We start from the raw sequence: 72089 nt of genomic DNA on the forward strand, positions 1-72089 counted from the left end.
TAGAATCCACCAAATGTAGATAGCAGAGAGAAAAAAAATGAAAATGAAATGAGTAGAGTCTAGGGTGCTGGTGTGACCAAAACAATCCAAGAAGAGGGGAGATAAAAATGAGAGTGAAAAAGTATTCAAACAAAGGACAGAAAATTTATAAAATTTGTCAAAATGCATAAACTTATGAGCTTCTTATATTACATTTAATGGTTGAAACAAAAATTTTAACACAGTCTTATATGGTATACAATACCATATTTTTAAAGTAAAGGAATTACTTTAAAAAAATTACATTTAAAATGTAGAGAGGTAAGGGAACCAAAATGGAAGTAAGGCTTTTATACTTTTCACAAAGTGGTAAAATGTTGTTGGAAGTACACTGGAATATTATGATACATTTATATGTTTTATAATGATGTGTATATTGTAATAACTGGATCATCAACAAAGAAAATGAAACAAGGTGATACACTTGAAAAAACTATACATCAAGATGAATCCCAAAACATTCAAATAACCCAAAAGAAAATAAGAAAAAGATTGAGGGCCAAATATAAAAAAGTAAAATGGCAGAGTTAAATCATAACATACAATCATCTTTAATGTAAACAGTCTAAATACCTCAAGAAAATGACATAGATTTGCAGAGTGTATTAAAAAATGTGACACAACAATATAATGTCTATAATAACGCCCTTCAATTGAATATGACATTTGTAGGCTGAATTTAAAAGAATAAAAGCATATCATGAAAAAATTAGCCAAAAGAAAGTATGAGTATCTATATTAGTACCCTTACTACAAAGAAAAACACTAAAGAGGGACATAATAATGAAAGAATCAATGTATCAAGAATATGACATCCCAAATGTGTATGAACCAAGCAATAGAGCTTTAAAACACATCTAACAAAACTTAAATAGAGCTGAAAGGACAAAAAGACAAATCTACAGTTAGAGTTGGCAACTTCCATACCCTAAATTATATAACTACCAGAAAGAAAATCAGCAAAGATATAGAAAAACTGAATAACATAATGAACCAACAGAATCTGACCAAAATATACAGAACAAACACCCCATCTAACAATAGCAAAACAGGATTTTTTTCAAGGACTCATAACATTCCTGAAAATAGACCTTTATCCTAGACCATAAGACAAAACTTAAAAAAATAAAAGACTTAAAATCATACAACTTAGTTAACTGAACATGAATGAACCACACTGGAAACTATCTTAAAGTTGGTGTGTATTTTTTTTATTTCATGTTTTTATAATTTAATCATGTATTTATAAATCCATATCTCCATAAATAACATAAAATGTGATTTTTTTCTACTTTAAATTTTATGTAAATGGTAATGTTATGTCATTATATCCTAAATTGCATTTATATTTGGACTTATTTCCATTTATTTATTTAAAATTTCATACTAATTTTTTCTGTTTTCCTACATTATGTTTGATTTCAAATTTTTATTTATGCTTTTGGAAGTTACAAATGCACTGCTATCATTTCTGTGTTTAAATTTCTGATTATATTTTTTCACATAATAGATATGGTGATCTTTGCCAAAGTGAAAAGTTTTTCAGATATATTTCTGACTTCAAAGCAAGTATATTCATGTTAGAATATTTAAATTACTGATACCATTCTCTATCCTCTTTATTATGTCTGAAATTTTAACCCAACATAAAAAACACATTATCATGTTTTTTATAACACAATAAATCACCTATGCCAACATATGTTTGTGATCAAATTTTGTTTTGAACGAATCCCTTTCCTCATTTTTTTCTCTGAGTAAAGTATATACTTTTACTTACCAAGGGTGAGTTTTTTTCAGAAAGAGTGACTAACTGGTCAACTCTTATCTTATTTGCATAAGATATCTTCTTTTTGCTTACTTGCAGCTGGATATAGTATTTTAGGACAAAGATTTTCCCTCACAACTTTGAAAATATTACTTTTTTCCATTAAAGCATCTACTGTGGCTGAAGAGAAATCTGTTGTTAATATAATTATTATTTCTTTGTGAATAACCTGTCAATTTGCTCAGTAAAATTTAAACATTTTTTTAATCCTTGATGTATTGAAGTTTTATATCTATGTATCTAGGTGTTATTTATTTCTATTTAACATGCTCAATATGTTATGTTCTTCCAATGTGAATATGCTTGGATTCTGTCAGTTGTAGAAATGTTTTCAGCCATCACTTTTGGCATATTGCTTTCCACCACCTTCTCAATTTTGTCCCTCATTAGGAATGTATTGGAGCCTCTCCACACAGTCTCAATTTTTTCCAAACTTACATTTAAAAAGAGTTATTTACCATGTTCTTGGAAAATTCCTTAATGCTAACTTTAAATTTATTACTTTGTCTTCTCAAGACTTTACAAACTAAAAGTTATCATATTAAAATGCCCAAATTAATTATTCTTTCTCTACATATGTATGTATGTATGTACAGAGCTGTAGTTATATGTTCTTTACTATATACATAAAGATATTTTGAGACAAGCAATGGTTCTTGAAAAAAGTAAAATGAGCTGTTCTTTTATTTATAAAGAAAGGAGTCAATAGTAAATCTTGATAAGTTATAATAACCTGGATGCAGTGGATTATACTTGTAATTCTAGCTATTGGGGAGACTGAGGCAGTTGGATCAGATGTTCAAGGTCAGCCTGAGCAACATAGTAAGACTTAGTCTCAAAAAAAAAAGAAATTATAAAAAAACTTACAATGATCATGTAAAAGAAGCTACACAGATTTAAGCTTGAAGAAATATTATAAACGTTAATGCAATATAAATATCAACAATAAGTCTTAAAAGTGAGTGTTACATTTAAAATATTTGGAAGACAGAAAGAGAAAATGTCTAAGAAAATGGATTCACACAATACATAGATGCAAGGTAGATTATTACCTTCAACTGAGTCTGCCTTTGAAGTTCCAGCATCGATTGACATATTACTTTCTGTACAATTTCTCTCTCTCTCTCTCTCTCTTTTTTTCTCTCTCTCTCTCTGGTGATACTGGGGTTTGAACTAGGAGCTTTACACTTATTAGGCAGGCACTCTACCACTTGAGCCACCTTTTTTGTATCAGCTATTTTCAACAGTCTCACAAACTATTTGCCTGTGTTGAGTTTGAACCACGATCCTCCTGACCTCTGCCTCCCAAGCAGCTAGGATTACAGGATCAGCCACAGGAACCTGGCTATTTCTCACTATTTTAAAAGGTTCTCTAAGTAAGTTTTATCAGATGAGATTTCTGGCTCAACAATATCAACATCAATGGTAGTCATTCACCTTTATAATTTTATTTCTTGTGGAGATTCCAAGATGGCAGCTAGAGGGAGGAAGCAGAAAGTGTGCCTCCTATAGTGAAATCTTGGAGAGATGCTGGAGACACACCTTTCAGGCAAAACCACTGAAAGGAGGCAAAACTTTGACCCCTCCACACCTCCAGCTGGTACACAGCATCTCCACTACATGTTAACTGGAGAAATCAGGAGGGCCTCCAGGCCACCAGTCGTGTGTGCCCAGACGGCTTGGGAAGATGTGGACAAGGTGAGCTTAGCAGTACCGTGGTACTCCCACAGACAACCCTGGGCCAGAGCAGCACAGCCCCCTGGACAGACCGACCTCCACCTGGGGAAAAAAGAGAAACTGAGTAATAAGCAATAAGAACAATAAAGACACATGGGAAAGAGGGTGGGGTGCACTGAGTGCCAAAGATTGGGGGAAGGGAATCCTTCCCGGAACTGTAAATAACAAGCCGGGCAGGCCGGAGAGACTCCGGCGGGAGCGGAAGTACGCACCCAGCTTTTCCAGGAGCAGGAAAGCTTGTGAGAGTGGCAGAGGGAGGAAAACTCCACAGGAGAGGAGGGAAGACCCACTTCCCACGTGAGCTGTAAACAAACATGGCTGCTGGCAGGAACAGCAGCACTGCCCAGTAATCACTAGTGGGAAAGCTTATAAAAGTGACAGTGGGAGGAAAACTCCACAGGAGAGAGGGGAAAACCCACTTCCCATGTGAGCTCTAAACAAACACGCAGGCCTGAGAAAGTGGGTGCAGTGTCACCTCCCCCAGCATACTTGGAAAGGGGAAAGCTTGTACCAGAGGCTCGTGCACAGGAGAACTCTGAGTAAACAAAGCCTGCAGGGCCAGGTGAGTGCTAAGCTCACCCCTGAGATCTGCATAAATAACGCCTCCAGCAATAGCAGGCTGACAGCAGCAGGCAGGCAAGCCCCAGCAGTAGATACCATTCACAGAACTGTCTCCAGACTCTTTTTTTTTCTCTCTCCTTACCTTTGATGAGAAAACAACTGAACTACACCTGCATGCTGAAAAACTTACTGAAACTGTATTGCATTTGAACTTGGGACACTTTGTGGGTTTATTTGTTTTTTGTTTATTTTTTTTGTGCAGTTTTGTTCTACTGTATGCATCCCCTTTGATGAGACAATTACAGAGCAACATCTGAAGCACCATCTCCAGGATTGGAGACTGAGATGGACACCAAAGTTATTAAGACTGAAACTTCATTCCATTTGACTTGGAGATTTTTTTTTTTTATTTTCCATTTTTCATTTTGTTTTATTTTATTTTTTTATATATATTACTTTCATTTACTTATTTTTTACTTTTATTCTTATCTTTATTCTTATTTTTTATTTTCAATCCTCTCTCTATCTCTCTAAGGCCTGTTCAGAACACTGTCGATTAGTACACTAACACTCCCTGTTTATACCTTTGAAACTTTCTTGTTTGATTCCTTGTTTTGTTTTTTCCTACTTGTCTGTTTGTTTTTCCCTTTTCTTTAACTTCTTGCTTTCCATCTCCTCTCACCCTTCCATTCTAAATATTACTATTGTTATTATTACAAGCTAGAAAATACTTAATTGCACATAGTACAGAGACAGTAACAACACCAAGGACAATGACGGGAAGACAGAAAAAAAAGGGAAACCAGTTTCCCCATAGCAAAAAATTAGTACAGGAACCAGAGGGGAATGAAGAAAACAGATACTCAGATCCAGACTCCAACAAAATGAAGATAAACTATGCCAAAGAACCCAATGAAGCATACAAGAATAATTTAAAAGAAGACATACTACAGGTATTCAATGAGAATTTTATAGAGATGATACTGGATATGGTCAACCAAAATGTACAGGAGACACTCAAGAAATTCCAAGACAACAAAAATAGAGAATTTGAGAAAGCAAAAGAAGAAATAAAGGAAACCATAGAAGCACTGTATAAACACCAAAGTGAAACAGAGAACACGTTTAATAAACAGATAAATGAACTCAGGACAAAAATAGACAACACTAAAGAGGAAACCACCCAGGATATGGAAAACTTCAGAAAAAAAAAATGAAACAGAACTGCAAAACAAAACGGAAGGCCAATCCAGCAGAATATAACAACCAGAAGCCAGAATCTCAGAACTTGAAGATGAAATGGGAATTAAAGGAAAAACTGAAGAACTATTAATTAAACAACTCAAGACCTGTGAAAAGAAAATGCAAGTGTATTATAAAGCAAAATGCCTGTCCTTCCTGATTATTTTTTGTACCATATTGTAAATTATATTATTTATTCTTTACCAATTTGGGGAATAAAAGGTGTTTTGGTTATTTAATATAATAAACAAAAGCTGTTAAACTTCTGTTTAATTTTCCAGTTCAACTTGTAAATGTTTTTATTGTGCATAAATATATACTAATACTTGACCAAAAAAAATTTTTTATTTCTTTGTTTTTGAAGCCTGTCTGTCCAAGAATTCTACTTAAAAGGTAAATCCTTTTGGAGGAGGTCACTCTTTAAAAATCAGTTATCATGTTAATATATAGGTAGCATGGTAGCATATGAATGTTAAACTGATGGAAATTGGATATGGGAGTGACAAAGAAAATAGATCTCTGAGGAGGAAGAATCAGCAAGGCAAGGTCTAATTACATCATTTAGAATGTATTAAAAGTATGGCTCTGCAATGATATGTGAATACTACCTGGAATTTTCAGTAGAAATCGGAAGGTATTACATGAAAGCACTAATTGTTATGATGCAATATGTCTTAAATATGATTGAGTAAACTAAGGACAAAAAAGCATACTCTTAGAGGGTATCAATAAAAAATATTTTCATGTTTGTGGCTCCTTCCTATGTGCATATCTCCTATCTTAAAGTGAAGATAAAATATAGAATTCACACAATGATTTAACTAATAAATCCGTTATGTACAAATGACATGGAGTATAACCTTGAAAATTATCTATGATATAGATATATCTTGACTTGAGAGGTAGAGATCAGAGGATCACAGTCTGAGTATGGCCCAGGCAAAATTGCAAGATCCTATATGAAAAACAAAATGAAGCAAAAAAGTGTTTGGGTCATGACTGAAGTGGTAGAGTGCTTGCCCAGCAAATATAAGGCCCTAAATTCAAATTCCAGTACTGTTTAAAAAGAGAAAGAAAAGAAAAGAAATATATCTTGAATCTTTCAAATAGATACACTTGGGCCATACTTTTTGGGTCAGCTATGCCTGGCTGAATATGCCAACACTCCAGTTAAAAAAAAAAGCAGAATTCGTCAAAAGACAACATACAAGTTAATTTAAATTCTGCCATGTCACTGTAAAGCACTCAATATTCATTGAATATGAATACAGGTATTCCCCAAGTTGTGAGGTTTCTACTTATAGTTTTTATGCAATATGGTGGTATGACACACATACAACCATTCTGTTTCTCAGTTTCAGTAGACTACTTAAGAGATTACATGAGATTTTGAACACTTTATTATAGGTTTTTTGTTAGATGACTTTGCCCAACAACAGGGTAATGTATGTGTTCTGAGTGCTTTCGTGGTTGGCAAGGTTAAGCTACAATGTTTGGTAGATTAGAGGTAATTAATGAATTTTTCAACTTATAATATTTCCAATTTACAATGGGTTTATTAGGATGAAACTCTATAGTAATTTGAGCTTCTTTATATATTAAGCAATTTACTATGTACATGATGTGTTACAGGCACTTGGGGATGTGACAGTATAAGAACAAAATGGTTTTACCCTTTCTTGAAGCTAGATTTGAATAAGAAAGACAATTAAAACTAATTCAAAAAATAATTAATTACAATTTGGATCAATACTCTGGGGGGTACAAGATATTTACAGAAATGTATAACAGAGGATATTTCCTAGATTAGAATCTGAGAGATGGCAGAGAGAGAAAGAGAGAGAAGAAGAAGAAAGAGGAGGAGGAGGAAGAAGAGGAATAGTATATGGGGTGTTTCTGAGATGAGGAGGAACAGAATTCATTGCAGGGATTGAAAGGTCTCTGTAGGGTTGCGCTTCAGAGAATTAATGGAGGTGACGTAGATGTAAATTGCACAGGACTTTTAGGATTGATTGGCTAAAGGATTTAAGGAAAACAAAAGGCAAGGATGACTCCCAAGGTTTTTTTTTTGTTGTTTTGCTTGTATAATTGAGTATTCTTCTATATGAATCAATAGAGGAGAACAAAGTTTGAGGAATGTATTGATTTGCCCAATTTTGTCCATACTGAATTTGGCTTGTGAAATATACAATAAAAAATGCTGAAGAGAGCTGTATAAACAAGTCTCAGGTTTTACTGTGCTTTTTCACAGTGTGTTAAAATGGATCTTATTTCCAATTACATCATGCAAGTAAGAAATTTTATAACCATTTTAAAAGTATTAAGTCACTGTCTCCATACAGTTATTTAAAATGTATTTTTATCAGAATATGTTCAAAACATTCCTATTTATCCAAAATTTTTGAACTAAAAACTAAAAAGTCATATTCAGGAAACAGTCACCTAAAAACTAATAGGCTAGAAACTAAAGAACAGGAAAGTAATTGTTTCCATATCTCCTTATCTACTGCTGAGTTGACTATATTTTTTTCATTTCTCATTTGTTTCCTTACCAGCTCTATAAATGAAAATGTTGATATGACCACAAGTTTTAAACTCTGCCCAGAGTCAAATCACTTTAACATTCTTATCTTATAAAGAAAATGAATTAAAAGCAGAAACAAATATCCCACCATGGATGCAAATTTTTTAAATAAATAGTGGTCCACATAATCATCAAATAAAAGTAAAATCTACTGCTGAACAAAACAAATTTTACAGATGTTTACTAGAATGCACAGCTTTTCCACTGCATTTTGAAAGTCAAATGTGTTAGTTCTTTCCTGTGACTAAAATAGGTAGCACAGCCTATCTTAGAATGCCAGCGGTACTGCTACAAACATATACAGACTGTAGGAAAGTCACATGAATCACATTTGTGCATAACAAGCCGGCAAGCTGTGACACACAAAAGCAAGAACGTGCTTGCTGAGTGTTCACTTTACTTGGTACTGTACTTTACAAAATGTTTTTCTAACACTCTTGATTCTTTGATTGCTGATGCAGCATCCTCCAGGCCTTCAAAAACCGATTTGCAGTTAAATAGAGGAAGATATATTTTCAGAAAAAAAATGGCATTATGTTTTTCCATTTTCAAGAAGTAATAGTAAGAGAAGATGAAAGGGCGGGGGCAGGGGGTTGCAAGGATTCTGAGAGCTGGAAATACCATTTAGCACAAGGTAGAATCAAGTTTGTTTTCTCAAATGGATCTTATTTCTAAGAGCATATCTCATAATGAAAAGTGAACATGGAGTAGAAAATCTTAACCATAAAATGCTTGAATGGAATATAAATTTTGTCCATATGGCTTTAAATAGCTGACATTTTTAGATACTGCTCTCCCTTATGATAATTCCTTTTTTGTACTTTGTTAGAATATTCATTCGATATACATTTCCCTAATAAAAAAGGATACGGTAAGTAGTGTTATGAATGTTAGCCATTGTATTTTTTCTAAAGATGGAAATCCAAAGAAACATAGAGGAAATAATGAATGTACTATCACAGACTTTGAATTCTCACAATCATCAATATATTTAAGGAAAGACATGGATATTTCAAGTGTTTGGATTACTAGAGTAACATTATCCTCCTTCTAAAGAAGTCTGTCTTTCCCCCCTTTGTCCATTTCTACCCTATCTCCTTCACTTAAGGTTTGTTCCAGAGGTTTCTTAGCTCTGGGGAAACAAAACACAGCCCTTATTCAGAAAACTATTATCTAGGCCTATTATCTTCAAAGGTTCTCCCTAAGTTTTCATCTAGCACTTTCACAGTTTCAGGTTTACATTAAGATCTTTGATCTATTGTAAATTAACAAGAGGGTAAAAAATGAGGGTCTAGCTTCAATCTTCTATATGTAGATATTCAGTTTTCAACCATTTGTTGAAGAGACTGTCATTTCTCCAACATGTTTTTGGTGTCTTTGTCAAAACTCAGATGCTGTAGCTGTCTGCTTATGTCTGCAAATTTTATTCTAGTCCATGAACCTAAACAACCTTTTTTTGTGCCACTACCATGTTGCTGTTGTAACTATGACTCTGTATTATAATTTGAAGTCGTATATTTGTAATACTTCCAACATGTTGTCGGTCATATGTGAGATCTAGACCTTAAAAAATGAATGACAGCAGTATAATACAGGGAGAGTTTTGGGGTGGGAACCAGAAAGAGGGCAAAAAACAAAAGAAGAGGATGAAGGGGGGTGAATATGATCAAAGAGTTTTATGTGCATGTATGAAAATAAAATAGTGAAATCTATTGAAAATTGTTCAAAGGGAGTGGGATAAGAAAAAAGGTGTTGAATTTGATCAAAGTACATTATGTACATGCATAGAAATATCACAGTGAAATCTCTTTGTACAACTAATACATGCTAATAAAAAATAAAAACCATCAGGAATTTAAAAAAAAAGCCTCACAGCTCCTTTCTTTAAAATGACGTTGGCACTGAGAATAAATTCTTCCTATGATCAACCTACCACGTAGGTTTGCTACTGATATCAATTCTCACCATTCTCAAATTGATTCTTTCCAATCTCTTCAGCAGAAGCAGGGAAAAAAATCAAAACAGAGAAACTTGGATAACTCTACATTTGTTAATATGATCTCCCCAAACTTAAGAAATTTTCTTACCCAGTGTCTCACCCTGGGTGAATTTAACTTGCATTTGCATGTAGTAATTCTTCAGGAGGGTTTATCCCTAAAAGCATCTTGGAGTACTTGCCTTTGCCAGCCAGGATGTAGAAGAGAGAACTTTAGAATATTATTTTAGAGACTATTACATTTTAAACATTATTTGAAGGAAGGAAGATGTCCAAACAGAGAAAGCAATTTTATAATAGGGTAGAATCCTGTTTAATTGTCCCTTTCTCATTGTGACTTAGTCACACTGGCCTTGCTCTTGATGTCCAGGCACATTCCTGACTCAGTGCCTTTGCATTTCCATTTCCCAGTCTCAGAAGTTCTTCCCTTCATCTGGCTTCCTTATATCATCTTTTCTCTAGTCAAGTGTAAATTTATTAGGGATGCCTTCTATGGCCTCCCTAGGTGAATTGCAAACCCCTTTCCCAGTGCCAAGTCATATTGCCTGTTTTCTGGAATTTTCTTCATAATACTTATCATGATATAACTTACTTGTTTATTTCTATTTTTCTGGCAACAGCCCATTATAAACCCCCAAGAAGGCAAGAATTTTACTTGTTTTTTCATTGGTATAGCCTCAGGCTTAGAAGAGTAGAAATTCAAATGTTTGTGAAATAAGTAAAACAGTGAATGAATGGGTACATTTAATATAGGTCCAAAAGAGTTCTAGATCATTATTTTAAGTTTGTATACAAATTTAAAACATCAAATTGTATCACAAATATGCCATCAACATTTTCGTAGTAATTTAACTTACACACAGCATCATGCATTTTGTAGAAGGTGATAATGTAAGTCATTCAGTGACTTATTTGTCAATGACATAATGAACACTGAAGTCTCTCCAATGTGTGCTAGTAAGTTAGCTAGATGTTGAAATGCTGGTGGATTCAGCTATCCCTGATCATGGTGATTGTGTTGTTTCATACCACTACTATACATTAATGGGTCTCCTGTCATTCTTTTTTGGTGCTATTAGATTTGCTGTCTGCCATGGCAGTAACAGGCAGCTCTGGAGCAGATGTTTCTGAGGTATCATTGATAACAGTGTCACAAAGATTGTGTGGAGTCAAAGGCCAACAAGCTTGACTGATGATGAGGAGGTATAGGCAGCTGATATACTGCCTCGGTGAGGGAAGTTTTCTTTTTTCTATGCCTCAACAGCTTTAGGATGCAGCCAGTCATTTTTAAACAGAAGTCATAGTTGCATACAATAACTGGTCTCCTGATTGTTACCAATTTGACATCATTTATCATTCTTCAATTTGCATTATTTATTTCCAAGGCTGCTAAATTTGTGTTCCCCTACATTCTCTTTATTAAAGTTGCTTCTCAGCAGCTGTGGTTTATGATGCAAAAATCTGACCAGCCTCCTTTCATCTTTCTGTGTATCATTAAGTAAGACTCTTAAGATAAGTTTTAAATAGAACATTCTTAGCTTATCAGAATGATCAAACACTTGCCACCCCATACTACAAAAATCTATTATACATTGCCAAATATTCAGTATTTTTGAAGTTATAACTGTTTTTGAGGAATATCAACACACTTTTCATTTCATATAATGCAAATCAAGTGGAACAGTGATCATCCAATTCAGCAACTTTTTTCATATCAAGAAATTAATGTCCCTAAAAGAAAGAATTTTTTATTTGTGTGCAAGATCACAAAGTATTTAACTACTTACATGAACATAGTTTTAAAATAGAGTCTGTGTAGGTCTGATTCTTAACTCCTTTTATTTAAAAACTGGATGTATTATACTAAAAGATAAGAAAACATGTAAAATTTATCTCTATAATCCTTTTTCCTTCACTGTTCCAAAACATAATCATGAAAGTATTAAGTTGGGGGCTGAGGTGTAGTTCAGTTGTAGAGTGCATGCCTACCATGTGCAAGGCTATGGATTCCTTCCTAGCAAAAATAAATTAATTAATTAAGTATATTGGAAAATTTTCTTTCAGTCAGTCAGTATACATTATGCATCTCCATTGTGCTTTGGGCTGTGCTGGGGTGTTGGATGTATAAGAGTTATGAAAGGGGATATAATTTATGCTATCACAGAAGTTACAATGTAGTAGGCAAGATAGATGAGAAAAGTTCTAATTATAGTGCAGTGTCATAAGTAGCCATAGAAGAGAAATATGACAAATTATAGGAGCAAAAAGGAGTAGTGTATAACCTACACTGTGATGGCAGTTCAGGGTCAGGGAAAGTTTTCTAGAAGTATTTTTAAATGGAGATACAAACAAGAAGCAGGTGTGAAGTAGGCAAGTAGTGGGGGAGGGTACGATAGATAGACAAAAAGAAGCTCACAAGTGAAGGCATTTAGGTGAGAAAGACTATGTATGCCATGTTAGCAGATGGAAAGGAAGTTCAATGTGACTGATAAATAGAGTGCCAATCAATTAAGGCAAGAGTTGTTACTATGTATTATGTTACTCCAGCAAAATATAATGCTTCCAGATATAGTTGGGAACAAATAAAATACCATTTACAAGATCTTAGAGGTAATATCACCCTAGATGTAAAGGAATTAAAAAGGGACATTTTTAACACATTCAAAAGTAAATTGCCTGGCATTTCTTATGAAGGCTTGGTAAAAGGTATTGCAGATGCTTTACAAGGTATGGATCTTAGATTTTGGCTTCAAAGCATTATGAATAGTCTATTAGGACCCAGCATTACTTTTATTGTTTGTCTTGTCATTTTCTGTATAGGATACTCCTGTCTCCAACAACAATTAAATTCTTACAAAACTTCTGAAGCCACGGTCACATTGGGACTGGTACATTTAAAAAGTAAAAAAGGGGGAATTGTCAGAGCTAGCAATGGGACCTTGCCTGGATGAGTTGGTACCTGGCCTTGTGAGAAAGCTCCAAGGAACTGGGGCAAAAGCCTCAGGACCAGACTGTGCCTGTGCGTGTGTGAGTTGGTACCTGGCCTTGTGAGAAAGCTCCAAGAAACTGGGGCAAAAGTCTCAGACCAGACTGTGCCTGTGTGAGTTGGTATTTGGCCTTGTGAGAAAGCCAGATGTCCAGAAAAACAATATTCATGGTTACCAGATGGCTTTGTGTCCTTCAGATGTAAATAAGAAAGTTATGTTGACAGTTTGCTTCTCCTGCTTCTCTGTTCCCATTTTAAAGGAGACATAACAAAGAGTTAATTTTAACTGTGCTTCCCTGTGCTAATGTAACCTTCACACATAATACTTGGCATGCTTTTTCTGACCAAATGCTCTCTGTTTAAAAGGAGTTTATAAAAACCAATGTATACTTCATTAAAGTGGCTATTGAGCAGGACTCAGTAGTCCCCTCATCTCTTCCGGCTTCAGTCATGCAGGTTCTGCCAGTAAACGGCATTACACTTGGCACCTGAACAGGGACCCATAGTGTTTCAGGGGATCCATGGACATCTGTAGAAACAGAGAATAGATTCAAGACAAAAACTGGAGCTTGAATACTGACTTTAAATGTTAAAGGGGGAAATAGAGAAACCATACATGATTACCAAATGGGTACCATATATGTAAAACACATGACATAAATTGGGTGGATGATAGTGTCATTTTCTTGAAATATGGAATAGACAGCAGATTTGAGTTTGGAAGGAAAAGAGATCAAATGTCAGACATGATGTATTAAAGGTGCTTTTAAAATAGTCATATAAATGTGTATGAGTTACTGTACATACACATCCAACAGCCAGGGAAGACATCTGGTCTGAAATATGAATTTGATAGTTTTCAGAGCAACCATGGTAATTGCAGCAATGAGAGCAGATGATCATCCTATGAGACAACATAAATTAGTGAAAAGGGAGAAGAAAGCAATCCTATAGACCTTTAATATGTGAGTAATGAACAGAAGCCAAATAAAGGTGCTAGAAATGATAAACATAGCAGTCCAAAACATTCACTGTCTTTTAAAGCAAAGGAAATTTTTTTTCTAAGAAAGCACTGACAAAAAAAAAATACCATATGCTACTGAGCAGTCAAATTAAACAAAAAATTTAAATATCTGTCAGGTTGAATAGCAAGATTATTATCATATTTAAGAAAAGATTAATAACACAGTGGGGGTATAAGACTGATTGGTGTTCATTCATCCTTTTATTCAACAGATATAACTATTGAGAGCCTAAATGTATCCTGGCATTGTGCTAGATTTTGCAGATGTTCTGGCAAGCACAAACAGTATCTTCATTCTCAAGAAACCTGTAATCTAGCAAGAGAGATAGCTAATAATAGAACATTCATGTAAAGAAATATTAACTTGTGGCTCTAACAAGGAAAAAATGTTATATAGGGGCACACTTGAAGTGTGTTCGGGGGACCTTTGATCTAGAAGGTTTCAAACCCTTGTTACTTCCTATTATGGCTTATACTCTCTCTACAACAAAATTAGAAATAAGGGTAAAATAGTTTCTGCTGGGTATTGAGGGGGTGGGGGGGAGAGGGAAGGGGCAGTGTGGGTAGTAAGGGAGGGGGTGGGGGCAGGGGGGAGAAATGACCCAAGCCTTGTATGCACATATGAATAATAAAAGAAAAAAAAATTGAACAGATATGTATAAATGAATGAGACACAGAAGAGTGAGGATACCTGGACAAATAGGGTTCCAGGTAGACAAGAGAACAAAGACCTGGGATAGGTAAAACCGTAGCCTATCCATGGAATTAAAAGGTTAAGTTTGTCTAGAGAATAAAGAAGATTTTGTAATAAAATGGGGGTAATAAAGGTGGGACAGGCTCAGCTCAGGCAGAATCTTGTTCTTTAATCTAAAGATTTGAGTCTTAGCTAATAAGTAGTGGGAAGTGTCTGAAGGGGTTTAAATGTGTGTATTTGTTTTTTGTGATTGAAATGGTTGTTCAGGCTTCTGCTGGTAAAAGCAACTTGAGAGAGGCAGAGTAGATGCAAGTAGACCTGTTAGGATCCAGATCTGTAGTGGTTAAGGTAAGAGATGCCAATAGTTTGAAGTAAAATAGTAAGGAAAAAAGAAAGTACAGGGACTCAAGTTATTTAGATGGTAAAATTGATAGTACATTCTGACCTATTAGATATCAATACCCAAAAGAAGGAAATATCAACACGCCTTCACAATAAAGACCTTGAGTTTCTGCTTTAAGCAGTAAACCAGCTGTAACATATCTTTTAAAATGTTGACTAAGAGGAGATCCAAGATGGCGGCTAGGGTACAGAAGCAGATAGCCAAATCTCCATGACTCTAAACCCTCCCTGAGATGCTGGAACCACACTTGGTGGAAATAAAGCACCAACCAGAATCAAACCTTCGACACCCTGAACCCCTACCCCGGGAAAAGCTTCCCTATATCACATCACACTGAGAAAATTTGGTGGCTGCCACCACCACCACAGCTGCAGCTGCCAGCTCCAAACCTGTGTACAAGACATTTGAAAGAAAAAACAGCACAATGGATCATGTGGAACTCTGCCAGCCACCCCCAGGATAAACCAACACAGCCCTTTGGCAGACTGACCCCCTCCTAAAAAAAGACTGAATAACAAACAGTGAACTGTAATCTAGTACTGGAGAAAGGGGGAGGAGCAAGGAGCTACTCTCAGTATGAACTATCAGTAAACAAACACCAGAAAGGCAAGAAAGCTGAGAGCTGGTGGGAAATAAGCCAATCCTGGAAGCAGGGCAGGCAGTGAGTCACAGAGCTCATCTCCTGAGCCAGTGAGCAGCACCCAAAGTCGACTGCCCCACAAAACTAAAAAAGAGTGAATAGTCATAAAACACTGACAGTGGGGGAGCTGACAGAACACTGAACCTGCCCCAGAGAAAGGGGGTGGGGCAAATAAATAAGCCCCAGCATGGAAATCCCAGTAAACAAGCACAGAGAAAAGCTACCTCCAAAGCAAGACAACTAGTGGGCTACAGAGCTGATCTCCTGAACCTGAGAGAAACATTCAAAATTAAACTGCCACACCTCACTGGAGGAGGAGCTGACAAAGCAGCTGCAGCTGAAGCTTAACATAGCTATCAGCTGAAGAAATCAATATCTCTGACCACCCTGCATGATATGGCAAAGCTACCTCACCTCACAATTTCAATTTAACTGGTAGACAGAAGAACAAAACACTACTCACAAGCCAATCATCTGGCAAGACCACACAGAGCATCTGTTTATATGCCAGTACCAGGACTGGATACCAGACAAGTAATTCCAGAACTTAAACTAAGACTGAAATTCTATTGTTCCTAAACTTGATGTCTTTCATTTTTTTTTCTTTTTTCCCTTTTTTTATTTGTTTGGTTTTGGTTTTTTGTTTGTCTGCTTCTTCATTTTTTCCCATTGATTTCTTTGTTTTGTTATTGTGGGTTTTCTATTTTTGTTTTTATCCCTATTATCTTTTTCCTTTCTATATTGTCAACTTTACCATCATCGTCTTCTCATCCCTACTCTCACCCCCTTCACTCTCCCTCTTTCTCTTGTGCTAAAGTCTATTGCTCCCCTTCTCAACAACTCATTTTACCCCCATCTTACTCATTCTCTTCCCCAGCCCTTGCCTTCCCCTCCCATTTCCCCAACCTGCTACCAGACTACCCCCTCCCTCCTACACACTCATCACCCACTGACCAACCTACTATACCAACTTCACACGACTCCAAAACCCTGCAATCCCTAACACAAGAACTCTCTAATACAACAACAGAAATGCACCCAAACACACACAAGGACCACAAAACCCAGCAGCCCCCACACTACTTCCCCCACTCACCCACCCCACTTCCTACCTCCCCCTTTAGTGTCACCTTATCCAACTCCCCAAATTTCTATAGCTAGCCTTACCAACATTAACCACCCCCAATTCCCACTGCTTATACATATTACCACCAAGGGGTCTTCTATATTAAAATATAAACTACTGGTCTGGTATTAAACCTGTGAATTTGTTATTTTTTACACCCACCAAGGACAGAAATAGCACACTAACCTAGCTAAAATCCCAAGATAGCCACAAAACAAAAATTAAATCAAGGGAAAGAAAACAGGTGACTAAAACCACCAACTAGCCTATCGAGAACATTGTTGCACAGTACCAAGTGGAGCAATGGGAAGAAGAAAAAGTGATAGAAACCATTGCTCCTGAAAAAATAATTTAACACAAGATTCAGAGGGAAATGAAGAAAAGGGACACCCAGTTCCGGATCGAACAAAACAAAGATAAATGACACCAAGGAACCCAACGATGTCCACAAAAAATCCCCAAAGAAGAAATCCTGAAAGTAATCACTGAGAAGTTCATGGACATGATACCAGACAAGGTTACCAAAACGTACAAGGTGCGCTCAAGAAATGTCAAGATACCATAAATAAAGAATAGGAGAAGAAACAGAAATAAATAAATGAACTCATAGGGGCCAAAAATAAACACCAAAGTGAGAGAAAACTATAAATAAAGACATAAATGAATTAAAGATAAAAAGAGAAAATATTAAGGAGGAAGTGACCCATGATATGGAAAACCTCAGTGAAAAGAATGAAACAGAAACACAAAACACAGTGGAAGGCCACTCCAGCAGACTAGAACAAGCAGAAGACAGAATCTCAGAACTTGAAGGTAAAAGAAAAATTAAAGGAAACACTGAAGAACTGTTAGTCAAACAATTCAAGACCTGTGAAAGGAATATGCAATAACTCACTGACTCCATCAAAAGACCAAACCTGAAAATCATGGACATTGAAGAAGGAGAAGAGGTCCAAACAAAGGGTACAGAAAATTTCCCAAATCTAGAGAAAGTTATGCCCATTCAGATACAGGAAGCCTCCAGGACACCAAACAGACTTGACCAAATAAAACTTCCCTGTGACATATTATCATTAAAACAACAAACACAGAGAACAGAGAAAGAATATTGAAGACTGTAAGAGAGAAAAAACAAATAACATATAAAAGTAAAAAGCCTTTGATAAGATTCAACACCACTTCATAATAAAAGCTTTAAGAAAACTAGGAATAGAAGGAATGCACCACAACATTATAAAGATTATATATGACAAACCTATAGCCAACATCATACTTAATAGGGAAAAACCTAAAACATTTCACCCAAAATCAAGAAGAAGTCAAGGGTGCCCACTCTCCCTATTCTTATTCAAAATTGTCCAGGAATTCCTAGCCAGAGCAACAGGCAAGAATAAGAAATAAAAAGAATAAAAATAGGTAAAGAAACTGTCAAAATATCCCTGTTTGCAGATGACATGATCCTACACCTCAAAGACCCAAGAAACTCAATGCAAAAACTCCCAGACACCATAAATAGATTCAGCAATGTGGCAGTATACAAAACCAAATTACAAAAATCATTAAGTTTTCTATACACCAATGAACAAACTGGGAAAGAATATATGAAAACAATTCCATTTACAAAAAAAATCAAATACCTAGGAGTAAACTTAACAAAGGATGTGAATGACCTCTACATGGAGAACTACAAATCTCTAAAGAAGAGATTGAGGAAGACTACAGAAGGTGGAAAGATCTTCCATGCTCATGGATTGGTAGAAAAAATATAATAAAAATGGCCATCCTACCAAAAGCAATCTACATGTTCAACACAATTCCCATCAAAATCCCAATGACATTCATCACAGTGATTGAAAAATCTACCCTAATGTTCATTTGGAAACACAAGAGACTGAGAATAGCTAGAGAATACTCACTAAAAAGAGCAATGCTGGAGGTACCACAATACCCAACTTCAAACTATATTGTAGAGCAATAACAATAAAAGCAGCATAGTACTTACACAAAAGCAGATATGAAGACCAGTGGAACAGAATAGAGGACCCAGATATGAATCCACAGCTATGCCCACCATAATTTTGACAAAGGTGCCAAAAACATATGATGGAGAATAGACAGCCTCTTCCACAAATGTTGCTGCGAAAAGTGGTTGCCTGCCTGCAGAAAACAGAAACTAGATCCATGTTTGCCACCCTGTACTAGTATCAACTCCAAATGGGTCAAGGACCTTAATATCAGACTGGAAACTCTGAAGTTAGTACAGGAAAGAGCAGGGAATACTCTAGAAGCAATAGGTATAGGCAAGGACTTCCTCAATAGAACCTCAGCAGCCCAGCAACTAAGAGAAAGGATGGACAAATGGGACTACATGAAAGTAAAAAGCTTCTGCACTGAAAAAGAAATTGTCTCTAAACTGAAGAGACAACCCACAGAGTGAGAGAAAATATTTGCTAGCTATACATCAGACAAAGGACTGATAACCATTATATACAGGGAGCTCATAAAACTAGGTTTCTTAAAAAGCTAAATATCGATCTGCCATATGATCTAGCAATCCAACTCCTAAAGATATATCCAAAGGAATGTGACTCATGTTACTCCATAGTCACCTGCACACCCATGTTTATTGCAGGACTATTCAGAATAGCTAAGTTATGGAAACAGCCAAGATGCCCATTTCTGACAAGTAGATTAAGAAAATGTGGTATTTATACACAACTGAATTTTACTCAACCCTGAAGAAGAATGAAATTTTGTTATTCACAAGTAAATGGGTGGAACTGTAGAACATCATCTTAAGTGAAGTTTGCCAGGCTCAGAAAGCCAAAAATTGTATGTTCTCCTCACATGTGGGGTTTAGACCTAAAAAAAATGCAGTAATATTATTGGACATGGATCATGTGCTAAGAGTAGAACACATACAGGAGGAATACAGAAAGGTAGGAAACCCAAAATTGAAAGTGTCTGATGTGCCCACTGTAGAGGAGCTAATATAGTAACCTTAAAATGACAGAGGTCACTATGGGATGGTGACCAGGAAGTAGTAAAGAGATCTGGTAGAAATAAATCAATTTGGGTTGCAATACACACGTGCATGGAAGCAATGTTAGGTTTCTTTCTATAGCTATCCTTATCTGAAGCTAGCAAAAACGCTGTCTTTTTTATTATTGCTTATGTCTTCTCTTCAACAAAATTGGAGAAGAGGGCAGAACAGGTCCTGCCTGAAAGTGAGGGGGTGGGGGGCAGAAGGAGGGGGAAGGGGGTAGGGGGGAGAAATGGCCCAAACAATGCATGCACATATGAATAAATGAATTTAAAAAAATAAAATAAAAGCTAGTTAACTAAAACTTTCACATATCTTGCACTGCATTTGTAAGTTTAATATATTTTATTTCCTTTTAGAGTAATTTGATTGCCTGATGGGCAAACTTTACTAAGTAATAAGTAACTCTAATAAAATAAGCTTATTAATATTATAAAAAAATAAAAATAAAAGAAATAAATAAAAATAAAATGTTGACTAAGAAACTCAGGAGTAGCTGAGAATAGACATGGGCTAAGGAAGTTTTTCTATCTAATTTTTTTTCAGATGATAAAGATTTAAGTATGATGAAATATTGGTGGGAAGGACCTAGAGAGAGGGAAGAAAAGTTCAGATATGGCAGAGAAAAGGAATAATCTAAGAATATAGTCTATCAAAATGCAGATGAATATTGGGTGGTAATATAGGTTAGTTACAAAGCTGGAGACAGGATGCTAAGGATGTCCACCCTAGTGACTGCTATTTTTTTTGTGAACACAACTGCTGAAAATGAAATGGGATATGGTGGTGTTGCAATGTGCAACTGCATTATTTATACTAATGAAATGTTAAAACAATAATTTGCTTACCATAGGCGATTGGTAAAATAAATAATGATACATGTTTACACCGTTCTAGTGTTATGCAGGATTTAAAAATCATGTTATAGGAGAGTATTTTATTTTTAATCAAGGGGAGCCATTCATCATATATTTTAAATGAAAGTAAAAGTTTATAAATGGGTATGATACACTCACAAGTAACAAAAATATACATTGATTATGTATAAAGTGGAAAAGATTATAAAAATATACACCAAACTCTTAATTATATATATTATTATATATACATATATATTGTGTGTCTATATAATATACATATAAATAAAAGGACTAGAGATTATTTAAATTTCCATCTTTGTGCTTTTCCAGATCTTACTAATTTACTAAATAGGTATGAATAAATGTATACATATTTATATAGTAAATAGGAAACAAATATTTTGTAAACAATGTTACACTTAATAATAATTCATTGTATCATCATATTTTATATAATTTTTACAGTTCATTTATAATTTCCTTGCTGCAGCCCCAGCACTTGGCTCATCATAGATGTTCCATATTGTTAAGATGATATAAATTAGCTTTATTTCAAAATATTGGCATAAATTCTCTCACATTTCAACATAGAAAAGGTAGAGATAGAGTTGTATAATTTGTTGAAAACGCAAAAAGCTGAATCATGTGTTAATAAAAGTAGGTACTATGATTTTAAGTTCTTGTCCATGCCAGACACTATGACTAGTGCTTAACTCTTAGCATAATTATTAGAGAGGGTATTGATACTGCCATTTTATGAAAGAGAAAAATGAGGCCTTGAGATGTCATTTGTTCAAACCCATTCACTGAGGTTAAGGTTGGAACCCAGATCTGTGTAAGTATAGAGACATGCATAATGACTGAAAGAACTAACCAGCTTCTGTCAGGTTGCTATAGACATGTACACCTCTGCTAGCAAATAATACCAATTTAACTGAAACAGAACATCAAAAGAACCAATGAAAGAAAAGAGTTCTACTTTTTATTAATAAGTAAGCAGCATTTATTACACAAAAGATATTTGGACAGTTTTTCTGGCAGGAAAAATTAATATTGTCATTGCCACAGAAACAATCACAAATCCTGGCTCATTTCTTAAATAATTAGCAATAGTTAAAAAGATTTTTAAAAGACAAAAAATGCAAATCAAGTGAAAATTGAAAATGACACAAATGGCAAATTTTCGTTGAGAAAACTTTCAACAACTGTGGATTCGGTCAGAGCATATTTGCTAATTGTGCTGCTATTTCAACTATTCCCATCATCACCTTTTTTTCATACTCAGGATCATTAACACTAAGTAAGCTAGAAACAATGTTCTTTCTACATGTAAAGGAAACTTACCTAAGCCCATTCCCCTCATTCATCTCCTCTTCATATTTCCATACTTTGAAATGTTTATTGAACATTTACCATGTACTCATTTTCAGGACTTCCAAATGGGATGTTATTCTGATGCAATTTGAAGTTACAACTCCAAGTTGATAAAGTGAAACAATAAATTAATCTTAATCATCAAGATATTTTTTAAAGAATATTTTTAATTAATTCTGTTAAATTTCTTTTAATATCCTATACATTCTTTCTCCCACATCAACTAAAGAACCAAATAAGTAATTAAGAATAGGAAGTGATAGCTGGACATGCTGTTGCACACCTGTAATTACTGCACTTGGGAGGCTGAGGTAAGAGGATCACAAGTTTAAGGCCAGCTTGGGCTACATAGTTAAAGGCCAACCTGGGCTATATATCAAGACCCCTTTTCAAAAACAAAAAGCAAAAGATCAAACCATAGTACCAACAAAAACAAAAAACAGAAAAAGAATAAAGAAGTGAAGTGTATGTTTCAGCATCGAGAGGAAACAGATATCTTCATATCATTAGCTAGTCTTTTTTGTTGGTTTTTTTGGTACAGGGATTTGAACTCAGGGCCTTGCAATTGCTAGGGAGACACTCTACCACTTGAGCAATAGCATTATATGTTTAGCTTGGGCTGGCTTGGACCATGATCCTACTCTTCATGATTCCTGCATAGCTTGGATGACAAGTATATGCCACCATGCACAGCTTTTTATTGGTTGAGATGGGGTTGTGCAAACATTTTGTCTGGGCTGATCTCAAACCATGATCTTCCTTATCTCTTCCTCAGGAGTAGCTAGAATTACAGGTGTGAGCCACCATGCCCAGTTCTTGCTGTTAAATGTTCTTAGCTAATGATACTTGAGTGTTTTTAAATTTCATTTGTTTTTGTTTCCTGACTCCATTAAAAAAGTAATAATAACATTTTACATTTTCTCTTTTCAGCTTAGAAACCTGAAGGAATTACATCAAGTCCATCCATACAACCTCTATAAAAGCAGAAAATGAAAGAAAAATATCTATCATATTAAAACAGAACTCATGCAAATGCTAAGTAGTTTCATAAATGATAGTTTCTGTTTTAATACAGCACATGAGACTATGATGTGTTTTAAAAATGATGGTCAATTACTTAACTAGAATTGCTTATTTTGTAAAGTAGGAAGTTAAAACATAACTATCATTGTTGGCTGTGTTGGATGTCTGATGTACAATAAAACTGCTCTGTCTGAGTGCTTCAAATATAGAGTAGAAATAGATTACTATTATCCCTGTCTTTTAGGGCTTTTCCCTAAAATCAGAGATTGCTGTAGATACAAAAGTTTATGGAGGAAATTGAATCCTAGGGGAAAGGACTGAAGGACAGAAAGAGGGAAGCAAGAGGGAGAGTCCACATAAGGTGATATGAACAACTGGAAAATTCTCTTCTCTAAAATTTATTCATTGACTCCTTTGCTCTCTGCTGCTCAGAGACTAAATTGCTCCCTCTAAATTCCTTCATTCAGTCAACAGTTCTGAGACTACAACTTAATGGCCTGAAATGAGCCACATCACAAAGAAAAATAACTTAGCTGCTCTCTGCTTCTCTTGTCTCTTTTCTATATAAAACCCTTAGCCCATTCCATGTTCACAGACACATTTTCTTTGTGTCTCCATTGCAGCTGCCCAAACAAAAACACAATACCTCACAGTTGAAGTGTTAAAGAATATTTTGATAATTTGACACTGTTTCTCACAATTACAGGGTAAATTTTTGATCTTGAGGAGACCCTCTGAGGAGCCTTGTGAAATGGATCTCAGAATCAAGTGTCTTGGGAAAGAAAGGGATCAACACCCAGCTTTCATGAGTCAATAGTTGAATCACCAGGCATTAACTCCCTCATATGACTGAGCTGTGCAACCTTGAATGTGAACAGGATTTAACAGGTGCTTCATGCTTCAGCTTCAGAGAAGCACTGGAGTAAAAAGCATAGGAATCGAGCAACTGGCTAAGGCAAAGCACTGTCAGGGGTACTTGTGAGGAACTGAGAGTAACTTTTCTTTTCATTGTCAACTGGCTACTCTGGTAGAAGTTGGAATGAGAGGAGAACCTGAGAGGATTTGAAGTGATGCATAAGAGGTGCTGTAGACAACTTGTTGAGTGATTTTCTTACCTTCCTAACATTTGGGGAAGATGCCTGATCTTCATAAATTTTCTCTCACATATATGAATCATTTTTGTCTTCATTTGAAAAATTTGTGTAATTGTATTCCGCCTCTCTCTCTGCACAAATAGGAGATGACTATAGAAGGAAGCTGTAAGTGGCTCCCTTCCCATCCCTTGGATGCTGTGATTACTGGCCCCTTACCATGGAATTATCCCAGAACAGGAGTCTTCCAACCCAGGTGGCTACCTACAACCAAGAAATGACTGACCAACTGATCCAGGAAGGATTTTCTGGTGAAATTTATGATGTTTATTATCTGATAAAAGTGATGCTTTAAAAAAATGTCCTGACCTCGAGAGATCCAAGATGGTGACTAGGGTACAGAAGCAAAAAGCCTAAGCTCCATGACTGCAAAAACCTCCCTGAGACATTGGAGCCACACTTGGGTAATTCTGACTGCTTTTAGCCAAAATAATAACTGACATCACATTAGGTGCTAGAAAAAATTCAAAGACTTACCCTCAAATCAGCCTTTAATTGCACCTAACAGCTGTGACCTGTGGCACAGCCAGAAAGGTGGATCCAGCCCTGGGGAAACCCTCTTCCCCCATGGAAATTCTTTCTTTTTTTTTTTCTTTCATTCTCTTCCCCTTCCTCCATCAAGTAGAAATAGAGCATCAACCAAAATCAAATTCTGTGACATCCTGAACTGCTAGCCTGTAGAAAGCCACCCCATGCCACGCTGCACTGAGAAAAGTTGGCACCATTTCTCCCCACAGCTGCCACCACTGCCAGTGCAGCTGCTGCTGCTGCCACCACCTCCAAACCTGCCTGCATGTCAACTGACAGAATGAATAGGTGAGCACCACATACCATGCAGTACTTCCCTATCAACCCACAGCAACATAAACCAGAGCAGCCACAGGGCAGTCTGATTCCCCTCCAACAAAACTGAAAAACAAACAGCTAATTGTAATCTAGCATGGACAGTGGAGGGGGCAGGTGGCACACTGAACCTATCTCAGAGAAAAGGGGCAGGGCAAAGAACTAAACTCTCAGCACCAAACTCTCAATAAATAAACACAGGCAAGGCAGTGAAGGCTGAGAGCAGGCGGGCAATAAGCAACTCCTCAAAGCAGGGCAGTGGATCACAAGATGATCTCCTCAGTCAGCAGCATCCAAAACTGAACTGCCTGGCAAAACTGAAAAACAAACAGCAAACTGTAATCAAACAGAGAGAGCAAAAGAGGAGGGTGGCATGCTGAACCTGCCCAGAGAAAGGGAGGGGGCAAAGGACTAAACTTTCAGCACTGTACTCTCAGTGAACAAACACAGTGATAAGCCACTTCCTAAAGCAGGGCAGAGCTCCTGTGCCAGAGGGCAGCATTCAAAACAAACTGCCCTACCTCACTGGGGGAGGCCCTGAAGGATAACACAGCTATCAGCTGGGGAAAACAATAGCTTTGACAACCCTGCATGAACTGGCAAACCCACCACACCTCACAATTTCAATTAAACTGGTTACAGAAGAACAAAACACTACTCACAAGCCAATCACCTGGTGAGATCACATCAGAGCTTCAGGTTATATGCCAATGCCAGGCTAGATGCCGGAGGAGTAAATCCAGAACTTAAACTAAGACTGAAATTCTATTGTTTCTAAACTTGGTGTTTTTTATTGTGTTTTTGTTTGTTTGTTAAATTATCGTGGGTTTGATTTTTCTATTTTTATTTTTAGTCCTATTTTCTTTTTTCTTTCATACCATCAACTTTATCATCTCTATGGTCTCATCCCTACTCTCACCCCCTTCACTCAGATACCCAGTACCTGACTGCAACAAAACAATGATAAACAACACTAAAGAACCCAGCAATGCCCACAAAAACATCCTCAAAGAAGAAATCTTGCAAGAAATCACTGAGAATTTCATGGAGAAGAATACTAGACATGGTTAACCAAAATGTACAAGATGCACTCAAGAAATGTCAAGACACCAAAAAAAGAACATGAGAAAGCACAAAAAAACAAATAAATGAACTCAGAGGTGCCCTAATTAAACACCAAAGTGAAAAAGAGAACACTATAAATAGAGAGATGAATTAAAGATGAAATTAAAAAATATTAGAGGAGGTGATGAAAGATATGGCAAACCTAAGAAAAAAGAATCAAACAGAAACACAAAACAATGGAAAGCCACTCCAGGAGACTAGAACAAGTGGAAGACAGAATCTCAGAACTTGAAGATAAAATAGAAATAAAAGAAAAAAACTGAGAAAATGTTAGTCAAACAACTCAAGAGCTGTGAAAAGAATATGCAAGAACTCACCAACTCCATCAAAAGACCAAACCTGAGAATCATGGGTATTGAAGAAGAAGAGGTCCAAACAAAAGGGATTCATAATATGTTCAATAAAATAATAGCAGAAAATGTCCCAAAGCTCAAGAAAGTTTTGCCCATTCAGGTACAGGAAGCCTCTGAAATACCAAACAGCCTTGAACAAAATAGAACATCCCCATGGGATACTATTATTAAAACAACAAACACAGAGACTAGAGAAAGAACTGAAGGCTATAAGAGACAAAAACCAAATAATATATAAAGGTAAATGCATCAAAATTACAGCAGATTTCTCAACAGAAACCTTAAAAGCAAGAAGGGCATGGAGTGAGGTATTTTGGACACTGAATGAAAATAACATCAACCCTAGGATACTCTACCCAGGAAACCTATCATTCAAAATAGATGGAGCAATAAAAATCTTCACAATAAGCAGAAACTAAAACAATACATGACTACCAAGCCACCACTACAAAAGATTCTCCAAGGAATTCTTCACACAAAAGATGAAAGCAAACAAAACCACAAGAGGACAGGCAGTATCAAACCACAGGAGAAGAAAAGACAAGGAATCGGGGAGTAGCATTGATTCATCTGCACACAATCAAGCCCTTAAAGAACAAAAACAACTAAATGGCAGGAATCACCACATACCTATCAATATTAACACTGAATGTCAATGGACTCAACTCCCCCAACAAAAGACACTGTTTACCAAACTGGATTAAAAAGGATGATCCAACAATCTGTTGTTTACAGGAGACCCATCTCATTAACAGAAACAAACATTGGCTTAGGGTGAAAGACTGGAAGAAGATTTACCAAGACAATGGCCCCTGAAAACAGGCAGGAGTAGCGATACTTATATCTGACAAAGTAGATTTAAAACTTACATTGACCAAATGAGATACAGAAGGACACTTCATACTAATAAAAGGGGAAATACACCAAAAGAAGATAACAGTTATCAACCTATATGCACCTAATATCATTGTACCCAATTTCATCAAACATACTCTAAAGGACTTAAAAGCACATATAGACTCCAACACAGTGGTAGTGGGGGACTTTAATACCCCCTATCACCAATAGATAGGTCATCCAAACAAAAAAAATCAACAAAGAAATTCTAGAATTAAATCACACCATAGATCAAATGGACCTAATTGATGTCTACAGAATATTTCATCCAACATCCACACAAAGTACATTCTTCTCAGGAGCCCATGGAATGTTCTCCAAAATACATAGCTATACATCAGACAAAGGACTGATAACCAGAATATACAGGGAGCTCATAAAACTAAACTCCCCCAGAATCAATGAACCAATAAAGAAGTGTGCAACTGAACTAAACAGAACTTTTTCAAAAGAAGAAATCCAAATGGCCAAAAAACACAGGAAAAAATGCTCACCATCCCTGGCCATAAAGGAAATGCAAATCAAAACCACACGAAGATTCTACCTCACTCTTGTTATAATAGCTATCATCAAAAACACCAACAACAACAATGTTGGCGAGGATGTAGGGAAAAAGTAACCCTCATACACTGCTGGTGGGAATGTAAGCTAGTAAAAGCACTCTGGAAAACAATATGGAGGCTTCTTAAAAAATTAAACATAGATCTGCCATATGATCCAGAATACCTCTCCTGGGGATATACCCAAAGGAATGTCACTCAGGTTATTCCAAAGGTACCTGCACACCCATGGTTATTGCAGCAGTATTCCCAATAACCAACTTATTGAAACAGCCAAGACACCCCACTACTGATGAATGGATTAAGAAAATGTGGCATTTATACACAATGGAATTTTATTTCGTGACAAAGAAGAATGAAATTTTGTCATTCGCAAGTTAATGGATGGAATTAGAGAGCATCATCTTAAGTGATGCCAGGTTCAGAAGGCCAAGAATCATATATTCTCCCTCAAATGTGGATCATAGACCTAAAACAAATGCAGTAATATTATTGGACATGGGTCACATGCTAAGAGGAGAATGCATACAGGAGGAATAGGGAAAGGGAAGGAAACCTAAAACTTGAAAGTGTTTGATGTGCCCAATGTAGAGGAGCAAATAAAGTAATCTTAAACTGGCAGAGACCACTATGGGAAGGTGACTGGGAAGTAGTGAAGAGGTCTGGTAGAGATGAACCAATTCAGGTTGTAATACCCATGTGCCTGGAAGCAATGCTAGGAATCTCTCTGTATAGCTATGTTTATCTGAAGCTAGCAAAAATCCTATCTTTCTTAATATCTCTTATGTTTTGTCTTCAACGAAATTGGGGAAGGTAGAAATGGTTCTGCCTGGAAGCAAAGGGAGTGGGGAGAGGGTACAGGGGGGCAAGGGGGAGGATAGCCCAAACAATATATATACGTATGAATAAATGAATAAACAATTTAAAAAGTCCTGACTTTAAATTATTTAAAGAAAACAGTATTTTTCCATTTTTCATTCTCCATTTATTAAAAACAATACTTTTGTCACTAATGTAGTAGTATTATTCCCCATACATCAAGCAGTTCTCTAGTGGACAGCAGCTGCATTGTCCTCTAATTCGATTCTATTGTGATAGTATCAACTGGATATGGTATATTCCACAGGCTAAGGGCTCAGTCTCGTAAGACTGTGACACCCCTCCCCACTATTCCAGTCACAAGCACAGGGGTTGAAATCTGTGCTTTTGACCAATTGGTTATAAATCTGTGTTCCTATGATCCTTCCCCATTTTGGGCTTAATTAATTTCCTCTCAGAACTCAAAGAAACACTTTACTTATGTTTACTAATTTATTATGAAGGATAACAGTCAGATGGAAGAGATGCATAGGGCAAGATATTGGACAAGGGGCATGCAACTTCCATTACCTCTCCTAGTATACCACCCTCTAAGTATCACCACATGTTCAGCTGTCCTTTTGGGTGGTTTATTGAGGCTTCATTGTGTAAGCATGGTTGAGCACATCATTGGATATTGGTGGTCTCAGCCTTCAATCCTGTCCCTTCCCTTAAGACTAGGGAGTGAGGCTGAAAATTCAGACACTGTGGACCTTTAATCATGTGATTGATTCCCTTAGCAACCAGCCTATGCTGAGGCTATCCAAAGAGCTCATAAAATGTTGTTTTGATAAGATGTTCCTAACATTAGGAAAATTACAAGGGATTTAGAAAGTCTATGTCAGATGCTCCTATCACCCAGGAAATTACAAAGATCTTGGGAGTCCTGTGTCAGGAACTGGGCATCATATATGTTAGAACAATAGATTCTCTTGTGCATATATCCATAAGGCTTTTAGTAGTTCTGTTCCAGGAATCACAGAGAAGAGGTCAAATATTTTATTTCTTGCTATATCACAATATCACAGGAGCATTTACTGATTTCATTAATGTAAGTTCTTCTTCTTGGATGGTGTCATTCTACCAATGCAGAGTAAGGAAGAAATGTGCACAATCTGCTCTTACAAGCCTAATCTAGGACACTGCTCGATTTACAACACAGAATTTGTAAGGAGATCAGGATAAAGCTAGGGTGCAACTGAAACTATATTTTTTCAGCAATTTTCCCTACCCAAGCCTGATTCCCTCACTTCCCTACAGACCCCCCCGAGAGTCTTCTGTCAATGAAGTATTCAAACAAACATTCTGGCCCCATATTCTGCTTCTAGGGAGCCCAAGCTAGGATAATAACAAGAAGAATAAACTGCTGTTCTCACTTTTAGCTGTGACTCTGTCTATCTCCAGGAACACCATACTCCATTAGCCATCTCCATAAAGCTTTCTAGATCAAGTCTCCTAGATTCCACTCCAATTCTGTCTCTTGTTATAGTATTTGTGCCCATCTTATTTCTAATACCTATTTGAAGCACAACAACCTGGCATTTATCATTTCAGAATCCCATAACTCCCATTCTTTTTAAGGGACTCAGTCCTGTAACAGTACCTCTTACTACTGGCCTTTGCCTACAGTAGTTGGTCACCCCTGTACATACCTTTCTCACCAACATATTCTTCATCACTTTTGTAAATGGGATGTCTTCCAGGCTTTACTATAGGAACTTAGACATGGGTACATTTTCTGTTCATATATAACATAATATATCCATCTTAGTGTGTGTACTCTATTCTTCCACTGTCTTCCATGTAAATTCTGAAATTTTTATTTCACTTACTTTGGAGCATCACTTTATCCAAATTGCCATTTTAATATCCTACTAGCACTTCCATCCAGGAGCATTGCCAGAGTGTCTAAAATGTGTATTACAAGAGAGTACCTCCAATATTGACAAATTATCACTTTTCTAACTTTGTGGTTTCTCACCTACCCTACCTCCTCTTGGTTGGTCACCCTCAAGATCCAGTCCCATACATATTAGCTAGATTCTTAAAATCTTTTCTTAGTACTTTCCCTGCCTTACCATACTCAACACTTCCCCATCCAGGTTATGTGGGATGTGACTCAAAACACTGGTTTGGTGACCAACAAGGGAGCTGAGCTTAGAATACGAGGATACATGTGTTGTCTTGCAAAAGAGCCTCTGCACTATTAATCAAGCAAGGTGAGAGTACCAGTTTTTAGCAAGGAGAAGTAGATCATTTCTGTACCCTCATTGGGTTCAGGGGAATCAGAAAATTTAAGATTTTATCCAACTTTATTAAGATATAATCCATATTTTACAAAATTCACTCAAAGTGTATAATTTGATACTGTTTAGCTTATTCACAGATGTGTACAACCATCATAAAGTTTATTTTAGAATATAATTACCAATGAAAAAGAAGTCCCATATCCTTTACTTATCATCTTCCTATCCCTATGAACAAGAACCACATAATATGTGGTCTTTTTTGTCTAGTTTCTTCCATTTAGCATAATGTTTCCAAGGTTCATCCATGTTTTAGAAATCAAAGGTATCAAGTGAGTCCTCATCTTCTTTTCTTTTCTCTTCCTTCCTTCTCCCTTCCTCCCTCCTTTTCTCCCTCCCTCCATATCTCTCTCTCTCTCTCCCCTCTCTCTCTCCCCCTCTCTTTCCCCCCCTCTCTCTTTCTCTCTCTCTCCCTCTCTCTCTCTCTTTCATTTCTGGAGGAAGTGGGGTTTGAATTCAGGGCTTGGCACTTGCTAGGCAAGCACTCTACTGCTTGAGTCACTCCCTCAGACCTTTTTGCATTGGTTATTTTGAGATATGCTCTCACTTTATCCCCAAGTCAGTCTGGAGCACTTTCCTCCTATTTATACTTCCCACATAGCTGGGGTGATAGGCATGAACCACAATGACTACATTCCATGGGTTAAGATGGGGTCTCACTTAACTTTTAGCCTGGACTGGCCTCCAGTGGTGATCCTCCTGATCTCTACTTGCCAAATAGTATTATAAGCATGAGCCATGGTGCCTGGTTTCCTCTAATTTTCAAACCAGGCTGCTTCCTTTGTGCAACGAATTTGTTAGAGGTGCAAACATAACCCTTTTGTAGACCTTTAATGCTCTTATAATTAAGTTCTGAGCCTGATTCTCTGGTTGCAAAAAATGAAAGTCCTTTTAAATGCTGTCAAGGTCCTCTGACATTCACACTTCTTAAGCTGGTGATTAATCACTCTCTGTCTTTCATTGTTTCTCCAAAAATCCTATCATACTCAGGAAAAGCCATTCATTGTCAATTATCTTTATCACTGCTTATCATTACTACTTGTCCTGAACCCTTCAGTGCATTCCCTTCCAACCTGAGGACTTTAACAATTGCATTGCTATAACACTCCAAAGATTATCCAAACTCCATTTACACTACCAAATGTTCTCATTTCCAGCCAAGTCATGAGTGATCCAGCTTTAATATCCCATTTTAAAGTCATCTTCCTCAGAGATAGTCCAGTACCAACTATCTTAGATCCAGTTCTCTGTGAAAAGATTCTGAAATGGATATTTGCATGCAAGAAGTTTAATAAATATTGCTCTCTAAAACACCTATGAGGGAATAGTAAGCAAGGAAAGATTAATGACAGAGAAATAGCAACAGAAGGCCTCATCTGATCCTACAGGGAGCTCTGGAGCTGAGCCCACTCAGAGTTTCAAACTGACCAATTATTAGATGTGTGCTGCTACCAGGTAGGTGCATAACTATGCCCAAGGCCAGCTTCCTTCAGTGGAGGACAAGGCCCAGGAAGAGACTCAGTTGCTCAAGTGTTCAACAGACAACACTCCCAAAAGCTAAGAAAATGAATGTCCTAATACTAAATGGAAGATTGCAGTGACCCATTATAGCATCAACTGCATAGTCATAATCTAGAGCTTGTAGCTTCCAATAACAGCCATGCTGCCAAAATCTCAGTTTCAAAATCCTATTTTCCAACTACCACATCCCTGTTTTTCATCTTATACTCTAAAATACCATAATTTCAACAGTATTTGGACTGTCTTCCAAGACACTGACCTTACTATATATTTTTGCTTCCCATTCCCTTGAATTTCCCTTTCAACTAATGTATTTTAAATCCATAATCACTAATTTGTATATAGTATATTATCATAATCTTTGCTTCCTCTACCACTATCATGTTTTTTGGAAAAAAACATAATTCTATGTATATTCAACTGTTATGGAATGAATTGTTTCCCCTTCCCCAAAATTCATATATCGAATATATACTCATATATATTCACATATATTAATCCCAATTTGGTTGTTTTTGAAGAACAAGCTGTCATGGAAGTACTTAAGGTTAAATGAGTTCGTAATCTGATAGGACTAGGGACTTATAAAAATATAAAGAAAGATATCTCACTGATAAGAAAGGTTATATGAGGAGGACAAAGTGGCCATCTACAAGCCAGGAAAAGACTCCTCATTAGAAACAAAACCCTAACAGACCTTGATCTTTGACTTTCAGTCTCCAGAACTGTGAGACAGTAAATTTCTGCTGTTTAAGCCACCCAGTGTGTGGTGTTTAGTATTGAAGGTTGAGGAGATAACACATGAACTCTTGTCTACCTCATGTCTATACCTTTGCACCTGAGTTTGTCTGAAAAAAGGCTTATTTAATCACGCTAACTAGCTCATTTTAAATTCATGACCACGAATCTCAAGTACACATTTAATGATGCCTGGCATTCATAATAAAATTCTCAACTTATTTAATTGTCTGACTCTCTTAGATAAATATTTCATATTTTTTTCTTATTCCTAAACTCCCAGCACTTCAATACCCACCCTCATGAGAGCTATTAACTTTACCTCTTTATCATTAAAAAATGAAGCAATCAGAAAAGAATTTCCATTGCTCCCTTCTACTAGCTATCCTCTACTTGTAACTGTAACCACATTATATACCTTCTTTCTACTCTGTACTACAGATGAATATCAATGTTTTGATCTCAAACCAATACTCCCTCTTGTATACCAGATCCCATGCCCTCTCTTCTACTCAAGGGCATTCTTCCAACAGTTCTCTTCTGCATCATTAATTGCTTCTTCTCTCTTGCATCATTTCATTAGCATACAAGCATGCTATTATTTCTCCCTTCTTAAAAAAAGAAAAACTTTAGTCCTTGTCTCCTCAACTAATTAATACACATTTATTTGCTATCTTTTTCAACAAACTCTTTGAAGAGTTGTCAATACACTATCTTTCCAATTCCTTTCCTCCTATTTTCTTAAATCTGCTTCATTTCAGTTTTCTCTCCTTCCCACTGCACTGAAATTGCTCTTCTCATATTCATCAATGACCTCCATGTCATTAATTTTAGTGGATAATTCCCAGTCTTCAATTTACTTGATACAGCACACTTGTTTTCAAACTGGGGTGATTTTGCCCCTCTTAGTGATGGTGATCAATATCTAAAAACATTTGTGTTTGTCACCACTTTGGAAGGAGGTGTGATACCCTACTAGCATCTAGGAAATAGAATCCAGGGAAGTTGCTGAACTTTCTGTAATAGATAGGATGCCCTCACCACCAAGCAAAAAATTCTCTAGGCTCAGAAAGCCCTGACCAGCATCATCTGACACACCTCATAGACTGTCTTCTTTTAGATTTTAGGGTTCCATGCTTTCTGAATTTTCTTGTATCTTGCTTCATACTCCTCCATACCTGTTCTTATGCTAGCATACAAGGCCCTATACAAGCTTTCCCCTCTTTTCTGCTCTAATCTCATCTCTTGCCACTGTCCCCGAACAGTCATTTTGCTGTAGCTATAGTAATCTTCTGTTCATAAAACCTACTAGGCATTTTCCTACTTTAGGGCTTCAACAATGCGATATTGTCCCAAACTTGCTACTTCATTCCCTTCAAGCCTTTGATCAAATATAACTTTTTCAATTAAGCTTACCTAAATTACTTGCTATGGTTTGGGTCTGAAAAATCCCCCAAAGCCCATGTGTTAAAGGCTTCATCTCCAGAGTGGCACTACTGGAACATGGTAGAAATTTTAAGAGGCAGAGTCAAGAGGAAGTTTCTCCAGTCATTGGGGAAATGCCCTTGAAAGTGATAGGGGACACTTTCCTCTTTTGCTTTTTCATATCTGGCCATGAGGTGAATACTTTGCTCCATCACAAACTTCCAGCCATGATGTACTGACTCACCACAGGTCCAAAAGCAACAGATCCAATCAATCATGGAGGGGAAACTCTGAAATCTGTAAGCCAAAATGAATCTTTTCCCTTTATAAGCTGAATATCTCAAGTATTCATTACACAGTAATGGAAAACTAACATGTCCTACTTACAATTGCAAATAATATCCATATTCCCTTTGTCTCTTAATGCACCCTATGTCTTTTTTCCTAGTATAATTATGACCCTCTAGCAAACTATATAATTTATTAATATTATATATTATATTATAATTTTAATAAATATCATTATTGCTAATAATATTGCTTGTTTTCTACTGTCTTCTCTCCTAAGAGCAAGGATTTTTGTCTATTTTCTCTTACTGATATATCTCAAGTGCATAGAAGTCCTGTATATAATACTTCCTCCCAAATACTTGTTCAATGAATGAATTTTGACTAAAACTATATTTGGTGCTGCTCCTGCCACTAGTTTAACAATAAATTAATTTTTGGTGGCAGTGGGAAAAATCCTGAGGTGTTTTTCCTATGGCTTTCATGGGAATTGTGATGAAAAGGTTAAAAAGCCTGTATTTTAAACAAAAATTCAACTTTCTCTTGTACATGATGATTTCAGGCATCCATCAGCTTTGCTATTCTTGGGTTTGCTTACATCTTTCTTCTTCCTTGCCTCCTTCTAGCAGCTTTAAAGTTTGAGAAGCATCAAACATTTAAATTGCTTTTGCATTTTATCATAAGGAATATAGTAATTGAGCTTATTTGCATACTTTACTGAGTTTTGAGTTTTAGCTTTTTTTCTGCTATTACTCTCCCACCCTCATTCCTCACTTCACTTTTTTTTAAGAGAGAAGAAATAGGCCTTCTTGTGCCAAAGGGTTTTTGGTGTTGTTCAATTTGTTATTTCATATTTCTTCCTTAATCAGAATATAGCAAGCCATTGCTAAAGAAAATCTTGGAAAGTACATTCAATGACTCTAGGTATTAAGCAACTTCCATGGATGGTTTCATTTGAATCTTGGGAAAGGCCAACTAAATCCATGTACTTTGCTGAATCCTTTCTTCTTTTCATATGAATACTTCATTTGCACCAAATACTAAAGATAATTCATTCAGTTACTTAGCAAATTCCTTGTATTTTACTTTCAATCATACTTTCCAGATACTTCTTACCGGTGCTAACTCCCTTGCCTATTTTGGGGCTTTTCTATTCTACAGTCTTAAATAAACTCAATGGCAACTAGCAAACCTTATATCTGATCTTAGCCAAAAGGTCAAGCAATGGCAACTACCAAATCATGAATGAAAATACACAGTCATTTCTTTACTATGGATAAGCTAGCTAGGTCAGTAAACAAAGAATTAAGAAGGTAAATGATGACTTGTGTTCTTATATGGTGCCTCTGATAAACTGAATCATGGAGCAGGTATCCTCAATTACATGACTTGAAATGGCCCAACAGGTTTCATAGACTTGTATACAAAGAATTTTTGTACTTTCTGCCATCCTTTTCTTTGAAACTGTCTGTTTCCTGACCATTTGATTATGCTCATTTTTATGCTTGCTCTTCTTTGTGTATGGAAATTATTAAAATCAAATATGTTCTGGTGATGTAGGTTTGTATTTGTTAAGCTGTGAATTTCAATGATTTATGATGTGATATAAATTTTTATGTATTGTCTGAAAGCAGTATAGAGTTGGTGTTCTAAATTTCTTCTTCACTGTCTTGATATGCATGAAAACCATGTGGAAACCTTATGTTTTGGCAGTGTTCTAAGATCTACAGCTCACTAAGCCCAGGCCTATATTGGTTAATTGCATTCACCACTCTTGTCTAGTACATTAGTTGGTACTGAGAAATTCTATTGATTCCTGCCAAGTGATACTCTCTCCCTTTCTGAATCCAGATTACTTGAGTTTAGAACTGGTAGTCAAAAACAAACTAATTCATACACATGTTTATTTGTTGCTGATAGTAATTAAGAATTTAACTTAGCTTTCAGTCTCTGAGGTATGTGGATGGGAAAGACAATAGCAAAATAGTAAAGGAAGCTGAAGTATCACTGTGACTTGGTGACACATTGGATGTGGGTGGTAGTCACTTGTAGAAAGCCAGACAAGCAGTGCCTCCTGAGTCATTGGGTAACTGTCAAGATGCATCATGTTTACAAACAAATAATAGGAAAATGGCAAATTTTCCCACTGCAATATAGCAAGGCTAGAACTAATTTTAATTATTCCATTCCTGGCTTCTCTTTGTATATGTGATAGTCAATTTTCAGGCATTTTGTTGCATCTCAGTTGCAGTCTCATGCTCCTGACTTGGATTAAAAGAATCTCTGAAAACATAGAACTGAAATTGAGTTTGAGTATTATTTTGAGCATTCCTATTATTTATACAGGTAGAAAATTGAGGCCCAGAGACTTGAAGAACCTGTCAAATTCATACATTAATTTAGAGACAGACTATAAGCTAGTAGTTCCCAACAACTTGTACTGTGTGTTCCTCTATACTACCTTGCCTAACATAGGAATGATTGATAATTATCTCTTATTCTTTCAGAAACTAGCTTTCCCAGTAGATTTGAGCTGTATTATTCAGTCACTTGTAAAATCTTTTTAAGTATCACCACTATATTATATGATTGATTACAATCATGACTGAGGTTTGCTAGCACTGTTCAAACATGGGGTAACATCTACTTGTACTAAACAGTAGACACAGAACAGTTTTTGTCTTCCTAAGATTTATCACATATCAATGTAAAAGTTTAAATGGCTGTTAAAATAATGATGCTTGATTATAGGCATATGTACATGTTTTTCCTAAGTAGTCTACATAAAGATCTGTTATATATGACAAGGGACACCCACAAGACCTTTCATGGGTAAAGTTAACTGACCTCACTAACTGGAAGCCTCCATCATAGTGCAAAGGATTCCATACTACCATGTTACATTACCCGGATAGCTGATTTGCTTACCACCAATTAGAGCAATAGCCCTGACTTTCTGTAATGCACTCAGCATATTTTTCTACATCATAACTAATACTTGTAAGAAACTGAGGTGAAGATGAGAAAATAAATAGCAGCAAATTACTAATAAGCTTCCAATTTTTGTTTGCCATTGACTACTTTATCCCTCCCATCCCTAACGGCTTCCCTTCCTAAGACTACATTTGAAATAATGCTTGTAGTCACTTCTTTCTGTGGCTCTGTGATTGATTGACAAGCTGTATAGCAGCACACTGTTGCACTCTACCATTTTCCCAGTGGGTGGTACAGCACAATAGTGATGAGGAACTGTAATGACACTGCATCAGAAGTCACTAAAATATAAATATGACATGAACTTCTTCATTGCATGAAGCTGTATCCTTTATCCACTTACTTTCATCACTTTTATGTATAGCAGTATTGAAAAATGTTAACTCCCTGCTTTCCAAACCTACTTAAATAAGATTTGGATCTAAATGCCCCTTGGAGACACACTCTTTAATATAGGTGTATTCTAAGACTTAAAGCATGGTCACTCTTTATATTTATACAATCTCCTTTCTAAGCACTTCTTATCAGAGGAGATTTAAAGCAAATGGAAATTATTCAATATACTTATGAATTGAAAGCTCATAAGCTAGCTGCTCTTCAAAGTGCTCAGAACACCTGGGCCACCAGAACTGCTGAAGTAGACAATGGCATTTATACTGAGATTACAGCATCATCTTATTCTAAATGGTATTTTTGTCTTTAGGGTGCAAGAGGGATGCCAGCGCTTCTCAGTGCTTAATTGGTTTTCTCCCTTGACTTTAATTAAACTCACCCTAAGCTTGCAAAACCCCAAGGCTGTTACTTAGGGGTGAGAAGCCCCAGTGTTTCCAGTTTTGAATACAGTGTGATAAAGAATCAGTTGTACTCTATCATGAACTGAATCTGTGACTATTTTACATTTTTAGACAGCAAAACAGTTATATAATCAACAGCATTCTAAATATGGCTCTATTGTGGATGAAAAGGCAATGTTTTTCTGTAAATCCCCAATAAGATTTTAGAAAATATTTAAGTTATCAAGCTATAATATATGTAGCTACCCAGCAATGCATTATTTATAATATGTACAATTATTATGACATTATCTAGGTATCACTTGCATTACTTAAAAAGAATGTCATCTTTGGTGTTTGTTTAATTTAATGGTGTGACAAAGATGAAGGTCTTGTGCATTCTGGACATAACCCAATTTTCATCTTCTTACTCAACCCTTTATTGACCGATGATTTAAGTTGACTGAGTCAGTTGCACCTGAACAGGAGAGAGTCTTCTGTCTTTTCTAGGATGAGTCAGCACTTGGTTTTAATATTGTGCCTGTACCTAGGGACAATAGAAACATAAATAGAAACACACATCCTTACAGCAAGTATTAGAGCTATATACTGCTGGAAGCCATCCTCACATGCAAACATAAATTAAATACTGAGTCAGAAAAGGGGAACTGATAAAGATCTAACTTAAATGCTCCCACACTAACTATGTATAAGCAATTGGAACTCTAAAATGACATTTCAAGAATATACATTTCTTGACTGCATTTTTTTTTAAATAAAAGGGGTTACCATTCCTCTAGAATTTAATATATTCCAGGCACTCTGCTGAGCACTTCACATCTATTAACTAAGTTAATCTTCACATCAGTTCTATAAAGTAGAGAATATTATCTCCACCACTTCAACATAGAAATAGAGGTACAAAGGAGTAAAGCAATATGCCCAAGGTCACATAGTTAGGAAGTTGTGGGTCCAGAAAGAAAACCCTGGTGCCCTGATAACAAAGTCCCTGTTTTTTATCACTACATTAGTGAGACATTGAGTGAGCAGTTAAATAACCTCAGTATACTGACTTATAGAGAAGCTCAAAAAATGGTTCCTAAGCTCAATGACCTTGAAGATTCAAAACTATTCTAGGAACATGATTAGTAATGCTTTAATAACCCAATAGGAATTCAAGTAAATGCCTCCCCAGAAGACCTGATAGGCTGACAGCTGTGCTAATAGTCTCACTATGAACTGTTATCCCAAGAATATGAGTAGGAAGAGGTACAACTGAATCAAAATTGAAGACTAGGTTCATCTAATCAAATATTAATTTCAATAATTTATTCATTCAGCAACTATTTATTTGGCCACTCATGATATGCCACATACTGAACTAGGCAGTAGTAATTGAATTCTTCTTATCTGAAGGGAAAATACCACCATGCACTAGACGTTAGTGCAAGTCAAAACACTGAAATAACATACAGAATGGGAAACAAAGCTTTAGGTTCCATTGGAGATAGACAAAGGATAGTAGTTGGTAGTTGCCTTCAAGAAGCTTTTCCCTAGGTAAAAAGATAATACATGCTTATGAAAGACTAGAGAGATGTTTATGAAAAACTAGCTACTTTAATGTCATGATGTCAAATGCCTACACAGATGCTTTCTGACTTATAACAGGATTATATGTATCAGAATGTAGCTCAGCAGTAAGTTGAAAATATGGTAAATTGAAAACACATTTAATATACCTAACCTTCAGAACCTCACAGCTCAGCAATACAGTACAAGGCAGAGCAACAGTTCTTTAACCTTGTGATTGAGTAACTGACTAGAACCTTTAGCTCTCTGCCCAGCATCCCAAGAGAATATAATACTGCATATCATTAACCCAGGAAATGATCAAAATTCAAAATATGTATGCATATGTACTAAAGTTTTCCTGAATGTATATTAATTTCACACCATCATAAAATAAAAACAAATTGTATGTTGAAGCAGTGCAAGTTGGAGACTGTCAGTACAGAAAATCTGAAATAAGCAGGAGGTGATTTTTTAGCTGGGAAAAGGCCTTGAATATTGATTTACATGCAAAAACCTGGAAATCTTATGAAAATGTAGGTTCTAATGATAGGTCTGGGTAGAGCTCAGGATTCTGCATTTCTAATGAGCTCCCTGATGATGTTGATTTTCAAATTCACAGAATATACCTAGAGTACCAAAGGGTCAAAACATTAGAAAAATGCTTATATAGAGAGAGATTTGAGTTAGAGTTGAAAGATATCGTATATATATAATTGAAGAAATTGGGAGAAAACAATGGCAGTTGAAGAAGCATAGAGAAAAAAATGTCACAGTGTAGCAGTGAAATTATGTTATCAAACAGGAGATAGTAGTGGAAAGTAGATTAGAACCAGATGTTGGAGGATGGGGCAATATACATCTCAGGCTCAGGATTTGATACATGTAGAAATGAAGAATTATAAATGATATTATTATAGTTTTTTTAAAAAAATCTATAAAATTAATTAATCACGAAGGTTTCCATTGAGTTTGAATATCTGGGCTTCACCTTATTTCTTTGAGAAACAGTTTGAATTTGTCACTTTAAAAGTCCACATTCTTAATTTATGAAAATGTAGAAAATAGTCTGATACTAATTCTGCAAAAGTTAGGAAAATTGGTCCATCATTGTATTGTTTAAAAAACCATGCTAATTGTCAATGTAGAGATAATAGCCTATTGAAGTTGATTTAAGAGATTAATTTATTTACAATGATTCATTGTTGCATTCCTAAAGTTTTTAAAAGCAATATTTTATATGGTTTTAGCTGTTATAGTCTTTTGCTTCAAATGAGACTTCATCTACTATGATTGAAATGGTCTATGAATGATTGACTGTGTCATCAGGCCCAAGAAGGCAGCTTGCATCTTGCTGGGAATGTTGATAGTGATTAGAATTCTAGAAAAGTCATTGATCCCTTTGGTTTTACTTCTCCTAAAAATAAAATGGATGAGCTAGTGCCTGTATGATGAAAAACATATCACCAATTCACTAAAAATAAGTTAAATTGATATTTTTAAAGAAATTTACTTTTCACTTTTCAGACATGGTTTCGGCTCTGAAGACATAGCTTTACAGTATTTTCAAAACTCAGAATATTGTGTTGTTCATCCATCATTAAAGTAGTAAAAATTGTACAGATAGTAGCTATTACTTGGCTCTGCGATCTATAGACAAGTAGCCCTGTAAAGTATTGGATTTTTTTACTTGTATACAATGAATAAATAACCATTCCTCTCATGTAGAGAAGCTCAAGAATCTCAATACACTCTCTTCATCAGAAAAATGCAGATTTTGTGAAAAATCAATATACAACATAAACTCCTGTGGCTGTCCTTGGATTCAGAAGTCAAACCACATCAGCTCTTAAGTGAACAAGAGCTATCCCTTTTAGCACTGGAAACACTAAGAAAAGGCAAAAATAAAACTTTTCAACATTGTAAATTGTGCAAGTTATAGCATATACTTTATAACAACTATATCAAACTTAGCAAAAAAAGAAAAGTTTTTTATAATTTTAAATATATATATACATTCATACCTGCGTAAGACAGCATATATATATATATATATTTGTCTAAATTATCAGACTTGTAGTACTAAGCAGGCACTAAGCAAAGAGGTAACCTATATGAGGTCAAATTTCATTAAAGACGCAAATTGCAGTTTAAACTTCTAAATAGTCATATTCTGTGATCCATTTATGACATGGCAGGGTATGATTCAGACTTACACATCAGCCTTGGCTGCTTTGTTCACAAGTCTCAAATGAAAAAGACACTCTGGAAAATACGAAGTTACTCACTAGTATAGTTTAAGATGAAATCATTGTTCTATAGATCTTAGTAGAGCTATTTTGCCTGTTTTGATTTCTGTGGTCTTTGTAGAAACTTAGCCTGAATTCGTGAATATTAAGGCCTTTAAGAAAGGTTAACTTGAATTTATTTTCTTTACATAGCCAACTGTTGAACTGCCATGAAATTTATAATCATTTTCCAATGTATCTGTAACAAGTTTGAAATTTTCCAGGTTTAGCTTGTTAGCAATAACTTTTCTTACCATTAAAAGTATTTAATTTGTATTACCAGAATGAATATGTATGACACAAAGTGAGAAACATAATATTTTAGATTTAGAGATCATAAAAATATTCATCGCTTTTGACAATCTAAATCAGGAATGTAAATTTATTACATTATTGAAAGTATAAACCTTGACCAAAATGAAATAATGTCTGAAACAGCCAGATAGTCAGAAAAAGATATATAAGGAACAACAGTTTCTGAAGCACTTCAGATCTGGCAACAAATGAGTGATCCCTGGGAGATGAGAAAGAGGCAAAGTGAGCCCTAGGATTGTTCCACCTTGCCAGCTTGAAGGAGTATCTAGGCCGTCAAACAGAAAGTAAAACCTCCCTGTCTGAGTATAACAGAAAACCTGAGTTCAGAAGATGGAATTAGAGACCATTACAGCTTGAGTTTATAGGACATAATACTGGAGAGAAAGAACTACACAGAGAGAGAACACCAAGGATCCACAACAGGTACACACCCCTATATTACTCAGCTAACTACTGGTCAGTGCATGCATGTGATACAACTATTCAAGGCCATGAAAAACACCATGTTGAAATGATTAGAGGGAATAGTATCCAGCACTCTCACAGGGCCAGGAATAGTGCCTATTCCCACAAGCCAGACTGGCAAATCTCATATTTCATGTATAGAGTACTCAATTGTACTGTCTTAGACTAAAAATGGCTTTGGTTCTGCCTAACAAAGCTTAAAATCAAGACCAAAAAGGATCATACACAAAACTATATAACGTCCAACATGATAAATATCCATAAACTCTGGCACTCAATCAAAAGTTACCAGGGATGAGAAGCAGCAAAAAAATAAAACTCATAATGAGGAGAAAAAATAAATTGAAATTTACCCAGAACTGACACAGATGCTAGTATTAGCAGACAAGGATATTAAAATAGTTATTTTAAATGAATCCCATATGCTCAGAGTATGTAGAGATAAAAAAGACATTTAAAAATCAAATCAAACTTCTCTTAGAGACACTAGCTACATGGTATTACTTGCAGATTACATATTGCAGAAAGAAAAGTCAGTGAACGTGAACCCATTGCAAAAGAATCTATCCAAAAGTAAATTCAATGAGGAAAAACACTAAAACAGTAAGCAAATCATCCTTGACCTATGCAACAATTTCAAGAGTCTGAAAATAAATGTAATTAGAGTTTCCAAGTGACAGGCAAAAAAATATTTGAAGAAACAGTAGCCAAATATTTTCCAAATATGATAAAAGTTATGAGCCCCAACATCCAAATAGTTTAACAAATTCCAAATATGCAAAAAATTGAAGAAAGTTTTACCAAGTAACATGATGAATTCCTCAAAAAAAAATAAAGGGAAAAATTTAAAAGCACATAAAGAAGAAAGATGTTACCTACAGGGGGTCAGAGACAGGGTGAGTATAGACATCATCAGACAATATGTAATTGAGAAGGCTGTGGAGCATCATCTTTAAATAGTGGGGAAAATGTCAAAATAAAAATATTCCCCCAACATGAGGGTATTAGAAAGTGGGGCCTTTGAGTGGTAATTAGATCATTAGTGTGGACCCCACATGAATGGGCTTTTGTGCTTATAAAAGGGTCCCAAGAGAGCTTTCCACCATGTGAGGATATAAGTAGTCAATTAGCTTCCACCTGCAAGAGGGCCCTCACCAGAACCCAACCATGCTAGCACCCTGAGTTTGGACTTCTATCCTCTAGAATTCTGATATATTTCTATTGTTTATAAGCCACAAAGTCTCTGACACTTTGTTATAGTAGCCTGGTTTCAGAAATTGATAATAACAAACAGAAGATCAGTAAGGATATGAAAGACTTGAACAACAGCACTATCAACTAATATGACCTCTTTTACACATATAAACACCATACCTAACAATAGTACAACGCATATTCTTGTCAAGCTCACATGAACTAGTCACTATGATTGATAATACTCCAGGATATAAAACAGGCCTCAGTAAGTTTGAAAGTTTTCAAGTCATGCAAAGTGAAATCATATTTGAAAAGCAGGAATATCTTTGAAAAAAACACCAACCCCACATGCTTGCAAACTAAATATGAGATTTCTACTTCTGGATAGAGTATCAATCAAAAGAGAAGTGATAAAATTTCAGAATTAAAGGAAATGAAAATACAACATACAATTTAATTTGTGAAATGCAGATAAATCAGTATTTAAGGGAGAAATTGATAGTGCTACAATGTCTTTATTAGGGAAAAAAGAAAAAATTCCAAATCAATGATTTAAGCTTCCACTTAAAGGTAGAAGAGAAACAAGTGAAAGTATAAGGAAACAGGTAAAAGGAAATGAAACTGAGAATGAAAGTTTTCTAGTTCTAAATAATCATGAAGGTCAATGAATTCATTCAAAGCTGCTTCTTTTAGATGATTAATAAAATTGATAATCTAAGAATAATGTTTGGAATAGTTTGCTTAATGAAAAGAGGTGAAATTATAGCATTAACATTAATTATTTGAAAGTATATGCTTAAATTAACAAGCTATCCCCAACCTATAGTGGACCCAATTAAATAAGAGAGCTCCTGTTTGTAACAGAAAAAATATTACTATCTTTTAAAATGTTTTGTTTGAGCTCAGATCTATTTTGTTTTTAATATCTGTGGTAACCACTGAGATGCACTACTAAGATGTCCTTTTTGACAAATCTGCTGTGAAGTTCCTATTAACTGCCAGCCTGCAGATGTGTCACTCTGTGAACAGCAAGACCACACATACTCCTTGGTTTTCCCAGTCAATGGTAGAACACGGTAGGGTAGTTTTCTTACCAACAGAGAATTCCTCTTCCAGGCAAACATGGCTCAGGGACTTCCTATTTGTCTCACTACTGCCAAGGCTTTCTCAAAACTTTGCCACAGTCTGATTATTTTGTTGCCCAATCTTCCTTTATGTTCCCTTTGGTCTTTTACAGGTGTCAGATCTGCACTGCATTTTAAGGCTCTCCTTGACTACTCTAGCTCCCACTACATGTATGTTTCACAGTTGAATTGTTTTCTTCAATTAATCTCTTGCATTTCTAATCCTATCTTGATGTTTTCTTCTTATAAGATTCAAATAATACAATTTAGGAATTGCTAAAATGGAAATAGTCTTTAACTAAAAAAATACAATACCACCAAGGTTATTATAAATGTAGTTTATATAATTACATACCTATGGTTATAATTATTATTACCAATAATAATAACAATAAATATAATACATAATAATGAAAGTTTTATTTATCATGCATTCACTATGTTCAATGTGCTATTTTTGGTACCTTCTTAAGCACCAAAGAGGTAACTTTTTTATCTCTTCATTACAATCCTATATGAAGACACTATTAATCTCTCTTTTACATATAATGAAACAGATTTAGAGAAATCAAACAACTTGCCAGGTGTGGTGACACTTGCCTATAATCCCAGCATTTGGGAGACGGAGGCAGGAAGATTGTGAGTTCAAGGCCAGCCTGGGTTATTTAGTGAGACCCTATCTCAGAACAAATGAAACAAAACAAAGCGGAAAAAGAAACAAAAAAGAAATTAAATAACTTTTCTACACTTGTACATTTAGCAAATGGTTAAATTATGGTGCAAACCCAGTCTGCCCACACTTTTCATTATTATTTCATCATTTGGTCCATATGTGGCATCATTTGGTTCCTTCAACTCCACGGTACCTATAAGTTTCACACACCTTGGTCAAACTTCATATGTCATCATTGCCCAGGGTAACTTGACCCCAGTTATGTTGTGGCCTGATTCCATGGATGTATACAATAAAGTGTGTCTCATACTAGCCAACAACCCTTCCAAGCTAAGAGATTTAGGATCCTACAAGTTGAAGGACATTACCTTCTAGGTGCCAAGGGAAGACAGTATAACACAAAACATAGCTTCCTGGAAGAGTTAGTCACTCCCTTTGGAATTTTGTATAAATAGAAAAATAAGAATATAAAATACATTTGCAAACAAAAGATTATTTAAAATAACTTTTGCCTTATTACTCAAATTAAAATATTCACAAAGATTATTTTTAAAAGTACCAGTGAAATTTAATGAGTTTAACTTTTTCATGATTCTCTGAAGTTCCATGAATAGCATTTTTTAGAACTCTAACCCTCATGTTCATTAAAAAAATTATTTTGCAGGAATTATAAATTTGTCAGCATCATCAGTCTAAGAAGGTAACATACTGAAATGTTTAGTAAAATGTGGCCATATAGTATTTGCTTTATGTATACAAATGTCAGAATGTTTAGGAGAGGCTGAATAGAAAGTACCAGAATAAAATTACTCTGGTACTGGCATATTAAAATAGTACCCACTGCTCCCTTCTGAATTATGTAAAATTTAAGGCAATCTTATTCTTAAGTGATAACAGGAAAAAGAGAAACTCTTAAAATTTGTCACAGAATTGACTTTTGAGTTTTTTGCAAACTCATATAGAATCACAAACAGGTTATGAATGTTGGGAAGCTATAAGACATCAGTGTAAATCCATAACAAGGATGGGCAAGCCTGCTCAGATAAAATTGAAATGAGAATTCTAAAACCTACAAATCTTTAACCAAATCAGAACCTCATTAAATTTGGAAAAGTTACATTGAATATTTTTAGAAGTATGCTTCTCCACATTTTCAAGTCTATTTCAAAGCAGAAATAAGAAATAAATAAGTGCATTGTGCAAGGTCTAGGTTTACTTTTTTTGCAAATGCTTGACAAGTTCAATAAATATTAAGTAATAGTAATAGTCTAGGAAAATCAGGTTATAAAACAGTTCTTGATGAACAGAAATCTGGAAAGATTAACCAGTCAAGATAAAATCAGAAATCTTTTGAGTTTTGTTCACTTACATATAAATGGGTGTGCTGAATGTTATTCATTGTTATTGCAGCTTATAATAAACAACACAACTGTGGCACTAAGAAATAGGCTTTCTTCTGTTTGATTTGGATTGCTTTGTTTCTACATTGAAAATAATCTAAGGACTGTTAACTTGGAAGAACTGACTACAGAAATGGAAGGGTATAGTAATATTGTCCTACTTTTTGGAATTGCTGATCTTAAATACAGATGTATTAATAAGTTTGCACAAAAATTAATTTACTAATCCACTTTTACTTGATGACAATCATGAAAAAATTTGTATGGATGGAATATACTCATAAATGATAGCAACTTCTATATCATTCATGAATCAGCTGATGAATGGGATTAGGTACCTCACAAAAGCAGCCCCCGTCAGTTAACTTGTCTTCTTCTGCACTTTCTATGAACCAGACACCAAATGCCAGTGCCTTGATTCTAGACTTTAGAATCTCAGTTATTTATAAACTATTCAGTTCATAGTATTTTGTTATATCAGCCTGAACTGAGACACAACTACTGTGTTAAAATGCACTAGATAAAATTTACCTAGGAGATTTTCATATCTTTGTCAACATTTTTTTCTTGGAAATACAACATTTTGCTATCATTAAGTTCTTTTGATAACCAAAAGTCAAAGGTGCCATTAATTAATGACATGAGTCATAAAGTACTTTAATAAACACCAAGGTGATAATCTCATCAATGAGTAGAGAAAATAGGTAACCTATTTTACTGATGAAGAAACTGAGACTTTTAATTGACTAATTGACACAATGTTGTCAATTTAAATGTCCTAACAAATGTATGAAAAAGCTCAGATTCAGAAAACAGTTTGGGGAGAAGGTCCAAGAAGGTGGATAGGAGAGGGAATCAGAATTCCTGAGCTCCACAATTTAAGAAACTACTTAGAGTTGCAGTAGCTACATTTGGTAATTCCAATTCTTTTTAACCAACAAAATAACTGTCAATACATAGGATGCAATAAAATTCAACTACTGAACCTTAAAACAGATTTTAATTGCACATAACAGCCAGGGAAGTCCTGGTGTCTGCCTTGGGAAAAGCCTCTGGCCATTTCTCCTCCCCTCCCCCTTTCTCTTTTCCTTGCAGTATGTTACAGAACTGAACTCTGTAACATACTGGATGCCTAACCCATGGAAATTCTACATACAACCTGACTGCCTGAATCCAGTCCCAGTGAGTGTCTGCCTTGGGAAAAGCTGCCCACCGTTTTTCCCCACTGGGAGACAGACTCTGCCTTTGTGAATCTGCAAACCCAACAGGGGAGTGCCACACACCACATGCCTTCCTGGGAACATTATCCAATGAAGCTCAAGTGCAGATTGCACTCCCCATCAACAAAACTGAAATGACATAGATAGTGAACATAATTCACCACTGTCAGCAGGAGCAGGGTGGACCACTGAACCAAGGTCAGGCAAGGACTTGAACTCTGAGAGTGGGGGAGGGGTGAAGAATTAATTCTGAGATTAGGGGTGGGGTGAAAAGCCAACCTCCCAGACCTAGGGAATGGGGGATTGCTGAGCTAATCTCCTGGGACTGTGGGTGGCACACAAAACTGAATTGCCCCACCTTGCTGGGGGAGGAGATGATGAGCCAGAGTTGCAGCTGTGGAGCTCACTCAGCTCCCACCTGGTGAAAACAGTAATATATCTAACTATCTTGGACCATCTGATAGTGAGTAAATGTAGATCTCAATTGCAACCTGCCCTGTGGGCAGAACAAACCAAATACTGCTCACTAGCCAGCCTTCTGGTGAGACCACTTCAGAGCTCCTGCCTGCACCAGATAGATGGCCCATGAGACAAGGAAAACAGGACTAAAAAATCCCCAGCCTACTCCTCCCTAAGCTGTCTGCCAAAGAGGAGCAGCACCCTTCTCCACACAGCCAAGAAACCAACCTTGAGAACAGACAGGGACACTGATAATTCCCCAGTCATAAGCACCAATACCTGGATCTGATGCCAGAGGAATAAATCCAGAAATTTTGCCCAACTGATTTTATTAATTTGCTGTTGTTGATTTTTTTACTTTGTTCCATTTTTTATTTTTACTCTTACTTATTTTATTTTTTCTTATTTTTCCTCTTTTTGTTTAGTATTTTTAATTTTATTACTACTATTTTCTTATCTCTATTCTTACTCTCTTTACTTTCTCTCCTTTTCTTGTGCTACAATCCATTGTTCTCCCCTCACACATATTATTTTTTCTCCCTGCTTTTCATTCATTCTCTCCCCCTGACTTTACCTCCCCCTCTTTGCCTTCCCCTACCTTTCACCCCACTACTCCTCCTTCCTCCATGTTTACCACCTGCTGATTAGTCTACTGTACAACCCTACACACCACCATCACTCTGCATTCCCTGACACAAGGAACATCTATTACAACTGAACTACACTCTACACAAGGGCCCTAAAACCTTACAGCTCCCACACCTCTTCCCCCTTCACCCTATCCCTCCTTTTCTGCCCCTACTTCAAGTGCCAACTTTGCAAATTACCCAAGTATCTATCTCTATCCAAACAAACGTTACCTCCCATTCCCACTGTTTATATATAATGTCACTAAGGGGTTCTCTATATAATATGAAAACAACTGATCTGGCATTGAATTTGTAAAGTTGTTGCTGCTAATTTACACTTCCAGCTCAGGGACAGAAATTGCATATCAACCTAGCTAATGACCAAGCTAGTCACAACACAGTAATTATGTCAAGGGAAAAATAACAGGTGATTAAAACCCCCAAGTAGCCAATCAATAACATAGGTGCACAGCACAAATTAGATGTATGGGGAGAAGAAGAAGGCAAGGAAGTTCCACCTCTCAAAAGACCAACAGTTAAATAGAGGATTTAGTGGAAAATGAAGAAAATAAATACCCAGTTCTTGATCTCAACAGAATGATGATAAATATGACCAATGAACTCAATGACATCCATAAAAAAAAAACTCTCAAAGAAGAAATCATGAATGAGCTCAAAGAGATACTCATGAAGAAGCTACAAGAGACAGTTCAACAGAACATACAGTATGAACTCACAGAATATCAAGACATCACAAATAAAATCTTGAGAAGACACAGAAACAACACATGAATTCAGAGAGGATTTCGACAAACTTCAAAGTGAGACAAAGGGTACTATAAAAAAAAGAGATATATGAAATAAAATAGCACAAGATATGAAAGATGAGTTTAACAAAGATATGGAAAACTTCAGAAAAAAGAATCAAACAGAAATCCTGGAGATAAAATGTTCCTTAAATCAAAATTTAAAATACAGTTGAAAAAAGAACCCTTATACATTGCTGGTAGGAATAGGTGTAGTACAACCACTAGGAAAACAATATAGAGGCTCCTTAAAAAACTAAACTAGACCTGCTGTATGATCCAGCAATACCACTCCTAGGGATATACCTGAAGGATTTTGAGTCAGCTTACAGTAAAAGCACATGTACACCCATGTTTACTACAGCACTATTCACAATAGCTAAGCTATGGAAAACAGTCAAGATGCCCCACTACTGATGAGTGGATTAAGAAAATGTGGTATTTATATACAATAGAATTTGACTCAGACACAAAGAAGAATGAAATTTTGTCATTCACAGGTAAATATATGGAACTGGAAAACATCTTAAGTTTTCCAGTGTAGTTAGCCAAGCTCAGAAGGCAAAAGTCATGTGTTCTCTCTCATTTGTGGAATATAGATCTAGCACAAATGTAGCAATATTATGAAACACTGGTCACACTAAGGGGAGGTTATGCATGGGAAGGGTAGGGAAACTAAGAACTTGAATAGGTTTGATATACTCACTATACAAGAATGAATATAGAAATCTTAAACTGACTGAAACTACCTTAAGAAAGGGACTAAGGTAGAATGAAGAAAATTATAAGACATAAATTAATTGGGGTTATAATACATACATACATGTAAATATCACAAGGAAACTCCCTGTGTAGTTACCTTTATCTCAAACAAGCTAAAATGTCATGTTTTCCATTTTACCTTTTCTCTTATGAAATTGGAGAACAGGAGGGCGGAACAAATCCTTCCCTGGGAGAGGGCTGGCACCAGTGTAAGGGGGGAGGTGTCAGGAAAAGGGGTTGGGAGGGTGAATACAGTGCAAAAAATGTGTACACATGTGTGTAAATGCAAAATTAATATATGTTGAAACTACTCCAGGAATCAGGCGAGGGTGGAGATGAAGGAGAATGGTTGAGGAGGTGAATTCATGTTGGATACATCTGATACATTGTAAGAACTGGTGTAAATGCCACAACATAACCCCACCCAGCACAACAAGATAGAGGAAAAAAAGTTCAGATTCAACAAATACAACAAAAATACAACCACAAATATTATGGCCAATTGGAGAAAACAAATGTACAAGTGAAAAATGAATCCTATCTGTATAAAAAAGGCATTCTTTGAAAGCATCAGGGTTGCTATTACAATACCATAGATGTAGCAAGTACTTAGTGGACAAGAAGATGAAGGGAAGCATAGAAGAAATAGCCAACATACCTTATAGAGAATCATGCCTGGGTTCAAATCCAGCCTGTGTCATTTACTACCTATTTGCTATCATCTGGATACATCACCTATCTAAGTCTCTTTCTTCATCAGGAAAATGGGGATCGTGAAATGTTTACATTTCAAAATGTGTTTTGAAAATTAAGTCAAATACAGTTGGCTATGTGGATGGCATCTAATAAGTGGTAAAAAATGTTTGCTCTTCTTTCTGCTTTTTGAAGCTAAAAAAAGCGACATAAGACGTATGCAGCAGAGCTGGCAGTGAATGGAGCTGGGGGCTGCACTTAGGAAAGTGTGTTTTAGATTTTTTGTTACAAATACTGCCTTCAAAGTCCCAGAATTCCTGTCCTGCATAGCCCAGGTTTCAAGTTTTGTCAGTCCATATGAAGCCAAATCAGCACTTCTCTGAACATGGCAACTAAAATTGTTTTGGAAACATGTACATTTGTACTTTCAGAAATTAATCATTCTACTACCAGAAAAGGTCAGAAACCATAAACTTCCTCAAAATTCTACATTGTTCTGTTAAGCACAGTGTTTAACAGACAGCTTTGGCTGGTCTACAAATTCACCATTTCCAGGAAAAGGGGACAAGATGGCAGATTGCTGACATTCTTATAGCCTAGCAGCGACCAACTACCCCAAAAAAGGAAGATCAGAGGACCTCAAAAGGCACCCACAGGGTCCCATAACCAGCAAGAAGCAAAACTCTCTCCAAATCCACAAATAGAGAAACAAATAAACACAGGAAGAATAAGAACACTCCCAATCCCCTGCCCTTGAGGCTGCTGTGCAGCTCCAAGCTCCATTACTCTGCAGTAAGTCTCACTGACCGGCATACACAGGAACTTGAAACTCCATGGTCCACCCTTATATGACCTGCTACCTTCACCCTGAAACACCAGGGAAACCAATGACCTTGTGTAAGCAGGTTACATGGCTCCCGTTGCTCCACAGGTAACAGAAAGTACAAGCCGACAGGCTCTGTTACCCTTGCAACAGTGCCAAAACCTGAGCTTCCTGAAGCCCATGCGGGAGATTGGGCTCCAGAACCTAGCTGCATTCAGGCTTTGTTCTCCTAAGCCAGCAGCATAAAACTTCCCTAACCTTGAGAAAGAGAGAGTCAAGCAGGTGCAAGAAGCTTACAAAACACCAAACTATCAGGACCAAAAAAGAAACACCCCACACACCTTATAACAAAACACTCAGCACACAGAACAAAGAAAGAATTCTGAAAGCTGCAAAAGAGAAAAGACAAATCACATATAAAGGCAAATCCATTAGAATAACAGTAGATTTCTCAACACAAACTCTAAACACAATAAGGTATGGAAAGACATAATCCAGGCCCTGAAATAAAACAACTGTTAACCCAGAGTAGTCCCCAGCAAAACTATCTTTCCTAATAGAAGGAGAAACTAAAACCTTCCACAAGAAGGAAAAACTAAAGGAAACTGCAACCACAAGACAGCACTTCAGGAGATACTTAAAGAACTTTTACATATAGAAGAAGAATCTAGAATAAGACAGGTAAACTCAAGAAAGAGTAAATGCTTTTGAACAGGCAGACCAGTAAACAAGAAATAGGTAAAACAACATGGACACAAAAACAACTGGAAACAACAGGCACCTCTCAATACTAACACTGAATGTAAATGGCCTCAATGCCCCAATCAAGAGACATAGAATAGAAAATTGGGTGAAAAAACAAGACCAAACCATGTGTTGCTTAAAAGAGACTAATCTAACTGAAAAAAATAAACACTGGCTCAGAGTCAAAGGCTGGAAAAAGTTTTCAAAGCAAATGGACCCTATAAACAAGCAGGAGTAGCAGTACTCATATCTGACAAAATAGACTTCAAACTAAAATCAATCAGAAGAGACAATGAAGGTCACTTCACATTAATGAAAGGAACAATTCATCAAGAGGAAATATAAATCCTTACATTTATGTACCAAACACAAGGGCACCCATCTACATTAAAAAAAAAAAAAACTCTATTGGACCTAAGAGCATAGATAGATACTAACACAGTGACAGTGATAGACTTGTCACCAATAGGTAGATCATCCAGACAAAAGTAAACAAAGAAACTTCAGAGGTACTCCACACATCTCCAAAATAGATCATATTTTAGGACACAAAAAAGTCTCAACAAATTCAAGAAACTGAACTAACCCCCTGCATCATATCAGATCACAATGAAATAAAACTAGATCTCAGCAACAAAAGAATCCCCAGAAAATATTCAAATACATGGAAACTGAACAATACACTGCTAAAAAAAAAAATAAGTGACCAAAGTGATAAGGGAAGAATTCAAAAGTTTCCTGGAACCCAATGAAAAAGAAAATACAACATTCCAGAATCTGTGGGACACAGCAAAGGCTGTGGTAAAGGGAAAGTTCATAGCTACAAATGCCTACATTAAAAAAAAAAAAAAGAGTCCTCTCAAATAAACAATCTAATGATGCACTTTAAGCTTTAAGAAAAACAGGAACAAACCAAACCCCAAACCAGCAGATGGAGAGAAATAACAAAGATCAGGGCTGAGATTAATGAAATTGAAACCAATCAAACTATACAAAGAATCAATGAAACAAAAAGTTGGTTCTTTGAAAAGATTAACAAGATTGACAAACCCCTAGCCAACATGACAAAATGGAGGCGGGAGAAGACCCAAATTAATAAAAATCAGAGATGAAAAAAGGGACATAACCACAAATGCCAACAAAATCCAGAAACTAATTAGCAAGTACTTTGAAAACTTATATTCAAGTGAACTGGAAAATACAGACGAAATGGATAAATTCCTAGATGTAGCAACCAATCAAAATTAAACCAAGAAGATATTAACCACCTAAACAGTCCTATTACATGCAATGAAATGGTAACAGTAATAAAGAGTCTCTCTACAAAGAAGAGCCCAGGTCTTGATGGATTCATGGCTGAATTTTACCAAATCTTTAAAGAAAAACTAACACCAATACTCCTCAACCTTTTCCAGGAGATAGAAGGGAAAGAAATACTACCAAACTCATTATATGAAGCCAGCATTATACTCATTCCAAAACCCAATAAAGATACATAACCAGAAAAGAGAATTATAGGCAAATATCTTTAATAAATATAAATGCAAAGATTCTCAACAAAATACTGGCAAACAGAATTCAACAACACATCAAAAATATCATACACCATGACCAAGTCGGTTTCTTTCCAGGGATGCAAGTATGGTTCAACCTATGTAAATCCATAAACATAATACAGTACATAAACAGATGAAAGGATGAAAACCACATGATCCTGTCAACAGATGCAGAAAAAGCCTTTGACAAAATCCAACACCCTTTCATGATAAAAGCTCTGAAGAAACTAGGAACAGAAGGAATGTTCCTCAACATAATAAAGGATGTATATGACAAACTTAGAGCCAACATCATACTAAATGGAGAAAAACTGAAAGCATTTCTCTAAAGTCAGGAATAAGACAGGGCTGTCTATTTTCCCCACTCCTATTCAATATACTTTTGGAAATCCTAGCCAGAGCAACAAAAGAAGAACAAGAAATAAAAAGGATTCAAATAGGGAAGGAAGACATCAAACTATCCCTATTTGCAGACAACATGATCCTATATATAAGAGACCTCAAAAACTTTACCAAGAAACTACTAGAAATCATAAACTCATTTGGCAAAGTAGCATGATACAAAATTAACATACAGAAATCAGTAGCTTTTCTATACACCAACAACGCACAGACTGAGAAAGAAATCAGGGGGAAAAAATCCCATTTCCAATAGCCTCAAAAACAATAAAGTACCTTGGAATAAGTTTAACAAAAGAAACCAAAGACCTTTTTAAAGAAAACTATAAACCACTGAAGAGAGAAATCAAAGAAAACTTCAGAAGATGGAAAGACCTTCAATGCTCATGGCTTTGTAGAATCAACATTGTGAAAACGGTCATACTACCAAAAGCAAACTACATGTTCAGTGCAATCACTATCAAAATACCAATGACATTCTGCACAGAAATAGAAAAAGCAATCATAAAGTACATATGGAAACACAAAAGATAATGAATAGCCGAAGCAATTCTGAGCTAAAAGTCCAATGCTGAAGGCATCACAATATTGGACTTCAAGCTATACTACAGAGCCATAACAATAAAAAACAGCATGGTATTGGCACAAAATCAAACAGGAAGACCAATGGATCAGGATAGAAGATCGAGACATAAACCCACGCACCTATAGCCAGCTGATCTTTGACAAAGGAGCCAAAAACACACAATGGAGAAAAGACAGCCTCTTCAACAAAGGCTGCTGGGAAAACTGGATATCCACATGGAGAAGACTGAAACTCAATCCCTGTCTTTCACCCTGTACCAAAATCAATTCAAAGTGGATCAAAGACCTTAATATAAGGTCTGAAACTTTGAAACAACTCCAAGTAGAAGTAGGAAATACACTGGAAAAGGTAGGTATAGGGAATGACTTCCTAAACAGAACTCAAAAGGCTCAGCATCTAAGAGAAACAATGAATAAATAGGACTGCATCAAACTAGAGAGCTTCTGGGCAGCAAAGGAACAAAAGGAAACAATCACCAGACTCAAGAGGCAGCCCACAGGATGGGAGAAAGTCTTTGCCAGCTACTCTTCTGACAAGAGTCTAGTATACAGAACCTACAGGGAACTCAAAAATTCAGCCCCCCAAAGAATCAACACTCCAGTGAAGAAATGGGCACATGAATTAAACAGGGAATTCTCAAAGGAAGAGGTACAAATGGCCAGTAAATATATGAAGAAGTGTTCAACTGCCCTGGTTATAAAAGAGATGCAAATCAAAACAACACTTAGCTTTCATCTCACCCCAGGTAGAATGGCCAGAATCAAGGGTAATAACAACAACAAATGTTGGCAAGGATGTGGCAAAACAGGAACCCTTATACACTGCTGGTGGGGATGCAAATTAGTACAACCACTGTTGAAGCAGTATGGAGATTCCTCAAAAAACTAGAGATAGAACTACCATATGATCCAGTGATACTGCTCCTGGGCATCCATCCAAAAGAATGTAAGACAGGATACAGTAGGGACACCTCTACACTGATGTTCATCACAGCACTATTCATAATAGCCAAGCTCTGGAAACAATCTAGATGCCCTACAACTGATGAATGGATCAAGAAATTATGGTACATATACACAATGCAGTATTCCTCAGTCACAAGGAATAATGACATGGGGTTTGAAGGTAAATGGATGCAATTAGAGGACATCATGTTAAGTGAAGTTAGCCAGAATCAGAAACACAAAAGACACATGTTTTCTCTCACTTGTGGAAGTTAGAGCCAAAGATAATCATATGCACAAAAACAAGCGTGATCATATACTAACTCAGTTGGAGAATATGTTTGTAACAGTGGAACTACTCTGTGGAACTCGGGGACAGAGAGAAAAGAAAAAAGTATGGTAGAGCAAAAGTAATATCACATACCATAGATGTGAAAGTAGAGGATGTAAGAATGTGTATTGAAAGATATTGAAAAACAGGGGGTGAAAGGTAAAGGGTAAGGGAGAATATTCGAAGGGGTTGAACAGACCAAAATAAAGCGCACTGCAGAGGGAATACATTAAGACACCCCTTTGAACGCAGCTCAAATATTAATTATGAAAAGCAGGACTGTAAAATAGGTACAGTATGTGCCGAGAGGGAGGACTAGTGGGAGGGGAGAGGATTAGGTGATGGTATATGGTAGATGGACTTCATATACCTATATGAAATAGAACTAGAAAACCTCTTGGAACTGCTTTAAGTGGGGTGGGGAGGGGATTGATGGGGAGAGACGATGGGGGCAGTGTAACTAATGTGCAATATAAGTCAAATTGAAATTGTCACTATGAAATCCCCCCTGTAACATGAATATAATCCTAATAATTTTTTTTATAAAAAAGAAAGTAACATGCATAAAACAGAAAAAATTGTAAATAGTAGACAAGTATAAATCAAAATAAATAAATAAGCAAATAAAAGCAACAAAAAATGACTTTCACGTTTCCAGAAGGGATGAGAAATTTTTTCACACCTTTTGGAATTTTTAACCAAATATGCAATTATTATACTATTGTCAGGAGGATTTCCTTTAATTTTGAGAAAAGTAACATTAATATTTTAAGAAAAAATTCTGTTCATAAATTCTCACATATTTTCTAATTAAGCTATTTAAAATTGTCCAAAGGTAGTTTTGTGTGGCTTAATTTTACCATTCATATCATGCTTTAAAGTGAATTCACTCAAATTTCTTCTAAATATGCAAACACAACAACTTTTCCCTTTCGACCCACCATGATTATCAAGAATTATTAGAGCTTGCTTTATTATGAAAAGTAATATACTTTCCTCATTATGTCTGTTTTAAGTACATTTACCATTACTGTAATAAAATACCCAAGGCTAGGTACTTCATTTTATTTTAGCTCAACAGTTTTGCAGGCTGAAAGCCCAAGACTGGACAGCTGCATCTGTTTGGTGTCTAGTGAATGCCTAATTCCACATGGCATCAAAGTGGGAGCATGCTTGAGAGGGATCACGTTTTGAGACATAAAACTAAAGAGGAGGGGATAGTCTTACTATCTTAATAGCAGCTGTTTTGCCCAGTGTGGTGGCTGCCACCTGAAATCCCAGCTATTTGGTAGGCAGAGTGTGGGAGGATCATAGTTCAGGGACAGCCTGAACTATGCCTGAATGGCCTGAATAGGAAAAATGTTAGCTAGACCCAATTTCAACAAATAAGACAAGAGTGATAGCTCATACCTGTAATCCTAGCTGTGCAAGGGGCCATAGGTAGAAAGATCCTTGTCTAAGGCCAGCCACAGGCAAAATTTCCAGACCCTCTCAAGAAAATAACTAAAGCAAAAAAGGGCTGGGAGTGTGACTCACATAGTAGAGCATACCAAGTGCAAGGCCCTGAATTGACACCCAGTGTGGACAAAATAAAACCCTAGTTATCTTGCAAGAACTCAGGGGTTCCACAAGAACCATGTTACTATCTTCCAAAAATAGTACAGCCAATAAGTTAAAGACCTCCCACTCAGCTCTGCCTCCTAAAAGTTTCCATCACTTTCCACATTGTCACAGCGAAGACTAAGCCTCCAATATATGAACCCTTGAAAGACACACTAAAATAATATCTAATCCACAACAATGTGTACACACTTACTTATAAAGTGTAGAATTTAGTTTTTAGGTTATCTTTTCTACATTGTCTCTCACTCATACAGGAAATATATGTATATGACATGAAAGGTAAACTGAGTTCAAGATGATAAAGCACCACAGATTATAACACAAAGCTCCATTGATTCTTTAATGGTTTTTTTTTTATTTAATTCATGATCCATTCCATTAATTATATTTACTTTAAGTTGGAGAGCCATTTTGCTAGTCTTAGATGATCAAAACTAATATGATAAAATAGTTAATAAATATTCAAATTTTACTGAATTAAAATCCATAAAACTTGTTATTTGTGGCCCAAAATATATGGACTATAGATCTATCCTATGAAATAACAACATGTAATTTTCTTGTTGAACAGGAGAAACATTTTAGAAGAAAAATGATCAGTTTAGCAAATAATATAAGTCAATGTGACCTAGCACTTTTGCTCATTGTTTGTTATTTAAAAAAAAAAACACATGGCTTAACTAATATAACAATACTCACATTCAAATGGTTTTTGACATAACATATATGATTTTTAAGGCATTAACATACAAGAAAAGGGAAAAATGCTTCAACAATTCAAGTCATCTTAGGAACTGGATCTAAATTTTCAAAACAACCATTCACATAAGCACTTGCCAGGCTTTGAGAGCTAAACTGGTTGTATAACTGAATGAAAAAACAAACCCTCCTGAACGCCTCTTCCTTACTAGTTAGTTGAGATGTGAGTACTTAACATGTCAAACCTTGACTTCCTCAAGTGACATTTTATGCCTGCTAGAAATCACTTTGAGATGGTTTAGAATGGCTGCACTGGTCTTTCCATGCCACTCCTAACCTGAAGACTGATTGATTTGGTGAAAAAAATTTTTATCTCTTTATACTCTATTTTTGAATCATCTAATCCCTTTCCCCAGTTGTCTAAGATGTGTAGTACTTTCCAGTGAGTAAAAGGTGGTTATCTTGCTATTCACTTCTAAGTCTGATGTATAAAATTCAGAAACTAAGTAAAGTAAAGGAAATTAATATGGAACTTTAAGCTGATGAGCAACAACCACTCATTAATGAATTCTGATTTACCATTTTGGGGAGATCAACTTTCCTCCTTATTTCCGGACAACTGTTAGCTTTGAAGGGTAAGTGTTTTTATTCTGTTTCCTTCTAACTTTTTTGACTGCTGTCTGACTATCTTTTGAGGCATCTTCTCTATATAATGAAAGGATAAAATTATGTTTTCTCTACTATTAAATTTTCATTGGATCTGAAAACTAAAAGAGAATCATATCTGGGAATAGGAACTTCTAAGATTTATTTCCAGTTTCATTGCTGGTTGTGACACTTAACACAACTCATTTACATTCTTTTATGCTCTCATTTACAATGTGCTCATGCACTTGCAGTCTCTGTCACCAAAATTCAGGCAATGAGAGTTTTTCAACTAAAGAAGATAAAAACTGAAAATGAATTATTGGACCACAGACAAACATAGACAATGTAGATACAGTAACTAATTTGGGTCTTTTAGTATCCACAGAACATCTGGACTCAAACTCTCTAAACCATCAAATTGGCTCTCCACTCCTCTAGTTCATAGTGGAGTCCAAGAATAATATAGCAATAATTAACAATAAATATACAATTTCCTAAGACCATCAATGTGCTTCTTGATGGCTTGGACATTAAAAAATGCTACACTCTTTCCATCTATCATTATGCTCATTTGAGTGGGGTTCAAGGACACTGAGTATTTGGCATCTTGCTTTAAGTGTCTTTCCTTGTGTGAATTTTCTCAGGAGGCCTAGAGTTGTGTACCTCCAAATTAGGATAACACTGACAACACAAAGACTGACTCAAAGGAGTCCAGTTTTAATGAGTAAAATGAGTTTTAAAAGAGTTTACTTACAGAGCAGTGGACTACTACAGGGGACTTATATTTATCCAGCTTGGTCCACATCTCCACTAGAATTCTCAGCCAGAGTCTCCCACCCTGCCCAACAATGTCCTTTTTTATAAGGATTTAATTCTGTAGTAGAAATTTGAACTAGAGTACCACCTAAGGTCAAAAGCAGAAGTATTAATAACTGGCTTAAATATAAGACACAGACCCTGGGAAAATCTCATGTTTATATGTGCTCTGTCTTTGCTCTTATCAGGGGTCTTGCTGATCTCAGCAGACACTATCTGACCATGGGCTTGTGAAGCTATAGTCTGGCATGTAGAACAACTAAATGGAGGCTTGCTGCAAGATGGAGTTACTTTGGCTAGGAGTCAGAGGACCAGTCACACTATACTCCTCATTATCAGAGTGCACATACACTTAATGACTCTTGTATAGAAACATGGTCACCCAGTCAGATAGATGCACTGAAGGTAATAGGCAAATCCACAATTTAAAACTAACCAAATAAAATGAAGGGCAGGAAGTAGGTCTTTTCTGGAGGTAGGTACTAGTGGGAGGGAGTGGGCATAAGGAAAGGGGGAATAAGGGTGAATATGGTGGATAAATTTTGTATCCATATATGAAAATAGAAGAATGAACCCTGTTGAAATTGTTCCAAGAAGCGGGGAGGGCGAAGAGGGAGAAGGATGGAAGGGGTAAATCTAACTAAGATATATTATAAGCACACATGTAAATATCACAATGTATCCCCTTGTACAACTATTATATGATAATAAAATTATAAAAAATAAAAGTAGCCAAGTGTATTTTTCCCTACTCCACTAAGCAATCTTATTTTTGGTGTCTTGATTGTGCTTTTAAAAGCATGGTCTATATATGTTTGAATAAAGGGAAAAGATAACTTTTAGGTGAGAAGTGACCTAATTTCTTCCTACCAGATGTGCCATGCCATGTCCACCCAACATGTCAGAATTTCATGTATGCTAAATTCTTTGTTGAGATTATACCACTTGGCCATCACTAAAACCAAACCCCTATTTAGCACGTAGTATCTTCATCTCTATTTTACAGCAGAGGAAATAGAATCTAAACTATATTAAATGACTTGCTCAGGATAAAACAACAGAACCAAGGCAATTTGGCTCCACACTCTGTCTTCTTAACCAGCCTATTATTTCCTATGGTTTCTTGGCTTTCTGTCCCAACTGCTGTAGTTCAAGGGTTGGCAAACTTTTTTTAATGAAGCACCAAACAGTAAATACTTTAGGCTTTTAATCACAAGATCTCTACTGAAACTCCTCAACTCTACTGTTGTAGAGCCAATCAGCCATAGACAATACAGATACAAATGACTATGGCTGTGTTCCAATTCAACTTTATGGACACAAATTTTAATTTTATGTAATTTTCTATATAACAAAGCACTACTCTTCTTTTGAATTTTTTAACTGTTTAAAACATAAAACTATTTTTAATGTGTGAGCCCTATAAAAATAAGCAGTGGGCCAATGAGACCCAAAGACTGTATTTCATAGGCACCTGATGTAAGCAATGCAGAAGTGAGCTCCATAATGTGCACCTGTAATTCTGTACATGCTCTACCTGCCCTGAGACTTCCTTCCCTAACTTTATGCCAAGATGCTATTACACTTGGCTTTCAAAGACATTTGCTTCTCAAAGCGCCTTCTCTGACCAGTTTCACATTCTCTTTGACACATACTTTTTAAATTTCTGAAAATAGCATACCCTTGTTTATATAGCACCTCAGAAAAGAGGTCAAACTTTTAATAATAAACTTTTCAAAAGATTTTACACCCTTTATGTGATAGAGTGGGCAGTAACTCTATTAATAGGGTGATCAAGAGGAGAAATGGACCCATTATTCCAACTTTGTCCTTCAATGTTTGACATTACAGTCAGTCTGCTATCATCCTGTTGTCATCAGTGCTCTTTAAGATTACTCAATGTCATCAGAATCACAGCTTAAAGACCTTTACATTTAATTTCCGGAATGCTGCCTAAATGCATTATAAAAACTTTGCTTTTATAAATACTTATTTAAGTGCAGACCATTTCAATAGCAAAGGCATGAATAAAGGGCATGAGTGGCACTTAAGAATTGGCCAGCATCACTGTCTGCACCACTCACTATAATGGGGATATATTTATTTATTTTGCCTCTTACATTTCCCCCTTTCAACTTCTTTCTCTGGAACCTTTTCTTTTTCCACTCTTCTACATGTCAATTTTACAATTTCCCCTCTATTATTACCTGTAGACTCATTACAAGGTAGTGAAGGAGTCCTAAACTTGTACTGAGAACAAACGGTGTATCAATCAGAACATTTTCAATTCTAAGGGACAGAATCCAAACACAAGATAGCTGACTAAAAGAGAAGGGAGAAAGAGAGAGAGAGAGAGACACTTATTTAATTAAAAAGTCCAGGGAGTGGAAATGTTTTTATGCACAGTTAATTCCAGCTCAAATGAGAACATTAAGACTGTTTCTTTTTCCAGTTTCTTGGCTATAGCTTTCTTGTTCCTACTTATCTTCTTTCTCAGGAGGTTTTGTCTATGTGTCAACAAAATAGTTGCCAGTAGCCTTAAACTGATGTCATTCTTACAGCTCTTAATTCTAAATAAAATAATAGTGTACTTTTCATAACTTTTGTAAAGTTCCAGGGTAGGTTTATGATTGGTTGTGTTAGGTCACATGCCTATCATTGAACTAATTGTTCTTGCCAGAGTCATGAGATACACTTTTGGGCCAGGTCTGTTACTGTCTCCACTCCAAATCCATATGAGATACCAATGTAAAGGAAAACATATAAATTTAGCAAAGTTGCAATGCAATAAGTGAGGACTGGTTTTCCAAACAAAAACTAGATCTTGCCTGTGAACTAGCCTTTATGAATGATTTCTACCAAAGCAAATGTATGATATCAAATTATTCAATGTCAATTATAAAATTGGAACACTGCATAGGCAATGGCTCTGAAACATTTATATCTGCAAAATTTACAAAGAAATACTATGATTTTGATAGTCAGTGTATCCCTTGGTTACCATACATATGGTTTGTTCCTGGTCACTATACGGATCCCATCTTTATTGCTTACTTTCTTAGACTAAGAGATACCTGAGATGAATGCTTTCACCATCCAAAATTTCTATCCAGAAATTAAGTTTCTCTTGTATTCTGCTTTAAGATTATATGCTATCATCTCAATTTTATAAAATAGTGAGACTCAGAGCTAAGTAGATAGTAGAACCAAAATTTTAAGTTACTGGTTTTTTTTCCTTTCCTTGTATCTGTTTGATTACAAATCTATACTCTCCCCTGCTACTATCCTGCCCTTTACTCCTTAGGTATACAAGGAGGATTGGATACTCTAGAGATACTTTTTGGTATTTACAGGATATGGTGAGGCCGTTTCTACAGAGAAACACCCAAAAATATGTCCTTACAGTTCATTTGAACAGCAATGTAGAGACTTCATCTGGGCAGCTAGTCATAATTGAAAGGATGCAGAGATTTCAGGGTGTATTCTTATAGTATATCATAGTGTTCCTTGTCTTTTATAAGCAAGGAAATTTTTCTGAGAAAGTATAAATAACCAAAATTCTCATATTGCAACAATATCTGCCAGATCCGTATTCTAATCAGATAAGATGTGTATAGAAATACTTTATTTACACTATATAACAATCCTACCTTCATTTCCAAATAACTTCAACTCAGTACACAGAATTTTCTTTCATGGATCACCAGACAGAACATTCTACATAAATAAGATTATTGAGAAAGCAGAATATCCTACAAATCTCTTCCTTGAACTTAGAAACTGGCAACATTTTAAAAGCATGCTTCTTTGGTTTAGATCTGCATAAACAGTATTCTTAAAAACAGTGGAAAGTTCTTTTTAACTCTATTTGCAGATAACATGATCTTCTACATAGAAAATTCTAAGGAATCCTTCAAAAACTAAGAATAAACAAGTCCAGGAAGGTTGCAGGATGCAAGATCAACACACACAAAAAATATATTTCTACACACCAGCAATGAACAATTCACAAATGGAATTAAGAAAACAATTCCAAATGTAACACTATCAAGACTAATTTTTAAAACACTTAGGAGTAAACCATGTGAAAAAATAAAAGACTTTTACATTGAAAACTACAAAACATCATTGAGACCTAAAAAGTCTAAATAAATGGGAAGACAGTCCTGCCTATAAATTGGAAGATTTTGTATTTTTAATAAAGGAATACTCTTCAAACTGATCTACAGATTTAATATAATCCATCCAAATCTCATCAAATTGATGATTATCTTAACATTCATATGGAAATGCAAAGGACACAGAAGAGCCAAATAATTTTTCTCTATATTTCTTTTATATTTGTTATTTATTTTTCATATTTATTATGCATCTGATCTCACAAGAATGTAAACTTTTTTGGGTTTTGGTGTTACTGGGGTTTGAACTCAGGGCCTCATGTTTGCTAGGCAGAAATTCTATGACTTGAGCCACTCCACCAGCTTGAGCCAAATAATTTTGATAAAGAAGAAAAACATTGGAGAGCCTATTTGTTCTAATTTCAAAGCATACTACAAGGCTACAGTAATCAAGACTGTTATATTGGTATAAGGGTAAAAGTATATATCAAAGGAATATAATTAGAAATACCGATAGAAGCCATCACATTTAGAGTCAATTGTTTTTTGCTAAAAGTACCAGCAAAAACAAATGGGGAGATATAGCCTTTTCAACAATGGCATTTGACAACTAGATATCCATATTCCAAAGAATGAAGACAAACCCCTACCTCATATCTTATAGAAAATTGACTAAACATGGATCAAAAACACAAATGTAAAAACAAGGACCAAAAAGTAGTTAGAAGAATATGTATCTATAAATATTTGTAACCTCAGATTAAGCAATAGTTCCTTATGACACCCAAAATGCAAGCAACAGAAGAAAAAATACATAAATCAGATTTCAAAACATTTCCACATCACAGAAGTGATAGAATAACCCAAACAATGGGAGACAATAATAACAAGTCATATGCATTATAAAGGAATTGTATCCAAAATATAACAAACCCTTGCACCTCAATAACGTAAAGATAATTACCCCAATTTTAAAATGGGCAAAGAATGTAAATAGGCATTTCTCCAGAAAAGATTTACAAATGATCAGTAAGGGAATTAAAAGATGTTCATCATCTTTAGTCACCAGAGAAATACAAATCAAAATTACAACAAAATACCACTTCACACCAACTAAAATGGCTATAATTAAAAAGACAAGCAATAACAGGTGTTGGTGAGAATGTAGAGAAATTGGAACAATCATACAACACTTCTGAAAATCCAGTATGGCCCAGAAGCTTTAGAAAAGTTTGAAGTTCCTTTAAGCTAAAACATATAGTTACTGACTCAAAAATTCTACTCCTAAGTATATGTCTCAAAACATACATCCACACAAAAACATACACAAATGTTCATAACCGTGCTATTGATAATAGTCCCAAGGTAGAATAATTTAAATTTTCATCAGTGTATGAATTGAGAAATAAAAAAATTATCCATAAAATGGAATATTAGTCTGCAATAAAAATGAAGCACTTATATATGTTAGAACATGGATGAACATTGTGTTAATTGAAAGAAAAGGGTCACAAATGCTCACATATTATATGATTCCACTTCTATGAAATATAGAGATCAAACAAATCTATAAAGACAGAAATTGGATTAATAGTTGCCCAGGATTGAGGGAAGAAGGACTGGAGGGAAATGGAGAGTAACTTCTAATGGGTAGTAGGTTTCTTTTGGAGATGACAAAAATGTTCTTTAATTGGTTTGGGATAGTCACATAAATGTTCATCTACTAAAATTCACATACCTTAAATGGGTAAGTTTTATATTACATGAAATGTGTCTTTATAAATCAGTTATTTAAAAAAGAATGTAGAGTTGAGTGTGTGGTTCAAGTACTAGAGCACCTACTTAGCAACTACAAGGCCTTGAGCTCCAACCCCAGTACTGTAAAAAAAAATCATAATTTACTTCTAAGTCAGTTTTGAGTTATTTTTGAACTAAACATTCTTGGCACTCTGAGATGTCATTCGATCCAACATGTATTTATTGAGTATCTCTGCCATAGGGGCTACAAAAATGAATAAGCCCTACTCTCTCCCCTCAGGGTAATCTCAGTCTAATAGTTAGACAGAAAAGAAAATAATGTCAGACAAGCAAATATAATATGCAGTACATTAGTTAGAGTCAAACAATCTGCATTAACAAATAAACCTCCAAATATCAGTAGCTTCATGCATTTATTTCTGTTCATATAATAATGCAGTGTAGGCATTGGCCTTCCATGCAATGATTCAGGCAGTCAGATACCCTTCACTTTATAGGCCCAGCATCCTCTAGAGCCCCAGAAGTCATCTGTATCTAGCTGACAAAAGGTAAAAGAATAAGCAGAAAAGGCCCACCTGCTTTGTTGTGTCCTTGGCCCTGCTTCTTTCCTTCTATTGGCAATAACTGGTCTTAAGACCACACTAAGATGTGAGAGCAATTAGGAAATATAGTTTCAAGTTGGAAAGTCATTCACAGGTGATAATTGTAGACAATAGAAATGTTTGATCTTCCTGAAACTAAAAAATGAACTTACTGATTTATGTAAGTAAAATGTATGAGGATAGTTCTTACTTCAGGTGTGGCTGGATCCTAGATGTTCCAAGGAAATATAAAAATTAAATAAAGAAACAATCTCTTTTCCTCTTTGATTAGCTCTATATTAGACTTATTTGGAGACAAGCTATCTTCACAATATGACATAGATGTCTTCTTGAAGTTCCTGACTTACATAGTCTTTAACACTTACCATCTTAAAGTTTAGAGACACATTTTTAAATCAAAATCTGTATCAATCCCTACAAAGAACTCTGATTGCCTTCGTTTGTGTTATATATGCAACTTTCATATCACCATTGTTCTATGACTAGCCAGGTCTGGCTCATGTGCCCATCCCATGTCAAGTAAGGGGTGGATCCCTTGACTAAGAGTTTCACAAGTTTGGGGATGATTAATTCATATAAATAAAAGAGTGTTACTTGATCAGGAAAATCATGGAAGGGATATGGACAAATAAGAGTTTAGATCTACTTTAAGTAGATAATCTGAAACTGTATATGAGGTTTCCAGCAAGATAAGCTGGAATCTATTTTTTAAAGCCAAGTAAAAATCTAAAGTTGAGACTCTCAAGATCTAAAGATTTACCAAGTAGAACATGAAAAGATTTTTAGGTTTGCAAGACACAAAGACCACCTGGAGTAATTTTAGTAATTTTAGGAATATTACTACGGTTCTTTGCTTTGGAAATTATTCACAAACCTATGGTTTTCTGTGTAACAATGATCTCCAAAGCAGAACGTGTAAGATGTTCTTTGGTATGTGAGAGGAAAAAAACCTTTTTTTTAATAATTTATAGACTGTCATTGGTGTACTTAATTTTATAAAAATCAGACCATTAAGTAATGGAATCTCTTCAATATGGATATGGTGAGTGACCAAGTAACCCAGAAACTATTTTCTATTAGGCACAGGTTCTTTGATTATCTTGTGACAAAGTGCTTAAAGGCATTGTAGAACTTAAAGATGCATTAGGCATTTTTCTTTTACTAAAAGATAAGTCTTCTGAGTGGGATGACCTTTATTCTGAAAACAAAAGGTTGTCAGTAATTTGTCACCTACAAAGTACTTTAAAAAGAATAAACACCACCATCTACCTTCAAAGGAAAAGTGGCATTTTAACAGAAATGAAAAAGACATCTAACTTTCGAAAGAAATTCGCACAATAGAGAGATCATTTTTAAAGGGAATGTTTGCAAATATTTCTAACATTATGTGATTTTATTGCTGAAACTATGTGTGCCACCTATAAAAACAAATGAAGCTCATATGTTTGCACCCTTAAAATTTTGAAAACACAATAGAAAAAATGACAAAAGACTATTCACAAGAAAAAAAACAAATGGTCCTTAAATATATGAAAAATATTCACCCTTTAACCTAGGATATTAAAGTTAAAACTATACTCAGAATTTCTCATATGTATTGGCAATAAAATCTGTTAGCTTACAGTGCTCACTGTAAGAGTGACAAATGGTCACTCTTAAATTGTTGTTGAGGATGCAAATGTTACAATCCCCACAGAGGGGAATTAGGTAATACCTAACAAAATTATGTGGTTTTACTTTTTGATCCAGCTATTCAGTTGTAGGAATCCTTTGAAGTACAACCCCAACAGTATGAAACATATACACTAGATTGTTCATTGCAACATTTGTAATAACAAAACAATAGCAAAAACCTAGATGCCCACTTACAAGGGACTGTTTATAAAGCAGGATACAGTCACACAGTGGTGCATATGCAACAATAACAGTGAATGATTTGATGATTTGCTTACCTTTGCAAAACTTAATCAGGACAGAAAGACTAAACAGAAACTTATAAACTAATAATTAAAATAAGAAGAGGTAGAGGAGATAGAAGTAAGCTTTCTTTTGATATCATGTGGACTTTTGAGCTATGCAGATGCTTTATTTATTTAAAAGTAAACAAAAGGCATAAAACATAAGCCTTCATTTATAAATAATAGAATATGAACATAGATATATTTCAAACATAACTATACAGAGAAAATGATTTAAGGAAATTTTAGCACAAGACTCTGAACTTCCTTAACTAGATATATTCAAAAGACAAACTGCAAAGTCACCTCAGTATGTTTACTTGTTACTCGTAATATTGAGCACAATTTCAAAACTAATTCAGATATATTATAGGATAAAGTAAGGTACAAGTATACATACATATGGCTGGGCACCAATGCTTCCATAGTAAGAAAAAGAGATGCAAATGTGAAATAAATTAAGAAAAAGCTCTGCAACTGTAAAATATTTTCAGTGCTAAGGAGGTAGTTCAGTGGTAGAACGCTTGCCTAACATGCCCAAGGCCCTGAGTTCAAGTCCCAGCACTACAAAAAAATGCTTTCTACTATGGAAAATAATACAGAAGTTCCTTTAAAAACTAAAAATAGAATTATCATGAGACCCAGCAGTTCTACATCTGGGAATATGTACAAAAATTTGAAAGTAGAATCCCAAAAAGATATCTGCACAGCCTGGTTTATGGTAGTATTACTCACAATAGCCAAGAGATGGAAGCAACCCAATGTCCATCAATAGATGAATGAATAAAGTAATTGTGGTGTATACATACAATGGAATATAATTCAGCTTCAAAACAGAAGGAAATGCTGTCACATACTACAACATGGATGAATCTTGAGGACATTATACTGTGTGAAAGAAGCCAGTCACAAAAAGACAGATACTGCATGATTCTATTTACATGGGATATTAAGAAAAGTCAAAATCTTGGGAATAGAAAGTGCAATCATGGTGGTCAGGGGCTGGTGTGAGGGGGAAAAAGGAGTTGTTGTGCAATAGGAATAGAATATCAATTTTGCAAAATGAAAAGGCTCTAGATATCTATTATATAACAATGTGAATATTTAAGACTACTGAACTATACATTAAAAATGGCTAGATGGGAAATGCATATGCGTTTTGGAGCCAATTAAAATTTTTAAAGGATAAAAATATTGAGATGAACTGATAATAATAAAAAGTCTCTTTTCCTAGTCTGACTACTGATAGTCTTAGAAGCAATTACACTTCACAGCATAAGCACATCTAGTGCATTTTTTTTAAATTCAATTCCGCAATGAAGGAATCAGCTCCTTTGAGAAGTGGTGATTCCAGGTCTGGGGCAGAGAACATGCAAGGTGACGTTGAGACATCTTGTGACAAGAACAAGGAGGTACCCAAAGACAAACACATCGCAAGGATACAGGATCCAGCTTGAAGAAATTGCTGCTGGCCAAGTTTAAAATAATTGAAGCATTTAAATGAATAATAGCTGGGACTAGTGCACAGCTGAAGTGGTAAAGCACTTGTCTAGAAAGAAGCAGACCCTGAATTCAATCCCCAATACTGCCTCCTCCCCCAAATAAGGAGATAAAAGAATATAACTAATTGTAACATACTGAATAAAAGCTATGCATCCATACTGATATTCCTCATTCCAAAAAGACAGAGAAGAAAAGAGAAAGGTGAATAAAAGGAGATCTCTGCTTTACAGGGTGTCAGTTAATAAACTAAATTTGAAATAAATAACAAATTTAGGAAACAAATGTTTTGTAACTTCAAAATCAACACAATTTATCAAGGCAGTAATCATTAATGAATGCTAAAACAATGAAGTGAAAGGTCATTGCAGAAAGAATATTGGTCTTGTCGA

This window comes from Castor canadensis, chromosome X, assembly GCF_047511655.1.
Source record: "Castor canadensis chromosome X, mCasCan1.hap1v2, whole genome shotgun sequence".
NCBI classification, from domain to species: domain Eukaryota; kingdom Metazoa; phylum Chordata; class Mammalia; order Rodentia; family Castoridae; genus Castor; species Castor canadensis.